The sequence below is a fragment of the Eulemur rufifrons genome, chromosome 4 (genome assembly GCF_041146395.1).
Source record: "Eulemur rufifrons isolate Redbay chromosome 4, OSU_ERuf_1, whole genome shotgun sequence".
NCBI lineage: Eukaryota > Metazoa > Chordata > Mammalia > Primates > Lemuridae > Eulemur > Eulemur rufifrons.
This window is the reverse complement of record NC_090986.1, coordinates 83,406,306-83,478,394: the sequence shown is the minus strand read 5'-3', so window position 1 is coordinate 83,478,394 and position 72,089 is coordinate 83,406,306. Positions and strand designations below refer to the sequence as shown.

Genomic DNA, 72,089 nt, shown 5'->3' with positions numbered 1-72,089 from the left:
TCAAGCAATCCTCCACTTCAGCCTTCCAGAGTGCTAGGATCACAGGCGAGAGCCACCACACCGAGCCCTGAAGGTGGATCTTGAAGCCACACTGTAACCCGGCTGCCTCCAGCTGCAGGTAGTCGCAGCCCAGGAGCAGGCTGGCTAACCTGGAGCAGCCTGGAAGCACATCCGTCTGTGGCCATGAAGGCAGGCCTGCTAACGCAAGTCTCGCTGTGGATCCAAGAATCCCTGGCACTCAGTTCCAGTCCCTGTCGGCCAAGGTCTGGAAGCAGCCCTGCCCACACCGACACCTGCAGGGACACACGCCATGGACCAAGAGACAGAACTGAAGACTGAGGACCCAGCTGCAGCAGCCCCGTGAATCAGTCACAGCCCCCTCAGCTGGGATCGGGGGTCAGTCCTGCCCATCCAGAGACCTGGCCCGTGACTGGGTGACAGCACCCCCAGAGCCCCGGCGTTGAGACAAACTTTCCACACCTATTGTAGAAGCACCTGATCTGCAGAAACCACTGCAGTTCCTCGTCTCAGCACCAGTCCTACTGAGCAAGATCTGCAAGAAAGCTCAGTCTCCCCAGGGACTAGACAGGATGCATGAGTGCAGGGTGCCCTGATAACTGAGTGCTCTGCCAACCACGAATCCGCTCCAGTCCCAATCGCAGTCATGGGACCTGGCTCCAGACTCGACTGGCTGGAATCTCTCTCAGTGAAAATATCATCAGCCCATGGATGAAATGTGGCAAGACATTTAACTTCTCAAACTAGTCCATAATGACTGAAAGAGGGAGTGCTCCTTGACATTCAGGGACACAAACACAAGAATACACAGATCATAAGCCATCGGGCAAACCTGATCACCACCAAAGAAAACTAATGAATGTATGGTAATCATCTGCAAAAAAAAGGAGACACAAGAATTGGTAATATAAAAATTAAAATAATCACCTTTAAAAAAATTTCAATCAGATAAAAGAACATAGATAACAAAAAGGGTTTCTTAAACAATGGATGAACAAAATGAGAATTTTAATAGAGAAATGAAAACCATAAAAAAGAAAACCCAAACAGAAATCTTGATGATGAAGTCCACAACTGAAGAACTAAATCATGTAATTAAAAGCTTTAAGAGGAGACTCAATGATGCAAAATAAAACTTCAGCAAACTCAAATACAGGTCATTTGAAACTGGCCAATTAGGAAAAAAAAATGAAAAAGTAAAGAAAGTACATGGGCTTTATAGTGCCTCCTAAAGTGAACAAATATATGCATTTTTGGATTTTCAGAAGGAGAAGAGAAGGAAAAAGAATAAAGTGATTTTTGAAAGATACAATGTTTTAGTACTTTTCAAATCTATTATAGAAAATCAAATTGACATCCGGTTTTATGAAGCTGAAAATACCTAAAGCAGGAGAAACCTAATGAAGATTGCCCAAAGAGACATTATATTTAACATGTCAAGATTGAAAGACAAAGTCAGCAACTTGAAAGCAGGAAGAGATTAAGAGGTTTTTCACATACAAAGGAACGTCTACAATGTTACCAACATACTTTCCAGCAGAAATCCCGCAGGCCAGGTAGGAGTTACACAATATATTCAAAATGCTACAAGAGCAGTAGAAAAACCCCTGCCAAGTATATTTAAGAAAGCTGTCTTCTGGGAGAGATCAACATGTTCTTCAACAAAACAAAAAACTGAAGTAATTTATTACCAATAGATCTGTCTTATAAGAAATGTTATGGGGAATTATTCAAGTTAAAATGATGGAATGCTAACAAGATAAAACCTTGAAAGTATTTATCTCACTGGAAATGCTAAATAAATGGAAAAATTCACTATGGTCTAATACTGTAGTAGTGGTGCATAAATCACTTTCAACTCTAGTATAAAAGCTACCAAAGTATTGAAAATAATTACAGCTATTTTGTTAATGCATATATAATGTAAAAAGAAAAGTATAACATATATAGTATTAACATAAAATGTGTGGAGGGGAAGAAAGGTGAACTTTTTATGCGTAGAACTTAAACTGTTGTCTTAAATTAGATTGTTAGTTGTTTTATGAAAGTCTCATGATAACCACTAAGAAGAATAAACTGCAGGAGAGACACAAAATAAAAAGAGACAGTAATCAAAGCTCAGAACAGCAAAAACAATACACAAAAGGCAAGCCAAGGGAATGCAGCACAAAAGGAAGAAACAAAGGAACTCTAAACCAGACAGGAAACAGGAAAATCACATTAGCCAGTCCTTTCCTATCAATAACTACTTTTCAAATAAAAGGATTAAATTATCCAGTAAAAAGACAGCCATTGGTTAAATGTTGCCTTCCAACTTGAAGCTACATTTAATGGCCTCTGAGATGGAATTAAGGGACGAGAGCTTCAAGAAGTGATCAGGCCCCGAGGGCTGTGCTTCCACGGGCCACTCCCTCCCCCGCTTGTCTTCAGCCAGGTAATGTCACAGCAAAACGGATTGCACCAGATGCCAGTGCCACGCTATTGGTCACTGGTCTTCCCTGCCGCCAGAATCATGACCCCGATAAACTTCTGTTCTTTATAATTTATGCCGTCTTTGTTACTCTGTTAGCTCTGACAGAGTGGCTAAATAAATACAAAAAAATTAAGTATTTCTGCTCTTCACAAAAGTCTCACTTTTGATTTAAGGAGAAACATAGATTAAAAGTGAAAGGATAGAAAGGGATATTCCATGCAAATGATAACCAAAAGAGTGCAGGGGTGATAATGCTCACATTAGAAAAAATACCCTTCCAAGCAAAACCTCTCACAAGGGTCAAAGGGTTTGCTATATAATAAAAAACGTTGATTTGTGACAAGGATATAACAACTAAAAATATATATGCACCCAACAGTGGACCACCTAAATATATGAAATGTGATGCCTTCAGATTTGCTGTTCTTTCTCAAAGTTCTGTTGTCTATTTGGGGTCATTTGTGGTTCCATGGAAATTTTAGAATGTTTTCCTATTTCTGTGAAAAATGGTATTGACATTTTAATAGGAATGGCATTGGATAGGTAGTTTACTTTGTGTACTATGAGTATTTTATAAATAATAAATTTTCAATGTATAAACACGGGGTATCCTTCCATTTGTTTCTTCAGTTACTTTTATCAATATGTTATATATTCCTGCTTTTTCAACTCTTTGTTAAACTGAGTCATAAAAACTGTTAATTTTTGATGCTTTTGTAAATGGGATTGTTATCTTAAATTTTTCTGACAGTTTTTTAGTGTATAGAAATGCAAATAAATTTTGAATGCTGATTTTGTGATCTACAACTTTACTGGATGGCTTAAAAGTGAACGCTAACAAAACTGTAGGAAGAAATAGACAGAAATTCAATAATAGGAACTTTAATACAAAGTGGCCCTAACAGACATACATATAATATTCCATCCAATAGTATGAGAATACACATTCCTCTAAGAACATATGGAATGTTCTCCAGGACAGATCAAAAGTTGGACCAAGAGAAAAAATATTTTTGAAGTTAAGAAAATGAAAATCATATCATGCTTTTTTTCTTATCACAATGGGATAAAACTGGAAATCAATAGCAGGAGGAAAACTGGAAGATTTATTTTGCCACTCTGTCTGTGGACATTAAACCACAGCCTCCTAAACAACTAAGGGTCAAAGAAACGACCAAGAGGCATATAAAAGATACCTTGAGACACGGGAAATTGGGAAGAGAACAAACCAGAACCTCTGTGATGCAACAACCTAGTTCTAAGACAGCAGTTTATACTGATAAATTCTTCCATTAAGAGAATCTCCCCTTCTTTGTACTGGCCACATGATGCTGAATTCCGCCATTCACCCACGTGCTCTAGACCGAACGTCCCTGGACAGCAGCAACCACGACTGCTTCCCCACTGCTTTTCTCACGGCCCTTTGAAGTTTCGGAAGCCAGCTGGTTTATGTTTCAGCTTGAGTCTCTAAACCCCTTCCTTGTTCTTTACTCAAGTGCCAGGAAACTGGAGTCACTCCCATCTGGGGCCCAACCGAGGCCATCGCTTCTGTGAAAGGAGAAAAAAACCCTGGATCACACATCACTATCCCTCTTGGATGGAAGGAGAATTCTACCCATTGTCACCCTGACCTCAGTCAGCACACGACATCCTCCATGTCTCTCAAAGACCTCCAGGTGTTGGTGACAGGGTCCCCAGTGAGCTTGGGCTGATGTCTCCATGGTGATGCAGGCAGGACAGACTCAGGCTGACGCTGTGGGGTCAGGACAGAGAAGCAGCCTGCCCTGGTGGAGCAGCCCACTCTGGATAAAGGTGTCATATCATGTGTTCCTGACCAGCCAACCCCGGGAAAAGGAGGAACACTCTGCCCCAGTGACACAGGGTACAGGCAGGGGAGTTCTGGACATGGCTCTAGATATTTTGTGGTCCTGACCTTCCAATGGTAATCGACCTTCTCCCTTCTTATGTCGTTTCAAGGTAGGATCTGGTGTCCCTGGAAGTGTTGGATTCAACACTGATGACTGTTTTCACTTCCAGATTTTATACTGACCACTGGAAGCCACACACACAGTTAAAGCAGGTGACAGGACAAGATCTGGAAAATTACAGGAGCTCCACCTAGAGAAGTCTTTCAGGTTAGTCTCCCGCCGCAGGCACTAGCTCCCCCGTGGACATTTTTGTACATCCCCAGCCTGGTCTGGCCCTGTCCCCAGGTGGAGGCCACGTCTTGTGTGTCTATTCAAGGAGAAATCCCACTTGCTCTGAATCCTTGGGTTTCCTGCTGAAGGAAGGAAGACTGGTGGGAGGGGCCCTCCTGCAGGCAGCTCTAGAGCATCCAGAACAATCCCTGGCCTTGGATTCAGAATCCAAAGCTGCAGATTGACGGCCCAGAGAGGTGGGGAAGCAGCGCCTGCCGCACACTGCCTGGCATTGGGGCAGGACGACCCAGCAGACCTGGGGGTTCTCGGGCTGGCCTGGCGTGCGTGTACCTGGCTGTGTGGGTGGCGGAGCCCAAGGGTGTCTGGGTCGGTTTCGAGTCTGAAGACCCCAGGGGCACTGAACGACAGGGCCGGGACTGCTGCCTGTGACCCTGTGGGAGTGGTTTTGTGGGAATTTGGTCTAACTGTGCTCTAGGAGTGACTGCAGTCCATAAAGAGGCAGGGAAACTAGAAAGCCCAGTTTTAAAAATTGTAAATGTTGGCTGGGTGTGGTGGCTCACACCGGTAATCCTAGCACACTTTGGGAAGCTGAGGCAGGAGGACAGCTTGAGGCAGGACTGCAAGAGCAGCCTGGACAACATAGTGAAAACTTGGCTCTACACAAAACAAAACAAAAATGGAGAAAGTAGCTGGGTGTGGAAGCACGCACTTGTAATCCCAGCTCCCATGAGGCTGAGCTGGAAGGGTCACCTGAGCCCAGGAGTTGGAGGTGACAGTGAGCTGTGCTTATGCCACCGTACTCTAGGCTGCGTGACAGAGTGAGACCCTGTCTGAAAACTAGATAAGTTGTACCCATGAAGTGTTAGCAGGTGACAAATAGGTGCAGTGGCTGACACTTGTCAACCTAGCACTTTGAGAGGCTGAGGCAGGAGGATTGCTTCAGCCCAGGAGTTTGAGACCAGCTTGCCCAAGACAGGAAGACCCCGTCTCTACAAAAAGTAATAATTAAAAAGAATAGCCACGCATGACTGCATGCACCTGTACTCCCAGCTCCTCAGGAGGCCCAGCCTGTGGGATCGCTTGAGCCCGGAAGTCTGAGGTTGCAGTGAGCCATTATTATGCCACCGTCCTCTAGCCCAGGGAACAGACTGAGACCCTGTCCCCCCACAGTTGCTTATTTCTTAGGTCTTCACTATAAACTAAGATTAACAAGGGTTAAAATTCTGACTACCAAATGGTAACTAAAGCTAGAGATGAGAACAGAAAGAATTCTACATACAGAGCATATGAAGAAAATAAGATGTGTTTTCTGGTGAAGAAGGTTATAAAAAAGATATAAAGATGTGTTTTTTCCCAAAAAAATTTAATTTTGCCTAGGGTAGAGTTTATTTAAAAGTGGCATTAAAAAAATACAAGGCCCGGGCGCGGTGGCTCACGCCTGTAATCCTAGCACTCTGGGAAGCCGAGGCGGGAGGATCGCACGAGGTCAAGAGTTCGAGACGAGCCTGAGCAAGAGCGAGATCCCATCTCTACTAAAAAAAAAAATAGAAAGAAATGGTTTGGACAGCTAAAAATATACATAGAAAAAAAATTAGCCGGGCATGGTGGCGCATGCCTGTAGTCCCAGCTACTCGGGAGGCTGAGACAGGAGGATCGCTTGAGCTCAGGAGTTCGAGGTTGCTGTAAGCTAGGCTGACGCCACGGCACTCACTCTAGCCCGGGCAACAGAGTGAGACTCTGTCTCAAAAAAAAAAAAAAAAAAAAAAAAAATACAAGAAGAAAAACATGAAGTGAACTAAATGGATGTAGAAGACTGGAGAAAAAAAGAGAATGGGAAAAATATGAGGTCATAAAAGGATTATACAAATCTGTGTGGTCAGAGCTGAGTGACATTGGCTAGATCTTTTTATAAGGTTTTATTAAAATTAGCTTTCATAATGATAAAGATAAAATTTGGTTTTATCTTTTAAATAAGATTTTCATGAAGTATTGCTAAGAGATAATAAAAGATTTTGGGCCGGGCGCGGTGGCTCACGCCTGTAATCCTAGCACTCTGGGAGGCCGAGGCGGGTGGATCGCTCGAGGTCAGGAGTTCGAGACCAGCCTGAGCAAGAGCGAGACCCTGTCTCTACTAAAAATAGAAAGAAATTATCTGTAATCCTAGCACTCTGGGAGGCCGAGGTGGGCGGATCGTTTGAGCTCAGGAGTTCGAGACCAGCCTGAGCAAGAGCGAGACCCCATCTCTACTAAAAATAGAAAGAAATTATATGGACAGCTAAAAATATATATAGAAAAAATTAGCCGGGCATGGTGGCACATGCCTGTAGTCCCAGCTACTCGGGAGGCTGAGGCGGTAGGATCCCTTGAGCCCAGGAGTTTGAGGTTGCTGTGAGCTAGGCTGACGCCACGGCACTCACTCTAGCCTGGGCAACAGAGTGAGACTCTGTCTCAAAAAAAAAAAAAAAAAGAAAGAAATTATCTGGCCAACTAAAATATATATAGAAAAAATTAGCCGGGCATGGTGGCACATGCCTGTAGTCCCAGCTACTCGGGAGGCTGAGGCAGGAGGATCCCTTGAGCTCAGGAGTTTGAGGTTGCTGTGAGCTAGGCTGACGCCACGGCACTCTAGCCTGGGCAACAGAGTGAGACTCTGTCTCAAAAAAAAAAATAAATAAAAAGTTTCTTCCGTGCTTGCTTCGGCAGCACATACATGTACTAAAATTGGAACAACACAGAGAACATTAGCATGGCCCCTGTGCAGGGATGACATGGAAATTCATTCAGGAAGCGTTCATATTTAAAACAAAATAAAACAAAACAAAGGTTTCTTTGAACAGGGTGCTCTTTGGTGATGTAAACATCAAAGATCATGGCCTGCAACATGGATACTTTATTTACTAGAAACACCATCAAGTAAGATTCACTCTAGCACTGTTTGAAAAAATATCAGGTGTTGTTGAACAATCCCTGTGATGCTAAATTAAGGGACAAAGTCTCTTAGGATATTTTATCACCCCTCCATCTCTACACAGATCTGAAGAAAACCAACACTCTGCTAGTTCCCTCAAACTTCTCTCTAGGCATGATTTAGATCTACTTCTCCTGGGGGAAAATGCTACTTATCTTCTGGCCACCAAGGAGATGGCTCCATGGACTTCACAGGGGGGGCACCTGTGCCTCGGGGGGTGTCAGTTCTCATCCACACATGCTTAGAAATCTTTGTGTGACCTAAAGAAAAACTGCTGAGGACACTACTCCCTCCATCACAGTGCAACAAAAAGCTACCGATTCACTGGCCGAGGAGGTACTAGGCAATCACGTTGCCTTAGATTATATGTTGCCTGAGCAAGGAGCTGTATGTGTGGTGGCAAACATCTCCGTTGTATCTATGAATAGTCCCCATGAAGCAGAATCTCATCAAGGAAAAATTAGAAAAGCAGCTACTTGACCTACAACAGGGTCTTTAAAAACCCTGGATTGAATTTTCATGCTGATGTTTTTCGCTGGATCCCTAATGAAATAAATATTTTGTTACTGTGCTGGCATTCTTTTTGTATTTGTATTTTTTCTATTCAAATTATTAACACATGAATTGCTGTTTTACTTCTAAGAAAATTAAAATTATACTATTCCAAAGAGAGAAAAATTAAAACAAGCAACACCACCTATGTAAATCAGTGATTTGGCTGAAATATCATTTCTGCCCTCTATGAGGTCATGCCAGTTTGGCTGTTTGCTGCTCTTAAATTCCTCACTGAACTGTCTCTTCTTCCCCAATCTGAACGCTGGACAGGACTACATGGCCAGGAGCCCTCCTGACATTGAAGAACATCTTCACAGTCAGAATTTAATCAATGTTTTTAAAAAGAAGGATTGTGATCAAAAAGGGGAAATTATAAAGAAAATAAAATGTAATTTGAGGAATGCAGCCTTCTCTAAATGATAGCCCAGAGGGGCACAGGACTGTGACTGCAGCCACGCCCACTCCCCACTGAGCCCTGAACTAAGAAATCATCTGCAAAACCTGTGTTCTGTGTGGGCTCTGACAGCACAAGTAGCTATAAAGTCACTAACAAAGCAACACCCTGAGCACCGTAACTCACACCCCATAGATCAACAGTGTAGAGCCAACCACTAATCAATGTCATTTCTGCAAACTGATGACAGTTCCTGGCACAGCTTCATATTGGTCCACTCCTTGTCCCCCTTTTTGACTTTAAAAATCTGCTTATAAAAAAGACCGAACAGAGCTCACATCCACGGTTACTTTGGTCTGAGTCTTCCAGGCAACTGTTCCCACCGTGGCTCAAGTAAACTCTGAAATTATACTTTGTGCCTCAGTTTCTCCTTTTAGGTAAAAAAACTCATAAAGGATTAGCACTTGGGGGACAAAACAAAAACGGCCTTCTCAACAACGCCGTAAACAAACTTCAAGCATTAAAGTCCCATTAGCAGTGCAATGGGGGAGTACCCCGAGTGACACACAGCCCCAGACGGCGGCACCGGAGCCACAGAGCGAGACACAGAAACCACAAAAAACTTTTTCAGCATAATATTAATGAAATTTTGTTTTGTTTTGTTTTTGTTTTTGACTCACTCTGTTGCCCGGGCTAGATTGCCGTGGCGTCAGCCTAGCTCACAGCAACCTCAAACTACTGAGCTCAAGCCATCCTCCTGCCTCAGCCTCCCGAGTAGCTGGGACTACAGGCATGTGCCACCGTGCCCGGCTAATTTTTTTTTTTTTCTGTATATATTTTTAGATGTCCATATAATTCCTTTCTATTTTTAGTAGAGGGTGGGTCTCGCTCTTGCTCAGGCTGGTCTCGAACTCCTGACCTTGAGTGATCCACCTGACTCCGCCTCCCAGAGTGCTAGGATTACAGGTGTGAGCCACTGCGCCCAGCCTTAATGAAATATTAAAGGTGGCATTCAGCCACTGAAAACTCAAAAGAGGAAAAACCCAGCAAAACTCTGGTTCCCAATAAGTCGATGCTGAAGTCACAAAGCACAGTAAGAACCAGCACGACAGTGGGCTCAGGGTGTGGAAGGGAGGTGACATCTGGGGACACCCGGGGCTGCCCACGGCTGTCTGTTCTCCTGGGCGCTGAGTCCATGGGGCTGACATTCTTAGAATTTGCACACAGCATAAAACTATTTATCTCGAGAAACTTCTTTGCTTCTTCACACTGTATCACTCAATCCACTCATATTTTCAAGTAAGAAAACAAAAATCTCACACTCAAATTGTGGAATAAAACTATTAAATGCTTTGCTGAACTAAATGCACATGGCAGCAAGATTTTATAAAAGAAACAAACTGGAATCAGCTCAGGTGAGCAGCCTGTTTCCTCCACAGTTCACAAGGAGCCCCACACTCAGTAGGCTGACCAAGGTCCCCAGCTTGGGGACCACTCTGACCATGGAGATGGAGCCCAGGGTGGCTCCCTCCTAGGCAGAGAGAGAAACCTCAACAGCTGGGAAATTTAACTCTGGGAGCCCCACACATCCTGTCCCCTCCTCGCAGCGTGGAAACAGCCTCCTCCAGGGTCACAGTTCTCACCAGCAGCCAAACACCGAGAGTCATTCTGAGGTCTGACCTGCGATGCCTTTTTTCCGACACCGCCTGTGCGGGGATTGCTGAACACCAGCCAAGTCTCCACACCAACTGCGTGTCCAGCAATTCAATTCTGACGCCACCCAGAGTCCGCACACAGCCCGCAAGTTCAGGGCTCAGTCCCACAACACTGTCCCCACTGCAGGTGCCAGTGGCAAGCCCTGGGGCCCATCTACGCCTCCCAGCCACTGCCTGTAAATCAGGGGCTTCCATCGCCCGCCTCCAGTCCAATAATTGGACAGAGTCACTCGCAGAACTCAGCAAAACATTATCATTATTGTTACTAGTTTACTGTAAGGATACGGCTCAGCAACAGCCGAGTGAAAGAGCCGTAGGGGACGAGGAAATGTGGCAGGGGAAGAGGATGGACACGGTGACCAGCTGGGAGTAAAGAAATCCCACAGCCTGTATGTTCAGTGAGAGCAGCCGACTGCAGACAAAGATCCTTCCCAGTATGACTCAGATGATGCTCTTTTTTTCACCTATCACACAGCCTGACAGACCACAAAGTTTTACTTTTGCCCTATAAACAAGGCTGAACAGTTGTATCCTCAGTGATTACAACAAAATTTTTTTTTTTTTTTTTTTTTTGAGACAGAGTCTCACTCTGTTGCCCAGGCTAGAGTGAGTGCCGTTGCGTCAGCCTAGCTCACAGCAACCTCAAACTCCTGAGCTCAAGCGATCCTCCTGTCTCAGCCTCCCGAGTAGCTGGGACTACAGGCATGCGCCACCATGCCCGGCTAATTTTTTCTATATATATTTTTAGCTGTCCATATAATTTCTTTCTATTTTTAGTAGAGGTGGGGTCTCGCTCTTGCTCAGGCTGGTCTCGAACTCCTGAGCTCAAATGATCCGCCCACCTCGGCCTCCCAGAGTGCTAGGATTACAGGCGTGAGCCACCACGCCAGGCCTACAACAAAATATTTGTTAACCAAACTTTCCTTCAGTTTCTCTCCTCCTCCGAGGCTGCTGCACTCTGACCGAGCTCAGACTGGGCCAACACAAAGCCCTGGGTCTGCCCCCCTGAGAACAGGCTGACTTCAGCGGGAAACGTCTCTGATCTAGGACCGGACCGTGCCACCCCCATCCTGCCCTCCCTCCCACCTTCTGTCCATGCTTGTTTGCTCTTCACTGTGACAAAAAACCCTTGCCTGCCTAACCTCAGGGACATTTGCAGATCTCATCCTTGTGCTTTTACACCCTACTGCAAGACTTCTTTTCAAGAAAGTTACTTCTAACGTGAATTAGAATGTATTTTGTTACTGTCTAAAACAGCCCCAGGACAACAACAATTGCACCCTCAGCCAGGACATCACACCCCCACGTCCACCCCGACCACATGTGCCTGCGGCCCCCCAGCTTCCCAGGGCTCCGTAGCTTCTCTCAGTATAAAGGGCTCCTTCCAGGGTGGCTGTGAACAGACTGGGACACCTGGGGGGGGGGCTCCCAGGAAGGACTAACCGGGCCTTCAGTGATCTCCTCCTGCTAGGTCAGGATTGACCTTTGCTTGGAGTCTCCCAGCCCAGGTCTCTGCTTCCCAGGTGAGGTTACTTATTATTCAGTGAGTGTTTTGTTTTATTAATTTTTTTTCTTTAGACAAGCACGAAAATGAGGTTTATTGAGGAGAGCCAGATAGGATTATAGGGCAAGAGCAAGATGCAGATTTACAGAGCATGACACACACATCACAGAGGACAACCAGGCCCACTGTCGCAGCAGAGAGAGAGCCCAAGGAAGGGCGCAAAAAGTATTCAGTTAGTTTTTTTTGTTTGTTTGTTTGTTTGTTTGTTTTTGTTGAGACAGAGTCTCACTTTGTTGCCCAGGCTAGAGTGAGTGCCGTGGCATCAGCTTAGCTCACAGCAACCTCAAACTCCTGGGCTTAAGCGATCCTACTGCCTCAGCCTCCCGAGTAGCTGGGACTACAGGCATGCGCCACTATGCCCGGCTAATTTTTTCTATATAGATTTTTAGGTGTCCATATAATGTCTTTCTATTTTTAGTAGAGACGGGGTCTCACTCAGGCTGGTCTCGAACTCCTGACCTTGAGCGATCCACCCGCCTCGGCCTCCCAGAGTGCTAGGATTACAGGCGTGAGCCACCGCGCCCGGCCTTCACTTAGTTTTAAATGAGAAAACAGCAAGTGTTTGAAGAATCCAACAAAATCCCTCAAATTCCATGCTTACATTTATAAAAGGGAAGAAAATGATAAGGCACCTACATTTTACATCTGAACAGGAAAAGCAAAACCTCTGTCCCTTTCAGACAGTAAACACGTCTTTTAATCACTATGTCTATTATAACAGATCATTTAGTAAACAATGAATCATACGTAAACACTTCTAGTAACTGCCAAGTCCTCCCACATAAAATTTAGCTATAAACTCTGACGCGCAGATCACAGGACACAGAACAAAGTTATCTACGATCATTCTCCAGCCTGCATAAGAGACGAACTCATGTCTTGGTGAACATTTCTTATTCAACAAATTATTTACCACACTTTCTTGTGGAAAGGTATTCATTTTTCTGCAGCCATAATCGTAGAGATATTTTCCTTGTTTTTTCTCTCCCTGGTAGCATTCCCAAAGCTAAGCCCTGGGATTCTGATGGAAATCACCTAGAACTAGAACAGAACTCAGAACCTTACAGCACACACTCAGGGAAAGAAAAAAGGTAAATAAGAATTTTTAACAACTGGAATATTATAAGACTAGATTTTTTTTCCCCTGGTACCCTCCTCCTCCTTGCCCCACTGGAAATATTTTATTATGTTTTGAGTTCTACTGATAAAATATATTTTACTGCTAAGGAGCAAATCTTTTCAAGGTGACAAACTCAGGGAGGGGTGGGGCTGACTGCAGGACAGACATGTGACCGTCCTATCACGTGTGACATTCCCCCGCTCCCATCCTGCTCACTGGAGAAACTCAATGGCCACATCCCAGGAGACGCTGCTCTGGGCCTCTGTGCGCCTGAAGTGCGAACTGCTTCGCAGGTCCCTGCACTGCCTCACTTGGGTGAGTTGTCCTTGTCCTTTGAGAAAGAGTCCAGAGGGCAGGAGCCATTTCTGCCCTGTCCTCTCGATACCAGCATCCGATTGGCTGAGCACCAACGTTTCTCCAAGGAATGGAAGCTCAGGTTCAGGAAAGAAAACCTTAATATCCCAGTGGGTTCGCTTTATAGCTGAAGGGCACAACAGGAGGCTCCTGTCAGCAACAGGACGCCCAGCTGTGCCCCCTGCAGGAGTGGGGAACCTGCGGCCTGAAGACAACACGTGGCCCTCTAGGACCTTAAGTATGGCCTGTTGACTGAATCCAAATGGTACAGAACAAATCCTTTTATTAAAAGGGGTGCAACAGAAAAAGGTGACGCTTTTCTTGCCTCCTTTGGTGCTTAAAAACGAACAAACTTGAAATGAGAAGGCCCCAGGTTCCCCAGCCCTGCAAGGCTCCAGCCCCACTGCTCAGCCTGTGCTCTGGGAAGAGACGACACAGGACTGACATTCACCACACGTTCCAGGAGACACGGTCGCTGTGGGTATCTTGGGTCATCCCCAGACAGCTGTGAAACCAGGACCAGGAAAAGACACAAGGAAGGCTGAGGACACGTCACCCTGTAACGTTTGCAAAGGGGACCTCAGCCCAAAGATAATCTGGTAAGGTGTGTGAGCCCAGGGAAGGCAACAGGAGGAGAAGCACAAAGAATTTTTCAGGGAGCGTCAGGTGATTACTCTCTGCTTTCCTGTTACGTGAAATGTTCACAAACAGAAAACAAATACTTTAAAAAGAGCCACCCACAGTCCTGTGGGGAAAACATGTTCAACAAGTACAATAGTGTGTCTGCTTGAAAAATAAATAAGGAACAAATAGTTGATAATGTTAGGAGTTGGGGAACGGTAGGAGGCATTTGGGAACACAGGAAAAGAACTAGAATTTTCAGATTTCCAACAGGCCCTGTAAGAACAGCTGGCTGAGCAAACTGGATTTGAGACCCTGCTGGCCATACATTTGGAAAATGCAGGGAAAACCAGTCCCCTCAGGGAGCGACTAGACTGAACTGGCCACAGTGTCCCGCGTTCCTCTGTGTGGAAATTTCATTCTAAGTCAAACGCATTTCCCGTAAATCACAACACACAGAAACTGCCAATAGAGCTCCGATTACATAACAGAGAACAGCCACAGGGATACTCCAAGAAAGCCGCTACGGAACTGTACCCCATCAATTATTTAATTTCCTTTCATCCCTCATGCCCCTCATCAATGCCTTTCTTTCAAGCCAAGGCCCTCCAGTGGCCCCAAGACCTCAAACCATGGCTGGGGACGTCCAGATTCACCAATTACTATTTGCTCAAATAAACCATTAACATTCTAAGTCTCCACGCTTCCCCAGTTTAATTGTTAACAGGACACAGGAGGGATGAGGCCCTCACGGACTGCGCCTTCTCTCCCGCACCAGCCCCGCACAGCAGTGTCGCCGCCCTCCCCGGGGGACCCTCCCGTCGTCCCCGCACAACCTGGGGACAAGCGGCCGCCGGGAGAGGCTCGGGCTGGGGCCGCAGGAGACGCAGGGCCAGGCCAGGACGGGACGCCCAGGGCCCCCGCTGCCCGCCCGGCCCCGGCCCGCGGACCGAGGGGACCGAAGGCCCCGGCGCGCCAGGAGCCAACCTCGGTCTCCGGACTCCGGAGGCGAAGCCGGGAGGCCGCGTCCCCACAGCCGCTTCCGGCCGCCCGACCGGCCCCCGCCCCCCTCGGAGCACCGACCGCACACTCGCCCCGTCCCAGCTCCCCGGGCGACCCCGCGTCCTCCCTAGGGACCCCCAGTACCTGCAGGTCACGGGGGCCACAGGCTGCGGCAGAGACACCTGGGCCCCCTGCAGGAGCAACAGCCGAGCGGGGACCCGAGCTCCGTGCCCGGCGGAAGAGACAAAGGCCGCGCCAGATCCCGGAAGCCGCCTCCTTCTTTCTGGCCGCGCACCTGATTGGACAGCTCTCACGTCGGCACGCCGGATTGGATAAGGCTCTAGGCCCCACCCCTCCCGCCATGAGTGACAGGAGACGCGATCAAACCAGGGCTGAATGCGGCCAGAGGAACAGGTGTTTCGCTGTAGCTCCTGTTAGACAGGGCTTTGCCCCTGCTCTGCGACCTGGCCCTGCCTGGGGGACATTTGTATTTCACCTTCAATTTAAATTGTATGTTTTCATGAATTATGTATATATGTATGTACAGTCAATACATTTGTTAATCACAAATGCAAATAACATAATGACAATTAATTTTAAAGTTTGAGGTTTTGTAACCTTCCTGGCCTCTGGTCTTTTGAGGACGCAGCCTGAGCTTTGAAAATGGAGGCAGGCCTCTAAGGCAGCGATGTGCAATAGGAATAAAATGTAAGACATGCGTGTTATTTAAAACTTTCTAGTGGCCACATAAAAGAAAAAGAAACAAGTAAAATAGAGTGTAATAGTTACTTTACCCCAACATAGCTGAAATATTATTTTTATATTTGATCAATAAAAAATATTAATGAAGTATTTTTGGTACTGTCTTTGAAACTCATCCCATGTTTTAAGCATGTGGAAAGGACATCTCAGTTCAGACCAGACACATTCCAGGTGCTCAGTAGCCCCACGTGGCCACCAATGGCTGCCACAGGGACAGCGACAGGCCCTGCCACTCACCATGGGCTGCCCCTCGCTCACTGAGCGGGCTGAGCCTCTTCCCCTCCCTGCACCCAGCACCACCCACCTGCCAGGTTCACATGCACAGGACGGCTGCTCTCAGGCCTGACCCCGGCTGTCCTGGGCCACGTGAAGCCCGAGGTCTCTGCAGCTGCAGCTTCGCCAAAGGTCGGGAGTCGCACTGAGGAGCCAGCAAGCAGCCCCAGGAGCAGCAGCGGGAGGCAGAGCCGTAGGAGTGTTCTTGTCACCGTCCCTACAACAGTGACAGCAGTGACAACTGCTGCTAATGCTAGCGGTGGACATCACAGTGATGATCAGTATAGTAATAGTGAATTGCAAGTGTAATTTTTGTCATGTTCAGTTTACAGAGATTGATTATGTGTAATTTTCTGTAATTTATTCTTACTAAAAACACGTTACTTTTGCCAAAAACATCGGGTCCCCATCATGTCAACCCAAGAAATGAATGTCACTTTGGACCTATTGTCACCCACCTGCCCCGCTGGAGCCCTGTCACTACTCCACCCCCAACCCCTGGTCTGGCTGGATTTCTGAGACAATGTGACAGGCTTTGCACCCATAGGATCCACCCGACCACGCCCCTGACTGGTGCCTACGTCCCCTGCCTACCGGGGACATCTGCTTTACCTGGCGACTCTCCAGACTGGTGGGAACATCTGGCTGCTGGGATCACTCGCTTGGCCCTTGGCCAAGTCACCTGCCTATGGGTGACAGGTTGTCAACCTGACCACTGCTGGAACCAGCTTCTAAGTCCGCTGCCCTCTGGTGGTGGCCCACGGTGCTGCCCGTTGTTTGACCCCTGACCTCAAACAGAGGAGAAAAGCCAGGGCAGCATCCACCTGACCCTCTTGGCCCACAGCTGGGAATGGGGGAGCTCAGTTCAACCTTCTCACGTTGCACACGTATCGCCCACACACGTTTTCCAGTAGGTTCCGTCCACCTCTCTGAGCGGCACCGCACGGTCGCGTTTGTTGTCTCCACGTCTCCCACAGTGCTCACCGCCTGGCTTACTGCTCCGGGCTCCTCGCCCTGCCTTCGATTCAGTCCCCTGAACTGTGTGTATGAAACCAATGCACGTCTTCAAACTCTCCCGTGAGAAACAAATTATCACGGCATTGCGAAAAATTCACACCAACCCTCAGAACAAAGTCCTGCGTGAGACGACAGGACACCGGAGAGCAGTGAGAACGGCGCAGCCACAACACGGCAAAGCAGGGCAAGGGCTGCGGTGCACGTGCAGGTGGGGATAAGACGAGAGAGAGAGGAAAGCTGGAGACGATTACAAAATTGTACGACAGCATTTTGCTTTCTAAATTCAGAGTCAGCTGTGCGGCCTGGCTACAGATGTCCCCTCTGCACACGCAGGGCTGACGCCACTTCTCCACTCTGGACATGTCAGTCTCTTACCTCCATCTCCAAACTCACCCCAGTAAGAACGTTTCGCTCCACAATATTAAGCATCTACTTCACACAGAGCACTGCCCTGTGTGCTTCTTACTTTTATACAAATGTCAGAACAACTGCATGATGTAAGAAGCTTCTGTTTCTATCTGAAAAAGTCAGTCCAGTAAAATCAGTACCTTTTACGATGCCACTTAAAATAGAAATGATAATAGGAAGATGCTTGTCTTAAGTAGTTTCATTCTCCAATTCAAAAAGGACAAAATGTATTAGTTAAATAAAACATAACTAAATGTATCACCACTTATTATCTTCAAATTAATTTCTAAGCATGACTAGATTATATAAACTATTAGCTTAATATATTTTAGTGTATTGCATACCATGTAAATGAAAATTAAAATTTTATGCATCCATTTCACCCATAAAGAGAGCACGTACAAAACAATCATGGCATAAAATTACATAAACAGTGATTTATGATCTAAAACATACGGTTTCTAATTATACTTCCATAGACTCTTTATTGTAATTATCACAATCTCCCCCAATGATTACAAAAATCAGAAAATACCAAATAGTGAGTAACTAAGACAAAAATATTGCCCAAATTATAGGAATTTTAAGCCTTCAGGAAAAAGGGATTATTAGAGAAATAATTCTACTCTGCTATTTAATAAAATATTATTTACATATGTTAACCAGTCTTATGATAATATAGTGTAAAACTCATGACACGATAACAATTCCTTCATGACACACCAGTATTAAACTTTAAAAATCATTTAGTTATGTTGACTAAAATAAATTATGTTCAAACACAGTCTTTAAGATGCATCTGAAAATCAATTATATGTCCCCTTGTTAAAATACAGTCGCAAGAACTCCAGAAGCATTATTGTTCGGCTCATATAATAATCTTAGACTTATGATTTCTTTCTTTAAAAAGTGTGACACTAACTATTCAGTGAATGTTGGATACAAATACATTTGCAACATTTCAGACAGAAGTAGTCATCACTTTTCACTGACATCTGTGGAAATATATATGTTTCTATCACATGAAATAATACGCAACACTTCTACCGTGTCTTCTGTCACACCAGGTAACACTCAAGACTCCTACTTCATCCTACAACGAAGATATCTCAGTATTTTGATTAATTGGCAAGTTTTTTCCACTTCAGGAGCAAGTGGAAAAATGATTTATATAGAAAATTTAGATTGGCCCTCTCAGTTAATTCAGGAGAATAATGTTCAGAACACATACCATATGCTTACATGCACGAATGCTTCATAAGTCAAACACAAACTGCATTGTTCTTTACATTTTCTTCATGTGTTTTCCATCTGTAATTATACATCCATAGAAAAATTGATATTAATGATATCCACGTAATATAAAATGTTGTCTAATGGTTCCGATGCAGAAAAAAAGACCACGTATTATCATATGAACACTAGAAATTAAGGCATAGCATCAACTGAATTTAAGAGTTCAATTATGTCAATAACTGCTTTTCAAATAACTCAAATACTGTCAATACTTCCAAAGTATGAAATGACTATACATCTGCAAATATCAGTTTTTTGCCTCTTTGAAGCACATGAATAAATCATATAATTGCTTTGAATCTGGATTAGTCTCCATAATAAATATTTTGTTTTGCATATAATTTGAAAGTGTCCATGGTTTAGCCTTTCTTTCTGCAAATCCCAATACAATTAGATTTGCACTTTGATTAAATCCTTCCATTTATTGCATCTGGAAACTTTCTTTCTCCATGATACTTCTGGTGATTTCTAACTTGCATAGTTTGGATAAAATTATTTCTTCATTTGTCACACGTGTAGACTCTTTCTATGAATTCTCTGATGTTGAGTAAGGTATGACCTACAGGTAAAGGTTTTGCCACATTCCTCACATTTGTAGGGTTTCTCTCCAGTATGCATTCTCTTATGTTTAGTAAGGTTTGAGTACTGGTTAAAGGCTTTGCTACATTCTTCACATTTGTAGGGTTTCTCTCCAGTATGAATTCTCTGATGTACAATAAGACTTGACGAATAAGTAAAAGATTTGCTACATGCGTTACACTTGTAAAATTTTTCTCCAGTATGAATTTTCTGATGGCGAGTAAGATGTGCACTAGAGTTAAAAGCTTTGCCACATTCCGTACATTTGTAGGGTTTCTCTCCAGTGTGAATTCTCTGATGCACAATAAGACTTGAGGAATGAGTAAAAGATTTGCTACACGTATTACATTTGTAAACCTTTTCTCCAGTATGCATTCTCTGGTGCTGAGTAAGAAGCGAACTATAGTTAAAGGATTTGTCACATTCTTTACATTTGTAGGGTCTCTCTCCAGTATGAATTGCCTGATGCAAAATAAGATATGAAGAACGAGTAAAGGATTTAGTACATATTGTACATTTGTAAAGTTTTTCTCCAGAATGAACTCTCTGGTGCTGACTAACTTCTGAACTAGTTTTAAAGCCTTTACCACATTCTTTACACTTGTACGGTTTCTCTCCAGTATGAATTCTTTTATGTATAGTAAGGCGAGAGCACTGGTTAAAGGCTTTGCCACATTCCTCACATTTGTAGGGTTTCTCTCCAGTATGAATTCTGTGATGTCGCCTAAGGGTTGAAGAACAGACAAAAGACAGGCCACATTTTTCACATTTGTATGGCTTCTCTCCAGAATGAATACTCTGATGCACTATAAGATGTGAGGAATGAGTAAAGGATTTACTACATGTTTTACATTTGTAAAATTTTTCTCCTGTATGAATTCTCTGGTGCTCAGTAAGGTGTGAACTACAGTAAAAGGCTTTGCCACATTCTTTACATTTGTAGGGTTTTTCCCCAGTATGAATTCTCTGATGCACAATGAGACTTGAAGAATAAGTAAACGATTTGCTACATGTATTACATTTGTAAAATTTTTCTCCAGTATGAATTCTCTGGTGCACAATAAGACTTGAGGAGTGACTAAAAGATTTGCTACATGTATTACATTTATACAATTTTTCTCCCGTATGAATTCTCTGGTGCACAATAAGAGTTGAGGAGTGCGTAAAAGATTTGCTACATGTATCACATTTGTACAATTTTTCTCCGGTATGAATTCTCTGGTGCATAGTAAGACTTGAGGAACGACTAAAGGATTTGTTACATGTATCACATTTGTAAAATTTTTCTCCAGTATGAATTTTCTGATGTTGAATAAGGTGTGAAATATGGTTGTAGCCTTTGCCGCATTCTTTACATTTGTGGAGTTTCTCTTCAGTATGGATTAAATTATGTTCTTTTAGATTGGATGATTGACTGAAGAATGTCTCACATTTATTGTATCTGTATGAATTTTCTCCAAAATGGATTCCCAGATACTGGGTATGTTTTGCAGGCTGGGTATAAGCTTCTAAACCTTCATTATACTGGTAAGACTTCTCTTGAATATGGACACACTGATGGACAATAAGCTTTGAGTATCGGAAAAAGACTTTCTTACACTTTTTACATTTGTAATGGTTCCCTGGAAAAGGCGTTTTCTGATGTTTTCTAGAACCAGAGACTTCTTTGGTTTTCTCAGATTTATGGCATTCATTATTTCTGTCTTCAATATAAATATCTTGGTAATCATTTAGGGTAGGCTCCTGGCTCAAGGACATCAGAGTTTTATTATAAGTGTGACATTTTCCCAAGTTATCTATTTCCTCATATTGATTAAGCAATGACGAGTGGGTGAGGACTTTCCCGTGCTGGTCAACATTATTGATTTTGGTAGGTGAAGGTATTATGTTTTGGTGGAAGAATAAACTTTCAACAACGGACTCATCAAATTGATCATGTTTAGAAATCTTCCCTTCATTTTTAAATCTCAGATCTCCAGAAATATGTGACTGAACATTTAATCCAATTCTACACTTGACTTGGTCCAAGTCATTATTTGGAACATGGACCCAGTCCCTATTTAGATTTTCCAAATGTCCTTTCAGATGAATGTTATGTTCCAAAACGTGATCTTGACATTTACTTACAGAAACATGGGGTTCAGCAAAAGTAACGGACATAGATGGAGTTTTGTCCCCAAATGTTTTGTGCTGTTGACCTCCACTATCCACGGTATTTCTGTTACAGGTAGTTGTCCTACATGTTTTATGTCCATCATAACATCCATTCTGCCCTTCACATTCACTCACACTTTCCCAGTATTTCTGTATATGGAAATTTTCAAGACCACACCTCGCAAATCTTCCCAATATCCCTTTTTGGAATGGAGCTTCTATGTACTTCTCTGTCGATAGGCCTTGGGTCAAATGAGAAAATATATCTGAAAGATAATGAAAATATTAAAAACTACATCTACTATGTGCTAAACAAATAAAATATATAAAACTAGACCAAGCTGAGGACCTCAGCATGATGACTGAATCAAAAATGTGAGGCCTTTCTTTCTCCACGGACATGTGAACTTAACAAGAACATGCTTTAAAAACCACAATTCAGTTTGCTGTACCCCCAGTGAGAACAAATCTAAGAAGAGCCAAATTAAGAAAAAAACCAAATTAAGTCTGTTACCTTGCGGCATGACAGCAGATTAGAACCAGGAAAAAAGTCTTCTCAGTCCTTGTTTCTCTCTCAGAACACAAAGAAAAGAGTGGAACATGTGTCCAAAGGTCTCAGTTTTTCTGGGACTACCTAAAACCTGATTATTGCTTTTTTAAATACGGAGTGCTAAAAGGAACGAGATCTACTTTAAATGACGGGCTAGGTCCACTGAGAAGAAAGATGAATGCTTGTTACAGCAACAGAGAGACTGTACTACCAATGAGATTTGCCAAGGAAAGCCAGAGATAAAATTATTTCAATACAAAACATAGGGAACCTTTTATCTGTAAACATACATAGCAGTCCAGATAAGACACAGACACGTATAGCCGACTCGTCGGAGAACCCTCAGAACGTCTACTGTAGCTGCGTAATTCTAGTTGTTCCCTCTACAAAACCAGTCCATAAAAAATGGGATAAGTAGCTGTTTTTCAAATGACAAAAATATCAATAAAATCACAAGACATTAAATAAACAAACATGGTACAATCAAATGTCAAAAACAAATATTTCAGTGACTGTAAAGAAGTAAACATCTATGAATTAATTTAAAAGAATTTAACTCATCTTATCTCAATGATGCTAAATGACAACACAGATAATTAAACAAAAGGAAGAAAAGAATTCATAAAGAAACTTAGATTACTAACAAAGATGTTCAAAAGTATAAAAACAAAGTATGAAGTTGATCAATAACACAACTAAATAAAGATTCATTAGAGGGTGTTGACAGCAGGCTTAATCTAACACAAGAAAAATGCAGCCAGTTTGATAATAGGTCCTTTAAAACTGTAGACTCAGGCAAGCTAAAAGGAAGATAATATGACAAAAAGTAAAGAAAGCGTAAGGGACTAAGAAGTTACCATCAACTAGGCCATTACACTGATAATGACAGATGTATGATGAGAAGAGAAAGAAAAAAGGGAAGACCATTTGCAGAAATAGTGGCTGGGTACGGTGGCTCACACCTGTAATCCTAGCACTCTGGGAGGCCAGGGCAGGAGGGTCCCTTGAGCTCAGGACTTCTAGACCAGCCTGAGCAAGAGCGAGACCCCATCTCTACTAAAAATAGAAAGACATGATCTGGACAACTAAAAATATATATACAAAAAATTAGCCGGGCATGGTGGCGCATGCCTGTAGTCCCAGCTACTCGGGAGGTTGAGGCAGAAGGATCGCTTGAGCCCAGGAGTTTGAGGTTGCTGTGAGCTAGGCTGACGCCACGGCACTCTAGCCTGGGCAACAGAGCGAGACTCTATCTCAGGGAAAAAAAAAAAAAAAAAAATGAAGAAATCGTGGATAAGACCTTGAAAACGTGTGAAAGAACATAACATACAATTTAAAGAAGCTCAGACAACTCCAACTAGGACTAAGACAAAGGCAATCACACCAAAACACATTATATTCAGAACTCTGAAAGTTACAAAGAGAATCTTGAAACTAACAACAATAAAAGTGATTTGGCATCTACAAGGGTGCTCCTGTCAGATCAAAAAAGTTTTACCAAAATATCTTGCAGGCCACAAAAGTGTAGAATAATACATTCAAAGTGATGAAAAATGACAGCTACCAACACCAAGGACACTTTTTCTTGCAAAACTGTTCTGTCCTTTAAAATGAATTAGAAATAAAGAATTTCCAAGAGCAATAAAACCTGAATTAATTCATATCCACTATACCTACCCTGCAAGAAATGCTAACGAAATCAGTTCTTCATGTTAAAAAATTAAATAATGGTAGATAGCAGTTCTCTGATAAAATTAATTATATACACAAGTATTATGATGTATTATCACAATGATGGTGCATTAAATGCTTTCAAATGTGACACAGACTTCAAAAGAGAAAAATAACTAAGTTTCTGATAATGGATACACAATACAAAAAGATATAATGTGAGACATCAATAAAATACAATGGGCGATGGTAGGAGGCAGGGTTTTTGTATGCAACAGAAATCAGCAACTTAGAACAGATTGGTGTAACTGTAGAATGTTTTATGTAACATGTATGGCAACCACATCGGGAATACTATAGTAAGTAGATACACGAAAGGAAGTAACAAAATTAAAAGCGTCACTACAAAAAACAATAAAACAGAGAAAGACAGTGAGAGAGGAACACAATCAAAATTACTACAAGACCTACAATGAAATAAACAGCATACAACATTATAAGTCATTCCCTTTCAGTAAATACTTCACATATAAATAAATTAGATCAATTCAAAGATGTAACTTATGTGACTAAATTCAAAAAACAACATTCAATTCTACGATTTCTACAAAAATAACACTTTAAGCGTAAGGACACAGGGCTGAAAATGCAAGAATCCATGAAAACTACAGAATGAAACGTCAAATGCTGCCACAGAAAAAATACAACTTACATCAAAAATTGTCACAAGGCCGGGCACAGTGGGTCACACCTACAACACCAGAGCTTTAGGAGGCTGAGGTGGGAATGTCACTTGAGGCCAGAAGTATGAGAGCAGCCTGAGTAATACAGTGAGACTCCATCTCTGCAGAAAAGTTAACAAAAACTTAGCTGGAAATGGTGGCACAAGGCTGTAGTCCCAGCCACATGGGAGCCTGAGGCAGGAGGACTGCCTGAGTCCAGCAATTGGAAGTCGTGGTGAGCCACAATTACGCCAGCACATTTCACACTGAGCGACAGAATGGGCCCCTGTCAAAAAAGTGTAACGAATTAGAAAAAAGTGCCTTATATTTCGATAAGGATGCCCATTGATGAGGAAGTTATCACAAGTATTAGCACATATGCACATATCAGAGCTCTCAAACGTATAAAGAAGTCTTTTCCTACATGTATACAAGAGGTTAATATTCAGAATATGTAATAACTCAGAAATTTTTTTTTTTTGAGACAGAGTCTTGCTGTGTTGCCCTGGCTAGAGTGCCGTGGCGTCAGCCTAGCTCACAGCAACCTCAAACTCCTGGGTTCAAGCGATCCTCCTGCCTCAGCCTCCTGAGTAGCTGGGACTACTGACATGCGCCACCATGCCTGGCTAATTATTTTCTATATATAGTTTTTGCTGTCCAGATCATTTCTTTCTATTTTTAGTACAGACGGGGTCTCGCTCTTGCTCAGGCTGGCCTCGAAGTCCTGACCTCGAGTGATGTGCCTGCCTCAGCCTCCCAGAGTGCTAGGATCACAGGTGTGAGCCACCGCGCCCGGCCAGAACTCAGGATTTTTAAAAATGCTCCCGAAACATCAAACATATACCCAAGTAAAAATGCATGAAAAACCTAAATATGCATTTCTCAAAAGAAAATATGCAGGCCGGGCGCGGTGGCTCACACCTGTAATCCTAGCACTCTGGGAGGCCGAGGCGGGTGGATCGCTCGAGGTCAGGAGTTCGAGACCAGCCTGAGCAAGAGCGAGACCCCGTCTCTACTAAAAATAGAAAGAAATTATATGGACAACTAAAATACATATATACAAAAAATTAGCCGGGCATTGTGGCGCATGCCTGTAGTCCCAGCTACTCGGGAGACTGAGGCAGTAGGATCGCTTAAGCCCAGGAGTTTGAGGTTGCTGTGAGCTAGACTGACGCCATGGCACTCACTCTAGCCCGGGCAACAGAGTGAGACTCTGTCTCAAAAAAAAAAAAAAAGAAAGAAAATATGCAAACTGTCAATAAGTACATGAAAAGATGCTCAATGTTACTAATACAGAATGAAATGCAAACTCCAATCACAAAGAGATACCACCTTACTCCAGGTAGAATGGATATAATCAAAGACACACAAAAAATGTGCTGGGGAGAATGTGAGGAATACAGAGCACTCACACACCACTGGGGGCGCTGTGAATTAGAACAACTATTATAGAAAACAGTATGGAAGTTCTCCAAAAATTTAAAGCAGAACTACTACAGGATGCAGCAAATTCACTACTGCATATATAACCAAAGGAAAGATCAGTATGTCAGAAAGATATCGGAACTGCTATGTATATTGCAGCACTATTTACGATATCAAAGATACGGAATCAATCCAAGTGCACAACAACAAATAAATGTTTAAGGAAAATGTGTATATACACGATAAAATGCTATTTGGACATAACAAAGAATAAACTCCTTCCTTTGCAAGAGCATAGATGGAATTACAGGATTTTGCGTATTTTATTGTGTATATATACATATGTGGTAATACTTGTGATGGTTTCTTTTATCAAAATATAAAGTGAGAGTATGCAGTATTTGTCTATGTCTGTATTATTTCATTTAACATAATATCCCTTGGGACGAGCGCGGTGGCTCATGCCTGTAATCCCAGCACTCTGGGAGGCTGGGGTGGGAGGATCGCGTGAGCTCAGGAGTTCAAGAACAGCCAGAGCAACAGTTGGACCCCATCTCTAATAAAAATAGAAAAAATTAGCTGGGCGTGGTGGTGCACACCTGTAGTCCCAGCTACCCGGGAGGCTGAGGCAGGAGGATTCCTTGAGCCCAGGAGTTTGAGGTTGCTGTGAGCTAGGCTGACGCCACGGCACTCTAGCCGGGGGCAACAGAGTGAGACTCTGTCTCAAAAAACAAAACAAAACAAACAAACAAAACAACCACCACATAATATCCTCTAGTTCCATTATGTGCAATCTAAAACTATAAAACCAGAGAGCTGATATCACAGAAGCAGAGAGCAGAACCACGGTTACAGAGACTGATGGGGGGAAAGAAGAGTTTGCATAATAGGTACAAAGTTTTAACTCTTTAGAAAAGAGAAATAAGTGCTGTTGTTTCGGTGCACAGTAAGAGGACAATGGTTTACAAAAAGGTATTGTATATTACGTGAACACAGTTACCACAAAGAAATAATAAATGCATGAGGTGACGACACAGTACATGTACTGGTCTGATTGGTCATTATACTGTATACATAAAAACATCAAACAGTACCCTGTAAATATGTGCAATTATGATACCCTATACATATGTACAATTGTGTGTTAATTTTAAAAATGGACTAAGAATTTAACATAAGGCCTACAACTATAAAACTCCTAAAAGAATATGTAAGGGGGAAACCTCATGACAACTGGCTTTGGCAATGATTTCTCGGACATAACATAAAAGGGTCACATGGTATTACATCGCTGTATCCAAAACATCCCAAACACATTCCAGCCAGGCCATGGCGTAGACACTTGCACACCCGTGTGCACTGCAACATTACTCACAACACTCACCACCTGGAGACAAGCCAAGTGCCCTTCTACGAACGAGCAGACGCAGAAAATATGGTAAATACCTACAGTGGAATATTATTCAGCCTGAAAAAAGGACATCCTGACACATATTACAGTAAGGAAGCACAAACGTTGAGGACATCATGTGAAGCAAAATAAGAGAGTTTAAAAGAAACAGACACTGTTTGATTAGACTTACATAAAATATGTAGAGTAGCCAAACTCACAGGAACCGAAAGCAGAACAGTGCTCCTCAGGAGCTGGACAGCAGCCGAAGCGGCAATTTGCTGTTTAAAGGGATTTCACTCTTACTTCCATAAGATAAAAAAGATGTGGAAATCTGTTGCAAAACACCGTGAATATAAAGAACACTACCAAACTATATGCTTAAAAACGTTTGAGGTGAGAATTTTATACTTTTCACCACAATTAAAAATTTAAGGCTACCTAAGAGATACAGTTAAATTTCTTTTTCCAGGCCGGGCGCGGTGGCTCACGCCTGTAATCCTAGCACTCTGGGAGGCCGAGGCGGGTGGATCGCTCGAGGTCAGGAGTTCGAGACCAGCCTGAGCAAGAGTGAGACCCCGTCTCTACTAAAAATAGAAAGAAATTATATGGACAACTAAAATATATATATACAAAAAATTAGCCGGGCATGGTGGCGCATGCCTGTAGTCCCAGCTACTCGGGAGGCTGAGGCAGTAGGATCGCTTAAGCCCAGGAGTTTGAGGTTGCTGTGAGCTAGACTGACGCCACGGCACTCACTCTAGCCCGGGCAACAGAGTGAGACTCTGTCTCAAAAAAAAAAAAAAAAAAAAAAATTTCTTTTTCCAAAATTACCTTCAAGTATCAAAAGTGTTTCTCTCACATAATGATATAGATTCAAACCATAAACAGATTGTGAAGTTAAGACTACTTGTAACGTAAGGTATAAACAAAGTGGGAGCAATACTTATACAGGCAAAAAGTAGATGTTTTTATAGTTCCTAGATATATGCCTAATTTCTATATAAATAAAACAGCATACTGTCTTCACAGATTTGAAAATTATCACCCCAATCATATCAAGGGTAAAAAGCAAAAACACTATTAGTTGATCTCAAAAAACATACCTGAAAATAAAAGAAACGCGGTAATATGGAATTGAAAACGACTAAAAAATTTAATGGACGAAATATTCAATACAACATAGAGATACTATTGAAAAGTAATAGTTTACATACCTACAACTTTAAATTGTGTGCATCCATGAGGAACAGATATTTTGAATTGTTGCTATTCAATGTATGGCAGTGAAATTTCATATAAAATGCATTATATTCATTAATAAAAGGCTATACTGAGATTATTTAAATAAAAAATCTGTTATTAATATACTGGGGCTGTTCTTACATAACATAAAGTTTATAATCTTGTCTTCAGAAGCTAAGCAAAGTTTTGTTTCTAAATAAAGGAACAACATAAACGTTATAAAATATCATGAGAATTACTGAAATAAAGCCAACATTTTGGATTAAATTATACCATCATTTACATATAGGCTCAGAAAAGAGATATAAATTTCCATGATTCCTTATTCCTTCCAGTAAACTTAAACTTACACTCCAACATTTTAATACATGGGGTGTCTGCTGGTAATCTAATTCAATTCTTACGTAACATGTAAATGTGAGCATTTCGCTTCAGAAGTTTTGAATCTAAAAGTCCCGGACAAACTGACACGCAACATTTACAGAAGAGGAACACACAGCAGAGGAACGTCAGCAAGATGGCAGAACAGGAGCTCCCCCATTTGTACCCCACAGCGCAATGCAGCAGCCGTGCCCAGATGCAACTGCTGTGGTGGGAGCTTCGGGATCCAGAACTGAGCTTGTGGTGCCCTAGTGCAGCTCACAACCAAGCGGCAGGGCCACTGTGAGAGCGCAGGTCCTCACCCATGTGACAGGCTGCCTAACCACGGTCCCAGCTACAGAACAAAACGTAGCAACATCTCACTGGGGACCTAGTTGTGGCCCATTTTCCCTTGGTCTTGCCATCAGCACCATCTGCCAAGATACCCAGGAAGATTCAGGCCACCTGTGTCTCAGGTGAGGCCTCATGCCCTTGGCCTTGTCTGTGGCCCCTGACTCAGCCCCAAACACACCTTCTTTACCTCTCATTAATGGTCAGGGCAAAAAAACTCCCGCCCACACTGGGATCTTCAGGGAGAAACATCCATCTGTGACCCGGATGTAGCACCGCCAAATCTGACCTGAATGTGGATTTTTTTTTTTTTTTTTTTTTTGCGACAGAGTCTCTCACTCTGTTGCCCTGGCGAGAGTGCCGTGGCGTCAGCCCAGCTCACAGCAACCTCCAACTCCTGGGCTCAAGCCATCCTCCTGCCTCAGCCTCCCCAGGAGCTGGGACTACAGGTACATGCCACCACGCCCGGCCCATTTTTTCTATGTTTAGGACAGTCAGGGTCTCGTTCTTGCTCAGGCTGGTCTCAAACTGCTGACCTCAAGCAATCCTCCACTTCAGCCTTCCAGAGTGCTAGGATCACAGGCGAGAGCCACCACACCGAGCCCTGAAGGTGGATCTTGAAGCCACACTGTAACCCGGCTGCCTCCAGCTGCAGGTAGTCGCAGCCCAGGAGCAGGCTGGCTAACCTGGAGCAGCCTGGAAGCACATCCGTCTGTGGCCATGAAGGCAGGCCTGCTAACGCAAGTCTCGCTGTGGATCCAAGAATCCCTGGCACTCAGTTCCAGTCCCTGTCGGCCAAGGTCTGGAAGCAGCCCTGCCCACACCGACACCTGCAGGGACACACGCCATGGACCAAGAGACAGAACTGAAGACTGAGGACCCAGCTGCAGCAGCCCCGTGAATCAGTCACAGCCCCCTCAGCTGGGATCGGGGGTCAGTCCTGCCCATCCAGAGACCTGGCCCGTGACTGGGTGACAGCACCCCCAGAGCCCCGGCGTTGAGACAAACTTTCCACACCTATTGTAGAAGCACCTGATCTGCAGAAACCACTGCAGTTCCTCGTCTCAGCACCAGTCCTACTGAGCAAGATCTGCAAGAAAGCTCAGTCTCCCCAGGGAACAGACAGGATGCATGAGTGTAGGGTGCCCTGATAACTGAGTGCTCTGCCAACCACGAATCCGCTCCAGTCCCAATCGCAGTCATGGGACCTGGCTCCAGACTCGACTGGCTGGAATCTCTCTCAGTGAAAATATCATCAGCCCATGGATGAAATGTGGCAAGACATTTAACTTCTCAAACTAGTCCATAATGACTGAAAGAGGGAGTGCTCCTTGACATTCAGGGACACAAACACAAGAATACACAGATCATAAGCCATCGGGCAAACCTGATCACCACCAAAGAAAACTAATGAATGTATGGTAATCATCTGCAAAAAAAAAAGGAGACATAAGAACTGGCCAAAAAAAAAATTAAAATAATCACCTTTAAAAAAATCTCAGTCAGGCCGGGCGCGGTGGCTCACGCCTGTAATCCTACCACTCTGGGAGGCCGAGGTGGGAGGATCGCTCAAGGTCAGGAGTTCGAGACCAGCCTGAGCAAGAGCCAGACCCCGTCTCTACCAAAAATAGAAAGAAATTATCTGGCCAACTAAAATATATATAGAAAAAAATTAGCCGGGCATGGTGGCGCATGCCTGTAGTCCCAGCTACTCGGGAGGTTGAGGCAGAAGGATCGCTTGAGCCCAGGAGTTTGAGGTTGCTGTGAGCTGGGCTGATGCCACAGCACTCACTCTAGCCAGGGCAACAAAGCGAGACTCTGTCTCAAACAAACAAACAAAAAAATCTCAGATAAAAAAAGAACATAGATAACAAAAAAGTTTTCTGTAACAATGCATGAACAAAATGGGAATGTTAATAGAGAAATGAAAACCATAAAAAAAAAACCCAAACAGAAATTTTCATGTTGAAGTATATACCTGAAGAATTCAATCATGTAATTAAAAGCTAAAAGAGACAAAATCATGCAGAATAAAACTTCAGCAAACTCAAATACAGGTCATTTGAAACTGGCCAATTAGAAAAAAAAATGAAAAAGTAAAAAAGCACATGGGCTTTATAGTGCCTCCTAAAGTGAACAAATATATGAATTTTTGGATTTTCAGAAGGAGAAGAGAAGGAAAAAGAATAAAGTGGTTTTTAAAAAATATAATGTCTTAATAACTCTTCAAATCTATTATAGAAAATCAAGTTGACATCCAGTTTTATGAAGCTGAAAATACCTAAAGCAGGAAAAACCTAATGAAGATTGCCCAAAGAGACATTATATTTAACATGTCAAGATTGAAAGACAAAGTCAGCAACTTGAAAGCAGGAAGAGATTAAGAGGTTTTTCACATACAAAGGAACGTCTACAATGTTACCAACATACTTTCCAGCAGAAATCTCGCAGGCCAGGTAGGAGTTACACAATATATTCAAAATGCTACAAGAGCAGTAGAAAAACCCCTGCCAAGTATATTTAAGAAAGCTGTCTTCTGGGAGAGATCAACATGTTTTTCTTTTTCTGAGACACATTCTCACTCTGTTGCCTGGGCTAGAGTGCCGTGGTGTCAGCCTAGCTCACAGCAACCTCAAACTCCTGGGCTCAACCTCCTGCCTCAGCCTCCCGAGTAGCTGGACTACAGGCATGCGCCACCACGCCCAGCTAATTTTTTCTATATATATATTTAGCTGTCCATATAATTTCTTTCTATTTTTAGTATAGACGGGGTCTCGCTGTTGCTCAGGCTGGTCTTGAACTACTGAGCTCAAACGATCTGCCCGCCTCGGCCTCCCAGAGTGCTAGAATTACAGATCAACATGTTCTTAAACAAAACAAAAAACTGAGGTAATTTATTACCAATAGATCTGTCTTACAAGAAAAAATAAATAAAAAAGGGGACATCAAACTCCAGAACTTCTGCACACCAAAGAAAACATTTTGTGGAGTGAAAATGCTACATAAGATATTGGTGACAATATTTTCAAATCACTTATAAGTGTTAATATCTATAATATATAAAAAACTCCTAAAGCTGAAAAGAGAAAGTGAATAACTTGAGTATAAAAAATAGACAAAGGATTGGACTGATATTTCTCCAAAGAAGAGATAAAAATGGGTAAAAACCATTTGAAAGGATGCTCAAAATTAACAGCCTTTAGAAAAATACAAACAAAAATCACAGTAAGATATTACTTCACACCTATTAAAATGGCCACAAAAAAACAACCAAAAACTAACAAAGCTGTTGGGGATATGGAGAGATTGGTATGCTCGTGGGGAAAAATGAGCAGCCACTATGAAACACAGCATGGGGGTTCCTCAAAACATTCGAAAGGAAATTATCATCCGATCCCGCAATCCCACTTTGAGTAGGTATCCAAAGTCCGCAACGTAGGAGCTGGAACTGCTATCTGTATACCCGGGTACAAAAGCAAAAGGGGGAAGCAACACAGATGTCCCTCGACTCATGACCAGTTAAAGAACATGTGGCCTCTGCATACAATACAATATCACTCAGCCTCGGAAGAAAAAAATCTCGCCACAGGCTACGGTGAGGAGAAACTTTGAGAATATTATGTCAACTGAATAAGCCAGTACCGAAATGACAGATAATGTATGATAGTTTAAATAGCCAAAATCATAAGAACAAAGTAGAATGGTGTTTTTCAAGGCCTGGAAAGAGGGTAAAATGGGCAGTTCTTCAATAGGCACTGAGTTGTAGTTCTGCAGGATGTAAAAGCTCTAGAGGTCTTGTGAGTAACAACGTGAATATAATTAACACTACTGATCATTACACTTAAAAATTTAACATGGTAAATTTTATGTTCCCTGTTTTTACCACGATTAAATTTTTAAATGGATAACTAAAAGAGATACAGAGATAAAAAGCTATCCAAAATGTAGCTTCACAGTACAAAAGTGTTTCTCTCACATGAAGAAAACGTAAGTTCATCAGTAAACACATAGAGAAATTAAGACTATTTTCATGACTACTCACCTAGGCAAGATAAAACAGACTGTTGACAACAAGCCAGAAGAAGAAATATACAAGAAAATCCATGAACAAAGTTAGAGTCATATCCATAGAGACAAACACACACACATATAAAATTTAGTTGATAGAACTATGCCTGATTCATATTTTAATTCAGCTCTACATTGACATGAAAGTATATACACAAAGTTGTAAATTTTTCTTCAAAAATTATAATAAATAGGTAAAACCAAAAACACAATAAACTGATGCCAAGGAAATTACCTCCTCCCAAAAATCCAGTAATATGATAGCGCAAAAGAATAAAGGAATATTTACGTATAACATTATGTATTCAATATTGTTATGAAATTAGAAAACAATTTTCTAAATAACTAGAATGTCCAACAATGACCGTGGACTCCTGGGGAATAGGAATCTTGAATCATTGGCATGCAGTGTGCAGCAGTAAAATTTTACAGAAAATGCATTACAATCATTAATGGAAAGCTCTAAGGAGAAAATTGTAATAAATAAGCATTTAAAAGACACAAATGGCAACATCTTCCCATGTTATTAACATATTGCTATTCTTACATAAAATGAAACAGCTACAATCCAGTCTTTAGAAGCAAAATGGAAAAAAATCCTTGTATTTCTAGATCAAGGAAAATATGAATTTCATAAAACACAATGAATCACTGGTATGTAAAATGGGCATTTAGGAATAAATGATATTATCATTTAGATACAGGTTGATGAAAGTGGATGAAAATCTTAATGATTTCCTTTAAGCTGCAGTAAATTTAAATTTACAAGTCAACGTTTTTTTGTTTGTTTGTTTTTGAGACAGAGTCTCGCTTTGTTGCGGGCTAGAGTGAGTGCCATGGCATCAGCCTAGCTCACAGCAACCTCAAACTCCTGGGCTCAAGCGATCCTCCTGCCTCAGTCCGCCACAGTAGCTGGGACTACAGGCATGCGCCACCATGCCCGGCTAATTTTTTTCTAAATATATTTTAGTTGGCCAGATAGTTTCTTTCTATTTTTTAGTAGAGAAGGGGTCTGGCTCTTGCTCAGGCTGGTCTCGAACTCCTGACCTCGAGCGATCCTCCCGCCTCGGCCTCCCGGAGTGCTAGGATTTACAGGCGGGAGCCACCGCGCCCGGCCAACATTTTACTACATATGGGATGTCTACTACTTATTTAATTAGCTTCTTCCATAACTTCAAACATATCGTTATGAACGCTTGAATCTATACAACACAAATTTCAAACAGAACAAATCAGAAAGTGAAAACACACAGGGACAGTGACATCAGCAAGATGGAGAAATTGAAAATCCCTCCCTGGTACACCCCCAGCATGTGTAACCTGACAGGCATTCGGTGACAACAGAGCAGCGTGACACATGTGGCAGCCAGGGAGGGGGATGTGAATCCCTGCTAAAGCCCAGCGCCAGGAAAGGTCATCTGAGAAGGCGGGCCCTCATGCTCGGGGTCAAAGTGAACACCTGCGCTCTTGGCTACAGACCAGGAAACGGCCCAATCAGTGTGGTCCGAATGAGAATTCCCAAGCTAATCTGTAACCACCTCCAGCTCCGCCCATCCACAGTGTGGGCGTGGTCCTGCCCATGCAGAGAACTGGGGCCAGGTGCCTATTCATGGCCACGGGGGCAGCCTGCAGGCTTTAGTCTGTACCGAGGTCTCTCAGGCAGTTTTGTGACTCAGTTACAGCCCTCTAAGCCACAGCCCACGGCCAGTACCGCCCACCTGGGACCCCGCATGCTGACTGGAAAAGCCCTTCCAGGGACTCATGGGAGCCACACTCACCCGAACAGCTGGGATCGGCGCAACACACGTGCACCCAACTGGAGAACCTGCGCCAGCGCCTGCCCCACAGATCCAGTCAAGGGGGCAATCTGTTAACAACTGTCCCAGAGACCAGACAAGATCCTCAACCACCCAGCTTCTGCTAACGGGCCCACCACAGGCGGACCCCACTGCAGACCCACAGCAGCCTTGGGGGCGAGCTGCAGTTCCTCTCCACCAGAAAACCAGAAGGGACCGCAACAGCCTGGGAACCAACAAGAGGAGATCTTCTCCTGCTAAAACCAGTGTATAAAAACTGTAAGATAGTGGTTACATTCATGGGAGGAATCAAAATAAAAAAACAAAACAAAACAAAACAAAACAAAACTGTAAGAGTTGTTACCTTTTCAAACTCACAGACACCAATGCAAGGTTATATTGTGTCTACTTTCAATGCTTTTATTTTAACATAATACTGGAAGTCATAAGCAGAATAGTTTGTCAAGAAAATAAAAAATCAAGCCATCCAAATTGAAAAAGTAAAACTGTCAGTGTAGATGACACAATCTTATGTATAGTAATAGAAAAACATAAATGCTATACAAAATAAAAACTGTTAAAACTAGCAAACAAATTCACTAAGTTAGCAGAATATGAAATTAACCTAGAAACATAAGTTGTATTTTCATACCCTAATATAGTAACAATCTCATAAAAAAAGGGAAGAAAACAGTCTCATCTATAATACCATTAAAATAATAAATTTCATAGAAACATTTAACCAAAAAAATATAAGATCTTCACACTGAAAAAAAAATAAGATATTGATAAAATGAAATAGAAAAAACACACAAATAGATGTAAAAATACCCCATGTTTATGTATTAGAAAATAGTGTTAAAATACCATATTATCCAAACCAACCTATAGATTTGATGTGCTTCCTATCAAATTTTTTTTTTGAGACAGAGTCTCACTCTGTTGCCCAGGCTAGAGTGCCGTGGCGTCAGCCTAGCTCACAGCAACCTCACACTCCCGGGCTCAAGTCATCATCCTGCCTCAGCCTCCCAAGTAGCTGGGACTACAGGCATGCGCCACCATGCCCGCTAATTTTTTTCTATATATATTTTTAGCTTTCCAGATCATTTCTTTCTATTTTTTTAGTAGAGATGGGGTCTCACTCTTGCTCAGGCTGGTCTCGAATTCCTGAGCTCAAACAATCCACCCACCTCATCCTCCCAGAGTGCTAGGATTGCAAGTGTGAGCCACCGCGCCTGGCCTCCTATCAAAATTTAGTGGTGTTTTTCACAGCAATAGAAAAAAACTCCAAAATTTATATGTACCTACAAGAGATTTCAAATAGCCAAAGCAATGTTGAGGAAGAAAAGATCTAGAAACATGGTTTCTGATATCAACTACATTTCAAGTCTAAAATAACATTAATAGCAGGATGACATGTGCATTGAAATTGACACACAAAACAAGGAAAGTGAACAGAGAGCCCAGAAATAAACCCAGGCGTGAGGTTAACTAATCTTTGACAGGGGCACTGAGAAAGAATACATGATACAGAAAGTAGAGTCTCCTCGGTACTTGATGCTACAAAACTGGATACCTACAAAGAAAACAATAAAATTAGACCATTTTTTCCACACCATACCTACAAATTAACTCAAAATAAAGACATAAAAAGATACACAAATCCTTATAAATTATAAAAGAAAACATATGAAACATCTCCATGATATATTAGTCTTGCCAATGATTATTTTGATATGACACAAAAAGTACAGCAACTAAAGCAAATATAAACCAGATGGACTGCATCAAACTAAAAAGCTTCTACACAGCAGAGAACATAAGAAAACAAAAAAACTTACAGGATGGATGAAAACATTTGCAAACCATATATCTGATAAGATGCTAACATTCAAAATATAGAAAAAACTCATACAAACTGAAGGCAAAAACAATAATAATGATAGTAGCCCAACTGAAACACAGAGAAAAGAACAAATCCATGTTCTTTCAAAAAGTACACAGAAACGGTCAACAGGTACAGAAGAAGGTGCTTAATACCACCAGTCATCAGGCAGAGACAAACTAAGACAAGGATGAGCCGTCCCCTCACCCCTCTAGCACAGCTGCTATCAGTAAGAGGAGAGAAAGCAAGTGCTGAGAGGGTGTGAAGAGAACGAAATGCAGCACACTATTGCCGAGTTGCAAACTGGGAGGGTCACTATGAAAACCAGCGTGGAGGTTCTTTGAAAATTACAAACCTAGAACTGCCATAGCATCCCGCAGTCCCACTTCTCTGCATATAACCAAAGGAAATGAAAGCAGAATCTCAAAGAAATATCCGCACCCTCACAGGACTGCAGTGTTATTCACCATTGCAAGATATGAAAACAACCAATTTGTGGACACTTAATACATAAAGAAACTACGGTGTCTCACACACACACACACACACACACACACACGCGCGCGCACACACAATAGAATATTACTGAGCCATAAAAAGCAACGAATTCCTGCCATTTCAACAATACGATGGACACAGAGGACATTATGCTGAGAGAAATAAGCCAGACACAGGAAAGCGAATACTTCATGTTCTCACTTATATGGGGACTCAACAAAGGTTGAACTCTCAGGAGCACAGTAGAAAGGTGGTTGCCAGAGCCCAGAGGTGGAGAAGATGGGAGATGCTGTCAAAACGGTACAGACGTTCAGTTGTAACAGAGGAGTAAGTTTTGAGGATCAAATGTGTAGCACCACAACTATAGTTAATTAAAATAATATTTTGTAGCCTAAAATTTACTAAGACAGTAGACCATATGTGTTCTCACGACAGAAAAAAAAGATGAGCATGTGAGGTGACAGATGTGTTCATTAACTGGATTGTATCATTCACTTCACAGTTAATACACATCATTAGATCACACGCAAATACATAGTTATACAAACCTACATGTTACACACACACATACATATAAACTCATCTATGTAAGAATGGTAAGTCAGGGTAAGCTTCACACTAACCAGGAGAAACTTATAAAATGAGCCATTAAAAATAAAAGGTCAAAGCGGGAATCACATTCTATGATGCCTAACGACACAGTACATTTAAGAAATCTAGGAAGGAGTGGATACACTTAGATGCATTACAGTTCAGCAATATGGAAATATAGTTTAAATTATTAATCTCAGTTTATACTATACTATAAAAATTTGAAGTTAAAATATCATTGTTTATATTTAGGGAGATTCTTAGTATTTTAACGAAATTACTGAGTATGAATTCCCGCAACATAGCAATGGAAACCTCCACATGACAGGAAAATATAAAACAGAAAATGTGCGTCTGTCCCTGGTGTTCCTGGGATTTCTGAAGCAAATATCAATAACACCACTACTCACACACAGTTCAGACACCATGCAATAAGGGAAGATAAAAAATACTTTCAAATGGAGTTCCTCAAAACTATGCAGATATTCCCATGTCCCCAAAAGCAATGGAAGAGGACGCAGATCATCCAGTTTCTCATAAGCCGGGAGGAGGACTTCGGCTCTCACTGTAACCTTGAAGGAAGGCCACTGAAGGGAAGTAGGGTCCTTAGAGAATGCAAGAGCACGGGGCGGAAGATGCCCCTAGGTGACAGCAAGAGAAAGAAACCCGGGCTTCTCAGAAACCATTTCCATTCCAGCAGAGATTCCCAAACTACATTTTAAGGTCTGGCTTCTTCCCTGACCTTTGACCCTCTCACCTGTGTCATCTGCCGCACTCACGCCCACCTACCTGGGTGTGTGGCTCCTGCCTCATGTTTCCTCACATGCCCGGGCTCTTGCCTGTGCTCCAGACAGGAAATCAGGTCCAGCTCAGAGGCAGCAAGACCTGTGTCATTACAAAGATGCAACGTGACTCGTCCCACGATTCTCCAATTACCAACCTAGTACTGTGCTCAGTAGCCAAGCAAGAACATTGTAGAGGTTCTAGAAAATTAAACCCCAAGTACTGTTTCTTCACAGAACCAGGAGGAGGATATTTAGAAATTATTTTAAAATTTGTGAGTTCTAAGTTCCACTATCTAGTATTTAAATGAAAAACTCGTGGTCAAAATTGAATTTTCAGGTCTGGACAATAATGTTTTATGCTACCAAATGTTTAGAATTGTCACCCATCTAGAGTGAAGTATCCAGGCCAGCTCACCAAAGGGGAAGGTTCATATCAAGATAAAACAACTTGAAGATTCTCTTTTCTACACCAACAAGCCCCCAAGTGTTCCTTGAAAGCAGTTCTTGTTCTGAAACCCATCATGCAAAGCAGAAATTCCCATACAACATTCCATAAGAAAATACAACCCTTAGGGTGCATTCAGATTCCTAAAGGAAGTCATCCTCACCCACGGAGACCAGGTTTGTGTAGTTCTCTAACATCACATCCCGATGCAAATTCTGCTGAGCAGGGTCCAGGCACGCCCACTCCTCCACGGAGAATTTTATGGCCACGTCCCTGAATGTCAACAATCCCTAGGGGGAAACACGTATTTACCAACCAGCCATGGACAACGTTCTGAATTTCACTAAAGGTGAAATGAGAGAGGGAAGAGAACTGGCTCTGACTTACTCGAGTGACTGGAATTATCCAGCAATTAACACAGTAACATCCTCTAACGCATTCTCTACTCTGGGGACAGAGGGCAGCAAAGAGATCCACAAAACGTGCAGATACTGTACTTTTCTGTATGATAAAGTACTAATATAAGTTGAGGGCATCCACAGAGGCATATACATTTTTGAGTGCTGTATACATATACACATCACATACAATAAGCTGCATATGTTTCCATGTGGAAAAGTCAAGGTGAGTTAGAAAGGCATTACTGAAAGCTGAATGTGCAGGGCCGTGAGCTGGAGATCGTACTGAAGTGCAGATTCTGATTCAGGAGATCTGGAGTGGGGCCTGGGTTTCTGCATTTCTCACACACTCACCAGTAATCCCAACTCTTCCAGCCCATAGAAAATATCTCGTCAAACACACAGCAAGTAGTAGAACCTGGGTTTTATCCTGGTTCATCTGACCAGTAAACAAAGATGAGAGCCTTCATTCTCCAAAGCAGGCTATAAGCCAAAAAGCAAAACTAAGAAAAAACGAGAACTTCCAGATGAAATGTGATGATTTATGGACCTCTGTGAGTAAAACTGCCCATGATACTTACCAATAATTTAGAAAATCATCGCTACAGTGGAGGAATCTGTCAGAGACCACTTTAACCAAGTAAGTAAACTTCACGTCAACTGTAAGAGCGTAAGTTTGTGTCGGGTGCTGATGCGCACAGGACACCGCATCACGCTGTGACATTACTGGCCACCAACAACTGCCTATAACGTGAATCTGATCATAATTAAAATCAGTTTTAGGCCAAGTTCAAGTCCCATATATATTTCCCATGTTCTGTAATCGCTAATGGTTTATTTTATTTAAATAGTCCTGCAGCATCCTACAGAGCACAACTCTTCCAACTAAACTGTTTTCCAGAAATTTCTGAGTTATCTGGGGCAATTAATACCACCCTCTTTGAATGTGCTTTTTAAAATCCTGTTTGGCATAAAGATGGCGGGGCATCCACAGGAGACCTCACAGGACACGTTCCCCCTTCACTGTCATCTGAGGACCCAGCCTGTGCCCCCAGAGGATTCTCGGGTATCCACATCTTCCCACGCTGCTCTGTCAGAAAGGGAGCACTCTCAGTACTGCAGGTCACAAACTCACGGTGGGAATTGCGCATGGAGAGAAGGCAGGGAAGGCTCTGCTATGCAGGGGAGAAGGGTTTGAAGGAGCCCTTGAGTATCTGAAGAAGACCGGGAAATAAGCAGTTGAGACAATCTTGTTAGGCAGAACCACCAGAAGCAGAGAAGCAAAGGTTTGCAAGGCCTCAATACGTGACAGGCTAGGAGTAAAAGTCGACACAGCCCCTCACCTGGGAGACTCTTACCTGAGAACCAGCCATTTCTTCCTCTTCCTCCGGCCTCTCTAAGGCTGCTTCTTAGCTGAGGTCATCTGCACAAGTCACAGCCGCATCTTGAGAATATGCATTCAAGGCATCAGCACGACCCCTTCATCTGCTACCAACACACCCGCAGGCGGAAGGACCCTGAAGTGCAGAAAAGATGACATTCACCTGCCCTTTGTCACAGTAGAGATCCAGGAACACCGAGCTCCTACAGACAGACGAAAATGTGCGTTTCTCCTTCCCTGCCCTCAGGTGCCCTCCCCTGCCACAGACACCAGCAATTTCCGCTGCAGCAATGGGAGGACGGGCCACACTGGTTCCCCCCAAGCAAACCCAAGCAGAGCTGGCCCTGTGACCTCGACCTACTCTCATCAACTGATCTGGGAGCCCACATGCTTGACCCTGGCCTCACCTCAGAATCACATGAGGCAGGTAATTAAAACCACATGGATGCTCCCACCCTGACCAATAGAATCTGCAGGGCGGGCACAGGTGACCGTGTTCCTTCAGCCTGGCCACGGGAGTAGAACTGAAAGCCTGGGCTGAGCTACTTAGCTGAGCGTCGCCCCCGAGCTTCCATGAGCGTGCACGCCAACTGGCATTCCAGGTCCCACTCTAAGCAAGATGATTCTGCAGGTGTGGAAGGCCCAGGCATTATCTTCATTAACAAGTCTCCCTCCCCAGATCTGTCGTCAGTCTCACACAGCAGGCACGGCACACAGTCCCTGACACCCAATACTGCTATGACAACATAAATACTTTGGGCCCAGGGAAGGCCACCAACCACCACCCTGAAACATTCTCCGCTGGCCCTTTCAGGTTTACAGACGCTGCAGAAGGCAACTGTATCTGAGGAAGCCGTTTGGAAAACTGCATGGACACGTGCACTAAGGCGATGCTAACTGACCACGCCCTGCGTGCTCACAGGTATGCTGCATGCACCGTGCTGGGACCGCACGTTCACTGTGTGAGTTCATCCTCCTAACTCCCCGGGGTCAGGCACTACGTGTCCCAGAATTCCTAGCAGAATCTAGCCGTTCGGCCCAGCTTTTTTATTTTTCTTCTCTGCCACTGATGAAATAAAAACTGTACAGAATAAAAATACATACGGGGGCTGGGCGAGGTGGCTCACGCCTGTAATCCTAGCACTCTGGGAGGCCGAGGCGGGCGGATCGTTTGAGCTCAGGAGTTCGAGACCAGCCTGAGCAAGAGCGAGACCCCATCTCTACTAAAAATAGAAAGAAATTATATAGATAGCTAAACATATATATATAGAAAAAATTAGCCGGGCACGGTGGCACATGCCTGTAGTCCCAGCTACTCGGGAGGCTGAGGCAGGAGGATCGCTTGAGCCCAGGAGTTTGAGGTTGCTGTGAGCTAGGCTGACGCCACAGCACTCACTCTAGCCTGGCAACAGAGTGAGACTCTGTCTCAAAAAATATATAAATAAATAAATAAAAAATAAAAATAAAAAATGAATAAACAAATAAATAAATAAATGATTTGGCTGAAATCTCATTTCCGCCACTCTACTGAGAGCATCCCAGTTTGGCTGTTTGCTACTCTTAAATTCTCACTGAAATCTCTCTTCTTCCCCAATCCGAACGCTGGACAGGACTACATGGCCAGGAGCCCTCCTGGCAGTGAAAAACATCTTCACAGATTGTGACCAAAAAGGGGAAATTATAAAGAAAATAAAATGTAATTTGAGGAATGCAGCCTTCTCTAAATTATAGCCCAGAGGGGCACAGGACTGTGACTGCAGCCACGCCCACTCCCCACTGACCCCTGAACTAAGAAATCATCTGCAAACCCTGTGTTCTGTGTGGGCTCTGACAGCACAAGTAGCTATAAAGTCACTAACAAAGCAACACCCTGAGCACCGTAACTCACACCCTATAGATCACCAGTGTAGAGCCAATCACTAATCAATGTCATTTCTGCAAACTGATGACAGTTCCTGGCACAGCTTCATATTGGTCCACTCCTTGTCCCCCTTTTTGACTTTAAAAATCTGCTTATAAAAAAGACCGAACAGAGCTCACATCCATGGTTACTTTGGTCTGAGTCTTCCAGGCAACTGTTCCCACCGTGGCTAAAGTAAACTCTGAAATTATACCTTGTGCCTCAGTTTCTCCCTTTAGGTAAAAAAAAAAACTCATAAAGGATTGGCACTTGGGGGACAAAACAAAAACGGCCTTCTCAACAATACGGTAAACAAACTTCAAGCATTAAAGTCCCATTAGCAGTGCAATGGGGGAGTACCCTGAGTGACACACAGCCCCAGACAGCGGCACCGGAGCCACAGAGCAAGGAACAGAAACCACAAAAAACTTTTTCTGGCCGGGCGTGGTGGCTCACGCCTGTAATCCTAGCACTCTGGGAGGCCGAGGTGGGTGGATCGCTCGAGGTCAGGAGTTCCAGACCAGCCTGAGCAAGAGTGAGACCCCGTCTCTACTAAAAATAGAAATAAATTATATGGACAACTAAAATATATATATACAAAAAAAAAATTAGCCGGGCATGGTGGCGCATGCCTGTAGTCCCAGCTACTCGGGAGGCTGAGGCAGTAGGATCGCTTAAGCCCAGGAGTTTGAGGTTGCTGTGAGCTAGGCTGACGCCACGGCACTCACTCTAGCCCGGGCAACAGAGTGAGACTCTGTCTCAAAAAAAAAAAAAAAAAAACTTTTTCAGCATAATATTAATGAAATATTAAAGGTGGCATTAAGCCACTAAAAACTCAAAAGAGGAAAAACCGAGCAAAACTCTGGTTCCCAATAACTCGATGCTGAAGTCGCAAAGCACAGTAAGAACCAGCACGGCAGTGGGCTCCAGGGTGCGGAAGGGAGGCGACATCTGGGGACACCCGGGGCTGCCCACGGCTGTCTGTTCTCCTGGGCGCTGAGTCCATGGGGGTGACATTCTTAGAATTTGCACACAGCATAAAACTATTTATCGCGAGAATCTTCTTTGCTTCTTCACACCATATCAATCAATCCACTCAGATTTTCAAGAAAATAAAAATCTTACACTGAAATCATGGAATAAAATTGTTAAGTGCTTTGCTGAACTAAAAGTACATGGCAGCAAGATTTTATAAAAGAAACAAACTGGAATCAGCTCAGGTGAGCAGCCTGTTTCCTCCACAGTTCACAAGGAACCCCACACTCAGTAGGCTGACCAGGGTCCCCAGCTTGGGGACCACTCTGACCATGGAGATGTAGCCCAGGGTGGCTCCCTCCTAGGCAGAGAGAGAAACCTCAACAGCTGGGAAATTTAACTCTGGGAGCCCCACACATCCTGTCCCCTCCTCGCAGCGTGGAAACACAGCCTCCTCCAGGGTCACAGTTCTCACCAGCAGCCAAACACCGAGAGTCATTCTGAGGTCTGACCTGCGATGCCTTTTTTCCGACACCGCCTGTGCGGGGATTGCTGAACACCAGCCAAGTCTCCACACCAACTGCGTGGCCAGCAATTCAATTCTGACACCACCCAGAGTCCGCACACAGCCCGCAAGTTCAGGGCTCAGTCCCACAACACTGTCCCCACTGCAGGTGCCAGTGGCAAGCCCTGGGGCCCATCTACGCCTCCCAGCCACTGCCTGTAAATCAGGGCTTCCATCGCCCGCCTCCAGTCCAATAATTGGACAGAGTCACTCACAGAACTCAGCAAAACATTATCATTATTGTTACTAGTTTACTGTAAGGATACGGCTCAGCAACAGCCGAGTGAAAGAGCCGTAGGGGACGAGGAAATGTGGCAGGGGAAGAGGATGGACACGGTGACCAGCTGGGAGTAAAGAAATCCCACAGCCTGTATGTTCAGTGAGAGCAGCCGACTGCAGACAAAGACCCTTCCCAGTATGACTCAGATGATGCTCTTTTTTTCACCTATCACACAGCCTGACAGACCACAAAGTTTTACTTTTGCCTTATAAACAAGGCTGAACAGTTGTATCCTCAGTGATTACAACAAAATATTTGTTAACCAAACTTTCCTTCAGTTTCTCTCCTCCTCCGAGGCTGCTGCACTCTGACCGAGCTCAGACTGGGCCAACACAAAGCCCTGGGTCTGCCCCCCTGAGAACAGGCTGACTTCAGCGGGAAACGTCTCTGATCTAGGACCGGACCGTGCCACCCCCATCCTGCCCTCCCTCCCACCTCTGTCCACTCTTGTTTGCTCTTCGCTGTGACAAAAAGCCCTTGTCTGCCTAATCTTGGGGACATTTGCAGATCTCATCTTTGGTGCTTTTACACCCTACTGCAAGACTTCTTTTCAAGAAAGTTACTTCTCACATGAATTAAAATGTATTTTGTTACTGTCTAAAACAGCCCCAGGACAACAACAATTGCACCCTCAGACAGGACATCACACCCCCACGTCCACCCCGACCACATGTGCCTGCGGCCCCCCAGCTTCCCAGGGCTCTGCAGCTTCTCTCAGTATAAAGGGCTCCTTCCAGGGTGGCTGTGAACAGACTGGGACACCTGGGGGGGGGGGGGCCTACCAGGAAGGACTAGCCGGGCCTTCAGTGACCTCCTCCTGCTAGGTCAGGATTGACCTTTGCTTGGAGTCTCCCAGCCCAGGTCTCTGCTTCCCAGGTGAGGTTACTTATTATTCAGTGAGTGTTTTGTTTTATTAATTTTTTTTCTTTAGACAAGCACGAAAATGAGGTTTATTGAGGAGAGCCAGATAGGATTATAGGGCAAGAGCAAGATGCAGATTTACAGAGCATGACACACACATCACAGATGACGACCAGGCCCACTGTCGCAGCAGAGAGAGAGCCCAAGGAAGGGCGAAAAAAGTATTCACTTAGTTTTAAATGAGAAAACAGCAAGTGTTTGAAGAATCCAACAAAATCCCTCAAATTCCATGCTTACGTTTACAGAAGGGAAGAAAATGATAAGGCACCTACATTTTACATCTCAACAGGAAAAGCAAAACCATCTGTCCCTTTCAGACAATAAACACGTCTTTTAATCACTATGTCTATTATAACAGATCATTTAGTAAACAATGAATCATACGTGAACACTTCTAGTAACTGCCAAGTCCTGCCACATAAAATTTAGCTATAAACTCTGACACGCAGATCACAGGACACAGAACAAAGTTATCCACGATCAAACATTCTCCAGCCTGCATAAGAGACGAACTCACGTCTTGGTGAACATTTCTTACTCACCAATTTATTTACGACACTTTCTTGTGGAAAGGTATTCATTTTTCTGCAGCCATAATCGTAGAGGTATTTTCCCCTATTTTTTCTCTCCCTGGTGGCATTCCCAAAGCTAAGCCCTGGGATTCTGATAGAAATCACCTAGAACTAGAACAGAACTCAGAACCTTACAGCACGCACTCAGGGAAAGAAAAAAGGTAAATAAGAATTTTTAACAAATGGAATATTATAAGACTAGATTTTTTTTTTCCCCTGATGCCCTCCTCCTTCTTGCCCCACTGGAAATCTTTTATTATGTTTTGAGTTCTACTGATAAAATATATTTTACTGTGAAGGAGCAAATCTTTTCAAGGTGACAAACTCAGGGAGGGGTGGGGCTGACTGCAGGACAGACACGTGTGACTCCAGGGCCAAGTCAGACCGTCCTATCACGTGTGACATTCCCCCGCTCCCATCCTGCTCACTGGAGAAACTCAATGGCCACATCCCAGGAGACGCTGCTCTGGGCCTCTGTGCGCCTGACGTGCAAACTGCTTCGCAGGTCCCTGCACTGCCTCACTTGGGTGAGTTGTCCTTGTCCTTTGAGAAAGAGTCCAGAGGGCAGGAGCCATTTCTGCCCTTTCCTCTCAATACCAGCATCCGATTAGCTGAGCACCAACGTTTCTCCAAGGAATGGAAGCTCAGGTTCAGGAAAGAAAACCTTAATATCCCAGTGGATTCGCTTTATAGCTGACGGGCACAACAGGAGGCTCCTGTCAGCAACAGGACGCCCAGCTGTTCCCCCTGCAGGAGTGGGGAACCTGCGGCCTGAAGACAACACGTGGCCCTCTAGGACCTTAAGTACGGCCTGTTGACTGAATCCAAATGGTACAGAACAAATCCTTTTACTAAAAGGGGTGCAGCAGAAAAAGGTGATGCTTTTCTTGCCTCCTTTGGTGCTTAAAAACGAACAAACTTGAAATGAGAAGGCCCCAGGTTCCCCATCCCTGCAAGGCTCCAGCCCCACTGCTCAGCCTGTGCTCTGGGAAGAGACGACACAGGACTGACATTCACCACACGTTCCAGGAGACACGGTCGCTGTGGGTATCTTGGGTCACCCCCAGACAGTTGTGAAACCAGGACCAGGAAAAGACACAAGGAAGGCTGAGGACACGTCACCCTGTAACGTTTTCAAAGGGGACCTCAGCCCAAAGATAATCTGGTAAGGTGTGTGAGCCCAGGGAAGGCAACAGGAGGAGAAGCACAAAGAATTTTTCAGGGAGTGTCAGGTGATTACTCTCTGCTTTCCTGTTACGTGAAATGTTCACAAACAGAAAACAAATACTTTAAAAAGAGCCGCCCACAGTCCTGTGGGGAAAACATGTTCAACAAGTACAATAGTGTGTCTGCTTGAAAAATAAATAAGGAGCAAATAGTTGATAATGTTAGGAGTTGGGGAGCGGTAAGAGGCATTTGGGAACACAGGAAAAGAACTAGAATTTTCAGATTTCCAACAGGCCCTGTAAGAACAGCTGGCTGAGCAAACTGGATTTGAGACCCTGCGGGCCATACATTTGGAAAATGCAGGGAAAACCAGTCCCCTCAGGGAGCGACTAGACTGAACTGGCCACAGTGTCCCGGGTTCCTCTGTGTGGAAATTTCATTCTAAGTCAAACGCATTTCCCGTAAATCACAACACACAAACTGCCAGTAGAGCTCCGATTACATAACAGAGAACAGCCACAGGGATACTCCAAGAAAGCCGCTACGGAACTGTACCCAATCAATTATTTAATTTCCTTTCATCCCTCATGCCCCTCATCAATGCCTTTCTTTCAAGCCAAGGCCCTCCAGTGGCCCCAAGACCTCAAACCATGGCTGGGGACGTCCAGATTCACCAATTACTATTTGCTCAAATAAACCATTAACATTCTAAGTCTCCACGCTTCCCCAGTTTAATTGTTAACAGGACACAGGAGGGATGAGGCCCTCACGGACTGCGCCTTCTCTCCCGCACCAGCCCCGCACAGCGTCGCCGCCCTCCCCGGGGGACCCTCCCGTCGTCCCCGCACAACCTGGGGACAAGCGGCCGCCGGGAGAGGCTCGGGCTGGGGCCGCAGGAGACGCAGGGCCAGGCCAGGACGGGACGCCCAGGGTTCCCGCCCCGCGGGCCGAGGGGACCGAAGGCCCCGGCGCGCCAGGAGCCAACCTCGGTCTCCGAACTCCGGAGGCGAAGCCGGGAGGCCGCGTCCCCACAGCCGCTTCCGGCCGCCCGACCGGCCCCCGCCCCCCTCGGAGCACCGACCGCACACTCGCCCCGTCCCAGCTCCTGGGGCGACCCCGCGTCCGCCCTAGGGACCCCCAGTACCTGCAGGTCACGGGTGACACAGGCTGCGGCAGAGACACCTGGGCCCCCTGCAGGAGCAACAGCCGAGCGCGGACGCTGCTCCGTGCCCGGCGGAAGAGACAAAGGCCGCGCCAGACCCCGGAAGCCGCCTCCTTCTTTCTGGCCGCGTACCTGATTGGACAGCTCTCACGTCGGCACGCCGGATTGGATAAGGCTCTAGGCCCCACCCCTCCCGCCATGAGTGACAGGAGACGCGATCAAACCAGGGCTGAATGCGGCCAGAGGAACAGGTGTTTCGCTGTAGCTCCTGTTAGACAGGGCTTTGCCCCTGCTCTGGGACCTGGCCCTGCCTGGAGGACATTTGTATTTCACCTTCAATTTAAATTGTATGTTTTCATGAATTATGTATATATATATGTACAGTCAATACATTTGTTAATCACAAATGCAAATAACATAATGACAATTAATTTTAAAGTTTGAGGTTTTGTAACATTCCTGGCCTCTGGTCTTTTGAGGAGGCAGCCTGAGCTTTGAAAATGGAGGCAGGCCTCTAAGGCAGCGATGTGCAATAGGAATAAAATGTGAGACATGCGTGTCATTTAAAATTTTCTAGTAGCCACGTAAAAGAAAAAGAAACAAGTAAAATAGATTGTAATAATTAACCTAACATATCTGAAAGATTTTTATATTTGATCAATAAAAAATATTAATGAAGTATTTTGGTACTGTCTTTGAAACTCATCCCATGTTTTAAGCATGTAGAAAGGCCATCTCAGTTCAGACCAGACACATTCCAGCTGCTCAGTAGCCCCACGTGGCCAGTGGCTGCCACACTGAAATTCAGCTCTGAGGGCTCTGCCTCCCCAGACCTCAGAGTGACAGGCCTGAACATGTCTTTTTGTCAGAGGCAAGGAACCACCCCTTCCTTACCACCATCTCTCCTCCAGGGGTGGTTCCTAGCCCTTGGGAGAGACTGTGTCCCAAGAGAGAGCTGGGGGCTACAAGCAGGAAGTGTCCACAGGTAGACAACTGCTGCCCACCAGCTTCTTCATGGCAGCCCATCCCCCTTCCAGAAATCACACACTCAGCAAAGAATGATGGGGCCCCAGGAGGAGGGAATCCCAAGATGTGGTCACATAACTCTGCAAATACACTACAAAGCATGAAATATACACTTAAAACATGTGATTTCTGTGACTGGGCATATTGGGTTGGACATCTAGGCTTCTGAGAGGCACCTGAGATCTGGTAACTGCATCTAGGACTTCAGGAATAAGCAGCCCTTACAGACTGACCCAACGACCAGGACTTTAGCCTCCAAAAAGGGCACTGGTGGGCACAGCACCAGCTCCTCCTCCTCCCATGGCCTGTACAGAGCAGAAGAGAGCTCAGGGCTGGGCTGGGGAGTGAGGGCCATGGAGCCCATAAGCAGTGGCTGGTATTGGCCTGGCGGGTCTCTGCCCTGTGCCTGAGCAGGCCTGTGGCACCTGAGCATGGGGGCTGCTACATCACACAGGGGACAACCTGATGGTCTCGTGGCTGTAGAGCACACCCTCTTATAGAAAACACACTGCTCTAATTCAGACTGTAAGGAAAATGCAATGGTGTCCTCAAGGTAAGATTGTAACACCCACAGAGACAGTCTTGCATAAAGATTGTTGGTAGCACAACTTTTCATACTTGGAAGGACATTTAGAGTGCTCTCTTTTTCATTCTAATGCTGCACTGTTCTCTACTCATTCACCAAGCTTTGTTTATAATCCTCAAAATCCATCACTATAATATGCATCAAGAAGATGGCCTTTTTTTCTTATGGAATGGGGCTGATGTGCAGTATGTTAGGCAATTTCATTAAAATGTTTATGTGCTTTACTGAAATATTATAATGCCAATGCAAACATCTTGCACAGTAGTAGAGATAATTATATAATAAAACCCATCATGAATAGTACCAATCAAAAAACTTCAAAGATTTTCACTATTTTGCCATCATTTTTAATGACCAACTCCAGCTATACCAGTGGCATTTTAAAGCAAATATCACGCACCACAATACTTAGTTTGTAGGTAATTCAATACCTATTTCTAATGGTTAAGAAAATTATGCAAATACTGCCATTATCCCTAACAAATTATATGTATTTTCTTCATATCAAATAAAAACTCAGTTTTAATAATGTTTGTGGGCCGGGCAAGGTGGCTCATGCCTGTAATCGTAGCACTCTGGGAGGCCGAGGCGGGTGGATCACTTGAGGTCAGGAGTTCGAGACCAGCCTGAGCAAGAGCGAGACCTCGTCTCTACTAAAAATAGAAAGAAATGATCTGGCCAACTAAAAATATATATGGAAAAAATTAGCCGGGCATGGTGGCGCATGCCTGTAGTCCCAGCTACTCGGGAGGCTGAGGCAGTAGGATGGCTTAAGCCCAGGCGTTTGAGGTTGCTGTGAGCTAGGCTGACACCACGGCACTCACTCTAGCCCGGGCAACAGAGTGAGACTCTGTCTCAAAAAAATAAATAAATAAAATAATGTTTGTGATTGAAATTCGTGCACCCTATGGCCACCAGAGATTCTGTATGACTCACCTTAATGCTTTTCATACAATATTTAGCCCAGGGACTCCAAGAGACAAAATTGAATATATTCATTGGAAGTAAAAGGCCATGGAATATTATTACTGATTAAAATGTCAAAGAAATGAACAGATATTCTGAAGCACTTTATTCTAAAAACAATCAAAGCAGAGAAAAAAAATATAGTGTTGAAAGTAATGTATATAAAGGGAGAATGAAAACTATGCTTGGTTTTCAGAGGAAAGGAAGCATTCAGTATCTGACAAAAAATTTGGCTCCATTTCACATATTTGAGTAAATACCAAAAATGGAGGGAGAGAGAGAAAGCCACTTATGGAGTGAGATACCTTCAGAGAGAACAGCCTGAAATTTGAAAATGTCAGGAAGAAGCAGCCTGAGCAAGAGACAAACCCTGTCTCTACAAAAAAAATAGAAAAATCAGGCAGGCATGGTGGCACCTGTAGTCCAAGCTACTCAGGAGGCTGAGGCAGGAGGATCACTTGAGTCCAGGAGTTTGAGGTTGCAATGAGCAATGATGATGCTGCTGCACTCCACCCAGGGCTGCAGAGACAGACCCAGTCTCAAGAAAAAAAAAAAAAACTGCACACGAAATAATTATAAAAATCATAGTTCACCTAAGAAAACAGAAAAAATGCATGGGCCCAAAATTGACAAAACTGAAGGGAAAAACATCATCCAGCAATAAGAGTTAGCGACTTCATTATTGCACTTTCAATAATGGATAGAGAAAATTCAGAAGATCAACAAGGAAGTAGAAGGTTTATACTAAGGTGCATACTAACTAGACCTACCAGTCACGAACAGGATGCTCCATCGCAAAAGAGCAGGACAGGTTGGTCCTTGTGCAGTGGTGTTTACAACTAATTGGTCACAACCAGTTACAGATTCCTTTGTTCCTTCTCCACTCCCACTGCTCAACTACGCTCACTCTTCACTCCTTCCCTCCAGCTCAGGTTCCTGCTCTAGTTCCATCATCCAAAGGCGAGGGACCGGACAGGGCCCTCTGCTGCCTCACAGGCACAAGGAGCCTCACCTGTCTGCAGTGATCGCCCCTCTCCCAACCCAGCTGTTTCTCCCGAGTCACTTCTCTCTCCGCGAAGCACCACTCTTGCTTCTCTCCAGCAGGTGCTAAGAGTCCCCATGGCCTCCAGCTCCACGAGGAGGCCTGTGTCCACTGAGGGGCTTCTATTCCAGTGCTCAGCAGAAGCCTCCTGCCCTAAACCCCTGGTGGATGCTAAAAGAGCAGGTACTGACCTAAGTATTCTTTCCCTCTAAGCCACTAAGTTGACTTTTCTCTATAGGTTTGCTGTGGGAGGAGTAGAACATCCCAACTGCTTGAATAGGATTCCCATTCCAAATGATGAAGGCTTAGCACAGGAATTCTGTATAAGGGATGCCAAGGTCAGGACGCAGCTACAGCTTAGCAGGCCAACTGGCAAAGCCTTTGTCCAAGTCCTGCCGGCACCATATTCCTGGGCAACTTCCTGAGCAGGCACAAGAGGTTGGCAGGGAAGGATTAACACCCATAATCCAAGGAACAAAGACTTTAAGGAAGAAGTTGTCAGTCACAACACACATCAGAATAGCCTACGGAATACAGCCTGGGCCCCCTTAAACCTACACAGCACTCAGTGCCTGCCCGTGGACTGCGTGGTCGTGTCACTGTTCCCCATCCCCCGACAGGCTGTGTGTGTGTGTGTGTGTGTGTGTGTGGCGGAGAATCCAGAAATCTCTCCTGCTGCCTTTAACAGCAATTGTTTTGTGATGAGAAAAAGAATGGCAACATTTTAAACCATAAGGATTTTCTTTTCGGATAGAGTCTCACCCTATTGCCCCAGGTAGTGTGCAGTGGAGTCATCATAGCTCACAGCAGCCTCACACTCCTGGGCTCAAGCGATCCTCCTGCCTCAGCCTCCTCAGTAGCTGGGACTGCAGGGGCTCACCATCATGCCCAACTACTTTTTTTTCTGTTTTTAGTAGAGACAGCATTTCGCTGTTGCTCAGGCTGGTCTCGAACTCCAGAGCTCAAAGGATTCTCCCGCCTCGGCCTCCCAGAGTGCCAGGATGACAGGCGTGAGCCACCTCGCCCAGCCAGTTTAATGATCATTAAACTCAAATGCATGTATTTATTTTTCTTTAACAGGTTTCTCTTAAAATTCTGATGATCATTTCAGGAACCTACTTTTATTTCTAAAAATTCTTTATAAATAAGAAATATCTTTCAAAAGCTGTTGTCCCCTCTCCCCTCCCCCCCCCAAAAAGCTATTATTGCACCTTGAGCTCTTAGCTGTGGGTCCCCGAAAAGAACATGAACAAATGTGCACAAAAGTTCGTGCTCAGGGTCGTGTCTAAAGCATTTCTCCAGAACATTTTCTCACGGAAAGAAGAAAAGATGCAATTTAAGTATCCATGGGAAAAAAACGTTCAAGTACCCTTCAGACACAGTTTTCACACTTGTGCCCATGTATTCCCTACAGTAATTCCGGTTGGACGACACGTCTGTCCGTCTTTCCCACACGAGCGCGAGACGCGGCGGCGCGGAGGTGACGCGATGGGACGCGCCGCTCGTCGCCACCCGCTGGGAACCCGCGCGAGAAGCGGCCCCGGGACGCGGGGAAGGTTCCTAAGCCCCTTTCCGCTCCATCCTGACAGAATCCGTGGCAATTTAAGCTATTTTTAGGCTCGGGAGTCTTACTGATCGTACGTCCTGCTTCTCTGAAAGACACTTGGAAAGTCGTTTTGGGTTTACAGTGACCGCGAGGCTCTAAAGCGGGGCTGTGCGGGGCGGCGGCCACCAGCCACACGGGGCCGCCCGCGGGCGGGAAGTCTCACTTCTTCCATTTTAGTTGAGAAATTGTTTTTGAATTATCTTCGTAGAGATTGTGCATATGGTAGGAATATGGATGTTCACATGGCTCGGTGTTACTGAAAATGACCTTTTAGAAAGGGGCACTTTGTTTTGCGGAGACCGCGTCACTCACCGCAGCTCGCTCGGAAGCCGCGGGCCGGCTCCTCGCCTGGCGCGGCCTGTCGCGGGACGGCGGCACGGCGCGGGGTGGGGCAGGGGACTCGAGAAACAGACACAACGCCGCGGGAGAAAAGCACAAGCTCAGAAAAGTGACACCTACTGGGAGTGGAAGCGGCCTCTCCTCAAAATACCTCTTTGCATCTCTGTAAAAATAAGAATACTCATTTAAAAATTAATTCAGCAATTGTTAATGTCTTAGCAAAATATCCGCTGGGAGTGAGGGGAGTGGCGGGAGGGGCCCAGCCTTCCACGAAGCGGTTTCAGGGACTCTCCTCCTGGGTCCCGGCCTGCGGAGAGCTCCCCTCGCTCGGCACGGAGGCCTGTTCTCTGCGAGCTTCCAGGTGGCCACGGCTGCCTTCGGGCACTGGCCTCCCTGGCAGGCAGTGGTGAAATACGGCCGCACTGGTGATGCTGAAACATATTTCCACTTCTCTGACCTCACACTGGGACACCAGGAACGCTTCACAGAGCAGTGGTGTTGGGCAGTGACGTCTTTAGGGCCTTAACGAACATGAACGTGAGATTCAGATTTCCACAGTCTTTCCTCACTTTGCTTTTCTATAGAATCTTATCATGAATTTCTTGTTTCTTTTAAGCAGTCTGAGTAAAAAATATAACTGCTTCTTTCTCCTTGAGAAACTTGATGAACTTGAAAAGTTGATAATACTAACATATGAGCACGCTTTTGAGGCACTCATTTAAACCGGTGCTTCACTAACTATGGTCTTCCAACTCCTACAGATGCCCGAGACCATTTTCCAGAAGGCCCACGAGGTCAAAACTGTTCTTACAAGAATAAGACATTGATTGCTTTTTCGCTGACATTTGCAATGACTGTATAAAATGAAACATGGGTAAAATGGTTGGTTTCTCAGTGTGAATGAAGGCAGTGAACATGTATTTTTCATTCTATCTATATGAAATCCTAGAGCCGGCAGAAATAACCTATGGTAATAAAAATCAGAAAGTAGTCACCTCTGGAACAGGGGTGAATAATTTCCTAGAAAGTGTCACTAGGAAATGTTCTGGGGTGATAGAGACATTCTGTATGTTGTTTGTGGTGGCAGTGACAAGGATATATACAATTGTCCAAATTAAACACTTAAGATCTGTGAATTTGTGTAAGTAAAGTATACTTCTATAAAACAGAGCTATAATTTCCTCAAAAAAAAAGACAAATTCTATTCATCAAAAGACGCCATTCAGGGGGTGACAAGGCAAGTCACAGAATAAAAGAAGCTAATTGTCCCATTTATAACCAATTAAAGGCTCATGTGCAGAACAGAACACCCACAAGCCAGTAAGAAAACAACAGACATCCCGATAGAAAAATAAGCAAGGAACTTGAACAAGCACTTCACAAAAGAGGATATGCAAATGTCCAATAACCACATGAAAATCATCAATATGATTAATCATCAGGGACTATTACTACACATCCAGCAGAATAGCTGGAATCAATACTAACAATGCCAAGTGTTAGCAAGGACGTAGAGAGCAACAGGAAATTGCACGTGCTAGAAAAAATATTAATATAAATTGGTTCAGTCGCCTTAGAAAATTGTTTGGCATTAGCTATTCAAGTTGAACATACACATTCAGCAATTCAACTCCTAAATATATGCTCACCAGAAATGCTAACGCTCCTGCAAGGTGATAAATCTAAAAAGAAAAGGAAAAAAATGATTGCCATGGAGGTCAAAATGACAGTTCCCTGTGGGGAGGGGGAGCGGGGGGAGGGGGCTGCTGGGGAAGGGGGTTTGCGGTGTCAGCAAAATTCCATTTCTCTACCTGGGTAGTAGCTACATAAGTATTTGCTTTATAATAATGTAAAGCTGTATATTTGTTTCATGTGTTTTTCTATAGTAGGCTCTGTTACATTTATAATAAAAGAAATTTTAAAAGAAAAAAAAAGACTACACCCAAATGTTCAGGACCCGGGGGTAGAGGGTGGAGAGCCTTTGGGTAACATTTTCTTTCTCACCTTAGCTCTCGTTTTCTAAGCAACAGGGAATCAGTGGCGGAGAACAGGGAGTCCGGGGAAGCGGGGCCTTAACTGAAGTCCCAGCTCTCCCTTATCAGCCATGTGACCTTTCGCAAGTTACTTAGACTCTCTGTGCTCTGTCTCCTCATCTGCTAAGTGGGGACAGCGACAGTGAGTACCTCGCTGGCTGGTGCACACGCAGGACAGGGGTGCCGGTCCGTAGCAGGTCTCCACCCGGCGTTCGCTGCTCTTGGAACAAGTCTAAGTTACACTGACGTTGGGGGAAAGTGAAATCCAGTTTCAGCTTGTCGCACTTGCCACACTTGACTGTGACTCACTGTTCTTCTCCACCTGACAGCGGACACCGCGAGGACGGCGTCCGTCTGACCCTCTCTGCCGTCCCAGCGCGCGGACACCTGCAGTGGCCTCCGCCGCCCGAGCCCTGCCTCCGTCCTCGCGTCCCCGCGTGACCCAGCCCGCGTGGCCGCCTTTCCGGGGCCCTGGGGCCCCTTGCTTCTTCCCTCTCTGTTCCTGGGAACGGCTCAGGGGATGATGGGAAGGAGCCCTTTCGCCTCGTTTCAGGGAGAGGACGAGGATGGAGCACAGGGAATCGGGGTGGGAAGCTCCAAGGAAAGCCCACCTGTTACCTAACAGGACCGTGCACGCCTGGCTGGTTCGGGGTAAACCCGGCTCTACCAGTATAACCCAGTCCCACTGGTCATTCCATTCCTCACTGCCCTTGCAGTAAAACACAACAACAAACACAAAAACCTGCTTAAGAATGTACTTCATGAATCAGCAAAAGTTAAGTGTTATTAAATGTTGACTTTTTAAATATTCTGAATAAGCGAGAAATTTACATTCTGCATGCTGAAGTATGGTTGTGTTGAGCAAAAGCACTTGTGATTTAATTGTGAGCTAAATAAGCCAATTTTTTCACAGAACATCATTTTATTTGAAAACACAATTGACTATCATTCTCAAAAATGAACAAAACGAGTTTGTCACTTAAGGAAATAACAAGTATTTGTTTCCAATACTAAAATTTATGCTTTCAACCTAAAAATATTACTAAGGCCACAGTACAAGAACTTATACCTTCTACTGTGAGCGTGACTGCTTTTTAATACTTAAAGAATGTTTTTGTAAGATTGGTGGGGATACTAACAAAAACAACCTTTTCCTTCAAGTAAGAGGAAAACATTCATTTATTGTGCAAGATAAGTCAATGAATATTAATGTCATAAATGCACTGATATTTAAAATTTTGTTGTAACTAATTTAAGAAACTAGCACTTGTGGAGTTCTGGTGTAGTATAAAATAATAACCACAATCATCTGAAAGCTTTAAAAATACACCTTTTTCCAACTACATATTTGTATGAGGCAAGGTCATCATCTTATTGCTTTTTTTTTTTTTTTTTTTTTTGAGACAGAGTCTCACTCTGTTGTCCAGGCTAGAGTGCTGTGGCGTCATCACAGCTCACAGCAACCTCAAACTCCTGGGCTCAAGTGATCCTCCTGCCTCAGCCTCCCGAGTAGCTGGGACTACAGGCATGCGCCACCATGCCCAGCTAATTTTTCTATTTTTAGTACAGACCTGGTCTCACGCTTGCTCAGGCTGATCTCGAACTCCTGAGCTCAAGTGATCCTCCCACCTGGGCCCCCAGAGTGCTAGGATTAGGTGGCGCGAGCCACCACGCCTGGCCTCTAGGTCCAATTTTTATTGATTCTGGCTGCCCGGAGGAAGTGCAGCCGGCATGTGTCCCTCCAAGTAATCTTCCTTAATGGACTCCATAAGCCCCTGTGAGTAAAGAGATTACTCCATTAGCAGCTCAGTCTTTCCCAGTCTGCAGCTTTCATTTGCTCGTCAAACTTAGTTACACCCGAATTGTGGACTGTTTTTGCAACTAAATGCTCTTCCCCTGTCTTCTAATGAGTTTTAGTTTTCACCTGCAAGTTGACCATAGCAACCCCTGGGGCCCTGGCCCTACTCTCAATAAAGATGTGGCTGTGTCTCAAATGAGAACGAAGGAGACATCACCCCTCCTCCTCCTTGTCCAGAAAATAGAGACCAAACTTCTCCTCCCAAGCTCTGAAAGGCTGGCACTCACCAACTCCCTTTTCTCACCTGTTTCTACCTTCCATGGCAGGAGTTTCCAGGTTTTCCTTTTTTTTTTTTAACAACACATAAAGCACAATTTTCTCATTAAAAAATTGAGAACCGGGCCGGGCGCAGTGGCTCACACCTGTAATCCTAGCACTCTGGGAGGCCTAGGAGGGAGGATCGCTTGAGATCAGCAGTTCGAGACCAGCCTGAGCAAGAGCGAGACCCCCGTCTCTACTAAAAATAGAAAGAAATTATCTGGCCAACTAAAAATATATAGAAAAAATTAGCCGGGCATGGTGGCACATGCCTGTAGTCCCAGCTACTCAGGAGGCTGAGGCAGGAGGATCGCTTGAGCCCAGGAGTTTGAGGTTGCTGTGAGCTAGGCTGATGCCATGGCACTCTAGCCAGGGCAAAAAGAGCAAGACTCTGTCTCAAAAAAAAAAAAAAAAAAAAAGAAAAGAAAATTGAGAACCACACAGTGGGGCACCATGGTCCTCATTCCATTTTCCTCATGAGGAAAAATACTTAACATTTGGAAAGCACTGTGCGCCCTGTGGTGTGCGCATTGAGCCCTCCAAACAGCCCGTTCTACATTTTACAGATTTTACAGAAGAAATTGACCTGCAGGAGTTGAGTACCTTCCCCAAGGTCACCTGACTGCTCAGGGTCGCGTGAGGATTTGTTCTCATGAAGTCTGGAATCTCACAAATCTCTGATCTTTTTTTTTTTTTTTTTTTTGAGACAAAGTCTCGCTTTGTTGCCCGGGCTAGAGTGAGTGCCGTGGCGTCAGCCTAGCTCACAGCAACCTCAAACTCCTGGGCTCAAGCGATCCTCCTGCCTCAGCCTCCCGAGCAGCTGGGACTACAGGCATGCGCCACCATGCCTGGCTAATTTTTTCTATATATATTTTAGTTGGCCAGATAATTTGTTTCTATTTTTAGTAGAGACGGGGTCTCGCTCTTGCTCAGGCTGGTCTCGAACTCCTGACCTCGAGCGATCCACCTGCCTCGGCCTCCCAGAGTGCTAGGATTACAGGCGTGAGCCACCGCGCCCGACCTTCAAATCCCTGATCTTGATTATCAGAAAATAAAGATAAAATAAAGCTTGGGGTAGCAGAGTGACATTGTCTATCAGTACACTTTTTATAAGGAAAATTTTTTTAATGTGGATTTTAAAAATGTCTTTCCTTCATTTACCATTGATTAAGCCCCTTCTATGTACCAGACACTGTATGTATGAGATAGGCCCAACCCTCAGTGAGTTCAGGCAGATGAAAAAACAAAGGCTTAGAGATTTTGGTTGTCTGAAGTCACGCTGCTGCACAGTGTTTGAATCTGGGATACAAACCCAGACCTCTCTGACCCCAAAATAGATGCTGGGGTGGAGTCATGGAAATCTCAAACTCCTAAGCTCAAGTTGTCCACCTGCCTCAGCCTCCCAAGTGAGTGGGACTACAGTCCTGTGCCACCATGCCCAGCTATCTGTCTTACATTTTCTCTAGAGACAAGGTCTCATTACAGTGCTCAGACTGGTCTCAAACTGCTGGCCCCAAGTGAGTACTGCCACCTTGCTCTCCTAACGCACTGGGATTACAGGCATGAGCCACCATGCCAACCAAATATCATATTTTTAAGTGATGACTTTCATGGAGTAACTGACTCTATGGTTTTAGCAAATGAGGTATCTTGTGAAAAATAGAGCTGTTAAATGCAAACATTTAAAATTGTGTTGTCATCGGAGCATACAGAAAGTAATTGAGCCATGGGTGTAGAAGTGATTGCTGTGAGAAGTGGCGTATACTAAAGGGGTTGGGAAGGAGAGAGACTTGGAGACTAGGGACGGGTAAGTGGCATTAAGTGAAGCTGCAAAGCTGAGCAGTGGCAGTGAGGGGACCTGACTACTAATCAGAAATGGCTGATCCGCTGAGTCCGGCAGAACGGGGACGACATCTGCTCATTTCTGTAACGGCCGCACCAGCACAGTGCCTGGTCGACAGGCCCTCGGGACATAGTACCCTGAGGAGCAGACCCAAGTGTTCCCAGGACAGGGAAACCTGCAGATGCCGCTGGCCACGCAGCTCACTGACTGGGGACGCGGGCGCGTGAGCCGGCTGGCTGGCAGGCGATGGGAGAGAAGTGGAACGCAGGCCAGAAAGGGAAGACAGAAACTGAGGCCTTCTTTGCCCAAACATTTGGCTCAAAAGAGAGATGTGGTAGTGGTTAAAGGCAAATGTATGGTGAGGGAAGCTTTTTTTCCAAGATAAAGAAAAAAGTGAGCATACTTTTCTGTGAAAGAGTAAGAGCCAATGGAGAAAACAAATTCTTGAAGTTAAAGGAGAAAAGAGAATTAATGGCACAAGGTCCCCAGGAAGGCAGAGGTGGATGCAATCTAGCGCAGGGACAGGGATGGGTCAGTTGCCACCGACACGAAAGCAAGGTGGGAGCAAGGGCCCGGGACTACAGAGACAGTTTTGGTAGAGGAGAGGTTTAGGAAGAGCTTTCTCGAGGACCTCCATGTTTCTCTATTTTAATAGACTTCTACCTGCAAAACTACTCTGGGAAAGAGAGAATGTGACAGAGAAGTCTACACTTCAGAAGAGCTCAATGCCCCTAAAAATCCCAAATAATATCTTTTCTCAAATGTAGGCAAATGGAAAAAAAATTGAGCAAAATTCAAGGAAGCCTTAAAAAGAATTAGGAAGAAAACTATATGTAATTGCAAAAAGGGTGAACATTTGCAAACCCTATAACCACATAAGAGACCAGACAAAGGGCCAGAGGGAATGTTATCCTTTTATTTCAACAGATAGAAAAGGTCACTTCAAAAAGCAGGGAAGCAAGGATAATTAATATTTAATTTAATTTGTTTAAAAGATTTAAATAGAGTTTGAGGACAAAAATAAGTGATATGGCAAAATGTAGGAGCCAACAGTGGAATGGGAAAGGATTCAACAAAGTTCAGTTTCAGTAACAGATCTAGTTAAACCCTCAGCACCCACTGGCTGCAGCCTGTGCTAATAATGATATTGTCTGAAGTCCAAGGAATGGCAGTAGATACCATTTTGCATGATTCTTGTTTAAAATAGCTATTAGAAAGAGGAAAGATCTATTGCCCAAAGGTGTTTTTTTTTTTTAATTTCAAATATTGTACTTTTCACATTTATAATTTATTTTTGGCTCATTTTGAAAAATATCTACCTCATTGATAGTGTCTAGTGATATATCATTTTCCTAGTTTACTATACTTTTGGTACATGTTTTCCTTTAGGTCTTTGAATATATTTAAGTCAATGTAAAGATGTGTTTTATGATTCCAGTGTCTAGGCTTCCTCGGGAACAGTTTGGTAATTTCTTTTCTGTGAGCCATATTTTCATAGTTTTTTGCATGCCTTAAAACTTTTCATTTAAAAGTGAACATTTGGGATATAATGTGGCAACACCAGAAACTGGACTTTTCCCCTTCCTTTGAGTTACTGTAGCTGAGTATTGTGAGTTTTAGTTGTTGGTTTAGAGAGTTTTCTCAACTGTCTTTACGAACACGCTGTTACTTGCTGTGAATGACGGCTGAAGTCTCTGTCTCACCAGCCCAGTGATCTAGTGGACAAATATACCGAACTGGCGGCTTCCCTCCTAGAAAATAAATCTGCAACGCTTTGAAGGTGTTCCCCATGTGTGTCCTGTGTCCTACCTTTGCCATTCAGCCCGTGGGTTGCCAACTTTGTTTTCACCTTTATTTCCTGCTTGCCCAGAGCCTGAGGGTCAACACAAAGCGCCTGAGCGCTTTGGGCCTTCTCAGGTCTTCCCTGACACTGCACCTGGCCCTGGTCATACGCATTTTCTTCCAAGTTTTCTGAACCATGTGGATAATTTTCAAAGGCCTTATCCCCAAATTATTTTATCCTTCATTCTTTCTTGCTAGAAATTTCATCATAAATATTTTTATTCCAACTGATATCCTTTGCCCCAAGTGAAATGGGTAGTATATTTACTTTTCAATGTATGTGACAAAGTTTTAGTTATTGCTTCAGTCACTGTTAATGCTAGAACAGATACAGGTTTTCCTGCAGTTTTTTTCTTGGACGTAAGATGTAAAACATTTAAGAAATTTAGTATTATCTTGTTTTTTCACTGCCCCTAACACTGAGGCCGGCGCCCACCCTCCAGCGCTCACGCTGACTGCATGTGTGATCTTGCCCAGAAGGCTGCCCCTGCTCAGCTCTCGGGTCACCTCAGTGGGCTCACCAAGCTTTGACATGTCATAGCAACACTCAGTCTGGCACAGACACGTCAGCCACTTAGGAAAGCACTGTTGTGATCCACAGAAAAATGACAAACTATCCAAGTTTCAGGGTCATTTGCAGTCAAGGCTGTTCCCTGTTGAATGGCAGGAAGATAGAATACAGCTCGCTGAGAAGCAGGCCACACTCCCTTGTTAATCTGATAAATGATGACTGCACCATCAGCTAATGTTTCCATCACAGAAAAATGTTCTGCAGTTGTTTCCCAGGCACTGCAAACGTCCACATTCCAGAAGTAATTCCAGACTCCGTGTCCTGTAACACCTTTAACTGCACGGGTAGCTTTGAAAGGATCCACAACAATCCCCTTTTCTTCTGCTTCTCTTCTGCACACCTTCATTTCTCCTTCTACCACCAACTGCCAACTGGCATCTCCACCTGCACCCTGTAATGAATAGGTCATAGGTTCCGCAGCATCTCTTCAATCTTTGGACAAAGCTCTATGTCCCCACAGAAGAAAAGGCATCTGCAGATGGCAAGGATGTGAGCCAAGGTAACCCGACTTTTTCACTCTGCAACTCTTCTTCTATTATAGCGTGTCTGTCAAGAGCATTTTCAATAGCATCAAAGAACTCGTCTTCATTAACAAGACTGTTAGGACCTTCTTCATAGTCTGCTCATCCAAAATGAGATTTTTTTCCCTTAAGTTCTGTCATCACATTTTTTGTATACTTCTTCTTTTCTCAATTTCCTTATCCAATTTCTTCTGCCAGCTGTCCTCACATTTAACCATTAGTCTAATACAGCGAGAAAGTGTTGCAAGGTTGCCGCAGCTGTTGCTTTAGAAGTCATCATTTCCCCCTGAAAGGCTATACCACTAATTCCTTTTGGTGTTACCTGCGGAAATAACTTTTTAAAATTGCCACTGGTGGGTGGGGGAGGGGATGGGTGTACGCCTACACAATGAGTGCATTGCACACCGTTTGGGGAATGGTAACGCTTGAAGGTGCTGACTCGGGAAGGGGGGTGGGGAAGGGAGGGATATATACCTACATGATGGGTGCAACGCGAACTATCTGGGGAGCAGACACGCCTGGAGCCCTAACTTGGGGGGAAAGGCGGTACATGGGCAACGTATGTAACCTGCAATTCTGTATCCCCCATAACAATAAGATGAAATAAAAAAAAAAAAAGAAAAAAAAAGAGATACTTAAAATGTTTTTATATTTTTAATTTTTATGGATACATAATAGTTTATTAATGGGGTACTTGTGAACATGTAATGATCAAATCTGGAAAAAAAAATTAAAAAATAAATAAAAAAATAAATAAAATTGCCACTGGTGTTACAAAAGAAGTCTCCATCAGAACGGAATGTAGGAAAGTCACTTTCATTATCTTCTACCACTTTATCATTTAAAGACATTACCCTTTAAGATCAAGAGGCTTTGAATCCATTCATTCTCCAAGTAAAAATAGTGGTAATACCCTAGTTAAGCTTTATCCCTTTGAAGTTCATCCTTGGAGACAGCATCAGCACCGGCATCAAAGCACTTCCGTAGAGTACCAACTTGTCTTCCATGGGATGTCTCTAAAGGTTTCCATTGCAGTGAATTTCTCATGTAAATTGTGGCCTTTTTTGAATGAGGAGGTGGGTGTTGCGGAATAGCCATTTGCCCCAGACACCAGTGTCACCACTGAGCCGTGTCATGGCAAGCTGGGTTCAGATCCATATTGGGATTCCGCCTTGTGCTGTTCAATGGCATCCAACCACTGCTGTCTATGATCTGAATTCTGAGCATGAAGATCCCACACACTATGGTTTACACTAACAGTCATCAAAATCTTAAGGTCTGATGACATACTTGCTAGGAGAAATGGATCCCCTGCAGCCATACTGTGTCTCATCTTCAGATTTGTAGTAACTCAAAGTATTATTTTTCAAAGCTACCCAACAATCCTGCCACCCATGAATGCAGTTTGTCCACTGACTGAGGACACCACCACCCCGCCCCCCTCGTCCCCTCACAGCATTCCACAGGTGGCCCAGACTCTGCCCCCAGATCCTCCTCCCAGCCTGACGAGTTCCAGCTCTGGTTATGTGACATGGAGGCAGGACAGCCAAGCAGGAGACCAGCCCCTGCTCCCTGAGCTGTGCTGGAGGAGACACAAGTCCCTGGGGTGAAGGGCTGGGGGATAGTACAGTGGGGGGAGCAAGAGGAGGGACAAAGTCTGCCCACCTTGTTGCCACTGCTGCAGACCAGCCATCGGCTGCCATCTCTGTGATCCCTGTGTTGCACCCAGGACCACCCCCCACACTCAGCTCCCTTGATGCCAGACTGAAACAGGTAAGGCAAAGGGAGAGAAAGAAGGGAACAGAAAATCCAGACTCGGAGACTTGGGTGCACACACACGTCCACAACTACAGCCATCTTCCTGCCTTGGCCACTCTTTACCCCGCCCCCCACCGGCACTCTCCACTCTCCTCTCTCCTCCCCTTCATCCGCCCTTTCTTCCCCTACTCTCCCTGCCCTCTCCACCTCCTGGCATGTTTTTACAAATTTTTAGCTATCATTAGTTGTTACTTCTTTATTGTAGTCAGAGAACACATTTTCTGTTTGATACATTCTTTTCATGTTATTGTTTAATTTTTGGCTTTGAATATATTCTATCCTAGAGAATATTCCATGCACACTTAAGTTGACTGCATCATCTGCTGTTGTTTGGTGGACCATGCTATACATATCTGTTAGGTCTAGTTGATGTAAAGTTTTCTTCAAGTGCTCTAATTTCTTGTTGATCTTCTGACTGTTTCTCTATCCATATTGAAAGAGGGGCATTTAAATCTCCAGTTATTATAGTTAGATTATTTTTATCCTTCATTTTTTTAGTTTTGGCTTTATGTATTTTGTTGCTTATTTGTTAAGTAAATATATAATTGTTATGTCATCCTGGAAAATTAGCCAGTTTATCACTATTGAATGTCCCACTTCATATCTAGACTTTTTGGTTCAAATTCTAATATTTTCTGATTTTGCAACAGCAACTGTTATGGCTGTGGCTTGCACGTTTTCATCTTTTTACTTTCATTCTACTTGTTTCTTGGATCCAAAATGAGTGTGTTGATCTTTTCTTTTGAAAATCCAGACCCTGTCCTCTCCCACTGCCATTGTGCTGGTCTGGGGCTTGATTCTATGTCTCTAAATAAGAAACTAGGATCAAGCAATGCCTGCTCTCTTAGAACTCCTCTCCATTCACCTTCTCTCTCAGTGAAGCCTCCAGAATGTTCCGTATGTTTCTAAGAGCAAGTAAAAATGAATAAGTAAGTCTCCATAATCTCAAAGAACAATGGAAGTGATGCTGGGAAACTGGATAGGGCAAAGAGAAGCCCTACAGTGTTTTCCTTAACTATTATCTCCTATCACCATAGGAAGGAAAAGAGACATTGCATTACAAAATTTGAGGTGATTTTCAAGTTGGAGCAAGGAGCCAGAGGAACCCTCAAAACAGAGCCTCCCACATGTTGGTGACAGTTGATGACTTAAATGAACGGAGCCAAAAAAGTCACAGTAGACATTTGTTGAAAGTTGTAATCACCAAAAGTAAAACATCAACTAAGAAGAGATTTGAATTAGGAAAAAACATGTAATCTGAGCTGAAACCGCATCTCAAATCTGCATGTAAATAATGGAACTATTAAGCAATGAGGGCTGAGGTGTTTAATGTATATCAGACCATGCTTCCACCTAGTTACTCTGGTGAGGTAAAGACTGGAGAGAATCTAGATGCCCATAATTTGAGTAGGCTATCCCTCAGACGTTAGAGCATTTTAGACAAAACTGGACTTCAACATTTTGAATATGGTGGTCAGGGGAAAGACATTAACATGTAGGAAATATCGGGGTTTTTTTCATCATGACATCCCACCATTGAAAGGAAATATTGTTGACACGTGAGAGTGTTCATACGGAAGTGATCTTCTGTAAATGTAACGTATGTGGAAAAGTCTGTGATGCGTCAGCTCACATAGACCAAGAGATAACTCAGGGAAATACGTAAAACAGAATGGATGTGTGAAATTCTTTCCCAAGAAATCAGCTCTCAGCTCATTTCAGAGAACTCGCACAGCAGGAAAACCCTATGGGCTTAACGAATGTGGAAAAACTCAACTGAAAGTCACACCTCCAGGCGCATCGAGGTGGTCACACAGGGGAAAAACCTTCCAGTCTAAGTTCAGCCTCATGAAGCATCTCGGTATTTACCCAGGTCAGAAGACCTGTGGATGTCAATGTGAGAAGACCTTTTTCCGGAAAGGACTGCACACTAGACGTCAGAGAACTCAAAACGGTGTAAAACTTCATGAATGTAATGAACGTCAATAACATTTTTGGTAAAAGTCACACCTCACAGTGCATCAGAATACTCACACAGGGGGTGGAAAACCTAGGAACCTTATGAACATAGAAAAATATTCCGCCTGAAGTCAGTTATCACTAGACACAGAACTCATATAAAGAAAACTCTATGAATGAAATAAAAGTACGAAAAACTTTTGTAAGAATTCACAGCTAAGCAGAACTACTCTCCCAGCATGCGCCGGGACCGGGGGCGGTGCGCAGCCCTGGCGGGTGACGCAAGGCGGTGAGCGCCTAGCTCGGCATGCCGGGAGGTGTAGTTTCTGCGCGACCATCAGCCCGTCGTTCCCTGGGCTGCAGAACTACTCTCCCAGCATGCGCCGGGATCTAGGGTGGTGCGCAGCCCTGGGGAGAGGGGCGGGGAGCTGCGCGCCTCTGCGAACATTCTGGGAGGTGCAAATTCTTATCCTCTCAGGCCTGCAGGACTACAATTCCTGGATTCGTCGGCCGCAGGGGCTGTGCGCCGATCTGGAGGGAGGGGAAGGGAGGGGCGCCACTCGCCTGGAATCCGGGGAGCTGTGGTCTCTGCTTCCTGCCAGCCCTGTGTTCGCCGAGCTGCAGGACTGCAATCCCAGCATGCACCGGGCCGGGGCGGTGCGCGGCTCTGGAGGGAGGGGCAGGGAGGTGAGCCGCTCGCCTAGCATCCTGGGAACTGTGGTTTCTGGTACATCCCAGTCTGGTGTTGGCCGGGCTGCAGGACTTCAATCCCAGCATGCGCCGGGCCGGGGCGGTGCGCAGCCCTGGAGGGAGTGGCAGGGAGGTGCGCCACTCTCCTGGGATCCTGGAAGCTATGGTCTCTGCTCCCTGCCAGCCCGGTGTTGGCGGGGCTGCAGGACTACAATACCAACATGCACCGGGCCGGGACGGTGCGCAGCCCTGGAGGGAGGGGCAGGGAGGTGAGCCGCTCGCTTAGCATCGTGGGAGCTGTGGTCTCTGGTACATCCCAGCCTGGTGTTGGCCGGGCTGCAGGACTTCAATCCCAGCATGCGCCGGGCCGGGGCGGTGCGCAGCCCTGGAGGGAGGGGCAGGGAGGTGCGCTACTCGCGTTGCATCCTGGGAGCTGTAGTCTCTGTTCCATCCGAGCCCGGTGTTGGCCAGACTGCAAGACTACAATTCCAGCATGCTCTGGGCCGGGGCGGTGCGCAGCCCTGGAGGGAGGGGCAGGGAGGTGCGCCACTCACGTTGCATCCTGGGAGCTGTAGTCTCTGTTCCATCCGAGCCTGGTGTTGGCCAGACTGCAAGACTACAATTCCAGCATGCTCTGGGCCGGGGCGGTGCGCAGCCCTGGAGGGAGGGGCAGGGAGGTGCGCCACTCGCGTTGCATCCTCGGAGCTGTAGTCTCTGGTCCATCCCAGCCCGGTGTTGGCCGGTCTGCAGGACTACAATCCCAGCATGCGCCGGGTCCGGGCGGTGCGCAGTCCTGGAGGGAGGGGCAGGGAGATGCGTCACTCGCGTTGCATCCTGGGAGCCGTAGTCTCTGGTCCATCGTAGCCCGTGTTGGCCGGACTGCAGGACTACAATCCTAGCATACACGGGGCTGGGGGGATGCGCAGCCCTGGAGGGAGGGGCAGGGAGGTGCGCCACTCTCCTGGGATCCTGGGAGCTGTGGTCTCTGCTCCCTGCCAGCCCGGTGTTGGCGGGGTTGCAGGACTACAATACCAACATGCACCGGGCCGGGGCGGTGCGCAGCCCTGGAGGGAGGGACAGGGAGGTGCGCCACTCGCGTGGCATCCTGGGAGCTGTAGTCTCTGCTCCATCCCAGCTCGGTGTTGGCCGGGCTGCAGGACTGCAATCCTAGCATCCACGGGGCCGGGGCGGTGCGCGCCTCTGGAGGGGTGGGCAGGGAGGGGCGCCACTCGCCTGGCATCCGGGAAGCTGTTGTCTCTGCTCCCTGCCAGCCCGGTGTTGGCCGGCTGCAGGACTACAATCCCAGCATGCGCCGGGCCGGGGCGGTGCGCAACCCTGGAAGGAGGGGCAGGGAGGTGAGCCTCTTGCGTGGCATCCTGGGAGATGTAGTCTCTCGTGCCTCCAGCCTGGTGTTCGCCGAGCTGTAGGACTGCAATCCCCGCTTGCTCCGGGCCGGGGCGGTGTGCAGCCGTGGAGGGACGGGCAGGGAGGTGCGCCACTCGCGTGGCATCCTCGGAGGTGTAATCTCTGGTCCATCGCAGCCCGGTGTTTGCCGAACTGCAGGACTACAATCCCAGCATGCGCCGGGCCGGGGCGGTGCGCAGCCCTGGAGGGAGGGGCAGGGAGGGGCGCCACTCGCCTGGCATCTCGGGAGCTGTGGTCTCTTGTCCCTGCCAGCCCTGTGTGGGCCGGGCTGCAGGACTACAGTCCCAGCAAGTACTGGGCCTGGGCGGTACGCGGCCTTCGAGGGAGGGGCACGGAGCTGCGCACTCGCCTGTCATTCTGGGAGCTGTGGTCTCTGGTCCCTGCCAGCCCGATGTTCGCCGGGCTCCAGGACTACAGTCCCAGCATGCGCCGGGCCGGAGGGGCAGGGAGGTGCGCCACTCGCCTGGCATCCTGGGAGCTGTAGTCTCTGCTCCGTCCCAGCTCGGTGTTGGCCAGGCTGCAGGACTGCAATCCCAGCATCCCCGGGGCCGAGGCGGTGCGCGGCTCTGGAGGGATGGGCAGGGAGGGGCGCCACTCGCCTGGCATGCGGGGAGCTGTGTTGTCTGCTCCCTGCCAGCCCAGTGTTGGACGGCTGCAGGACTACAATCCCAGCATGCGCCGGGCCGGGGCGGTGCGCAACGCTGGAGGAAGGGGCAGGGAGATGCGTCACTCGCCTTGCATCCCGGGAGCTGTAGTCTCTGTTCCATCCGAGCCCGGTGTTGGCCAGACTGCAAGACTACAATTCCAGCATGCTCCGGGCCGGGGCGGTGCGCAGCCCTGGAGGGAGGGGCGCCACTCGCGTGGCATCCTGGGAGCTGTAGTCTCTGATCGATCCCAGCCCGGTGTTGGCCGGGCTGCAGGACTACAATCCCAGCATGCGCCGGGGCGGGGCGGTGCGCAGCCCTGGAGGGAGGGACAGGGAGGTGCGCCACTCGCCTGGCATTTGGGGAGCTGTGGTCTCTGCTCCCTGCCAGCCCGGTGTTGGCTGGCTGCTGGACTACAATCCCAGCATGCGCCGGGCCGGGGCGGTGCGCAGTCCTGGAGGGAGGGGCAGGGACGTGCGCCACTCGCCCGGCATCCTGGGAGCTGTAGTCTCTGGTCCCTGCCAGCCCGGTGTTGGCCGGACTGCAGGACTGCAATCCCAACATGCGCCGGGGCAGTGCGCAGCCCTGGAGGGAGGGGCAGGGAGGTGCGCGTCCCGCGCTTTACAAAGCGGGGCTGGCTGCTGGCTCTGTGCCGCCCTCTGGCGACGGAAGTGAGTTGGAAGCGGGTCGTGATGGGCCGGCCTAGGCGCGATAGTGAGGAGGATGGGAGGCTGCGACGTGCTCCTCGCATTTGCCTTAATCTGGCGGGTCTGCTCCTCGCTCCACTTCCCGCCTTGCAGCTCGGTTTCCTGTCCCGCCCGTCCCCCGGGGTCTTTCCCCAGCGTCCGCCTACTTGGCCCACGGAGCCGCCCGCTTTCCTAAACCGCTGCGGGAACTGACACTGTCCTGCGTGCTGCTGACCCTGCTCTCGCCAGCCAGAGCACCAGGTGGGACGCTTTTAGAGAAATCCTCCACCTCGCCCTCCTGTGAACAACTGCAGAGCTTTGCAGGGGTGACATGGGCTGTGGCTTCACGGAAATGTCACCCTCACTGGTGCTTTTTGCTGATGTGGAAGTTGAGGCATGAGGGAGAGTGATTATTGGGTTACCCAGAATCTGCTAAGAGCAGAGAAAACTCCAACTCCCAGGCATGTGTCTGGTGGGCCATTTTCACCGTCCCAGTTAAGTGGACAGGCCTCCAAAAATCGACCTTAAGGTGATGATGGTTTAGGCATTTTTACAAGGGAAATCATAAGCGTCATCGCAACCGAGGCCTGTAGTGGCCAATGTCTTAAAGACACAGATGGTAACCTCATCCCTCAGAACAGTGTTCCAGCATTGAGGCAGCGAGTTTTAAGGTATGGGACACCTTCTGGACATTTGAAACCTGTCACGTTTGACATCTCTGCCTTGAATGGACCCACAGCCGTGTTGGCAAAGATGGAGAAAAGAGAGCATTTGCATACTGTTGGTGGGAATAAAAATTCATACAGCTATTATGGAAAACAGCATGTAGTTCCTTAAAAGTTACAATGTCATTTTCCTATTAAAAATTTAAATGATGAAAACTACCTACCATATGATCTAGCAATCCTATTTATGAGTATATATCAAAAGGAAATAAAATTGGTTTCTCAAAAACATATCTGCGTTCCTGTGTGTACTGCAGCATTAATCACAATAGCCAAGGTATGGAAACTATGTAAATGTCCTTCAATGGATGGATGAAGAAAATGTGACAAAGAATGAAATATTATTCAACCATAAAAATGAAAGGAATCTTAGCATTTGTGATGACATAGATGGCCCTAGAGGACATTATTTTAAGGCCGGGCATGGTGGCGTGAATCACGCCTGTAATCCTAGCTCTCTGGGAGGCTGAGGCGGGAGGATCATTTGAGCTCAGGAGTTCGAGACCAGCCTGAGCAACAGTGAGATTCCCGTCTCTACTAAAAAAATAGAAAGAAATTAGCTGGACAACTAAAAATATATATAGAAAAAATTAGCCAGGCATGGTGGCACATACCTGTAGTCCCGGCTGCTCAGGAGGCTGAGGCAGGAGGATCACTTAAGCCCAGGAGTTTGAGGTTGCTGTGAGCTAGGCTGACGCCACGGCACTTTAGCCTGGGCAACAGAGCGAGACTCTGTCTCAAAAAAAAAAAAAAAAAAGACTCCTGCACTTCTGCACTTGAATGTTTATTGCAGCACAAGTCACAATTGCAATGATGTGGAATCAACCCAAGTGCCCATCAATTCAAGAGATTAATAAAATGTGGTATATGTATATCATGGAGTACTACTCAGCCATAAAAAAAAATAAGATGAACTAATACCTCTTGCAACAATCTGGATGGAACTGGAGACCATTCTCCTAAGTGAAGTAGCTCAAGAATGGAAAAACAAACACCCCATTTTTACTCCCTGTTAAACTGGAACTAACCGATGACACACATGCACAGAGGGAAGTAAAACTCAGTAGAAATCAATTGGGGGGCAGGGAGGGATGGGGCAAAAACCTACCTAATGGG

General features: G+C 45.2%; 1 long non-coding RNA gene, 1 other non-coding gene and 1 pseudogene across 2 annotated transcripts; 1 reads left to right on the top strand and 2 right to left on the bottom strand.

Annotated features, from left to right (window-relative positions):
* The first annotated feature begins 7,339 nt into the window (after window positions 1-7,339).
* Window positions 7,340-7,449, top strand: LOC138383071 (U6 spliceosomal RNA). Its single transcript, XR_011233525.1, has one exon. It is a non-coding gene; the product is annotated as a U6 spliceosomal RNA (small nuclear RNA).
* Window positions 7,450-21,484: 14,035 nt separating this feature from the next.
* On the bottom strand, window positions 21,485-39,438 carry LOC138383008 (uncharacterized). Its single transcript, XR_011233483.1, has 3 exons — window positions 39,378-39,438; window positions 38,774-38,869; window positions 21,485-21,698 (listed from the first exon to the last, which is right to left on the bottom strand). It is a non-coding gene; the product is annotated as an uncharacterized lncRNA (long non-coding RNA).
* A 22,799-nt stretch (window positions 39,439-62,237) lies between these two features.
* On the bottom strand, window positions 62,238-64,559 carry LOC138382487 (ceramide transfer protein pseudogene; annotated as a pseudogene).
* Window positions 64,560-72,089: the final 7,530 nt, after the last annotated feature.